This window comes from Vitis vinifera, chromosome 9 (genome assembly GCF_030704535.1).
Source record: "Vitis vinifera cultivar Pinot Noir 40024 chromosome 9, ASM3070453v1".
In the NCBI taxonomy this organism is placed as follows: Eukaryota; Viridiplantae; Streptophyta; class Magnoliopsida; order Vitales; family Vitaceae; genus Vitis; species Vitis vinifera.
In genome coordinates, this window is record NC_081813.1 from 14,303,264 (window position 1) to 14,375,352 (window position 72,089).

Below are 72,089 nucleotides of genomic sequence, written 5' to 3' on the forward strand. Positions count from 1 at the left end.
AAATTATTTGATACTATTTCATGAAGTAAATAAAATATAATATTCTAATTATGCTACAAATGCAACATATTTTATTATTACAAAATCATTTGAAATATGCAAAAAAATTATAATAATTTGGTAAGGTTAATATTATAATAGAAATTTGATAAATTAATAATTTTTGTAGATTATTGTAACATTCAAAACACTAAAAATGTATTTGGGAGTGATTTTAGGAAGTGTTTCTAATATTTCTAACACTTGAATGATAAAAATTTTCAAGTATTAGAAATATTAAAAACGCTTCCTATAATCACTACCAAACGGACTCTAAATTTCCTAATTTCTTATTATAAAAATAATATCAATATTCTTGTTTTCATATCGTCGATATGAAGTATTTTCATAATTATATTAAAACAAAATGTAAAAAAATGATGTTTACATAACTTTAGGCTATGAAATATTCTAAGGACGACTATGACTATACCACCTTTAAAAGATTGTTAATTGACAACTTTATTTTGCTTAACTTTTTATTATAGAACATAAATAAGAAGAATTAAAAATTGTCTGCACAACTTCTAACTATAAGATAATGTAATACAATTTCCGTTAATAAGATAATAATTGACAAATTATAAACATCATAAAAACAAAATATGATGAAATACCACTTCTTGATAGATCTCGAGAATAAGAATGTCTAAAGAACGCCTTCTTTTTATTAATAGGTATAATGGAGTGATTAAGGTAAGCAATAATTCTCGTTATAAACTCCCTATTTTCAACTAAACCTTCATATTAATAACACTTTGTAAAATAAAATTTAACAAAGAAAATTAAAAGAAAAAGGGAAGAAAGGTGAGAGAAAAAGAAGAAAGTTTATTTATTTCTGAAATTCATTAGCCCATATATCCTTTTTTATACACGAGAGATAGTAAATTATAGTAAATTACTTTGTGAGAAAATTCAGAAAAAAAATCGTTTAATAGAAATTTAATCAAAATTTACAGAAATTCTAGAAAAGAAACTTCGTGAAATAATAAGATAAGCAATAATACTCATAGTTTTTTTTTTAAAAAAAACAATGTATATTATAAAATTTATAATGCTGGATAATAATCTTGCATTTTAAAGAAACATTTAATTCTAAAATGATATATAAAAGAAATGATGATATATTTACAATTATTTTTATTTAAAAATTTATGTTTTTCTTACATTTAATTAATATATAAACCGTATAAAAATAACTTGTTCAAAAGATTATTGTGAGTTTTTTTTTTGTTTTATGTTTTGAACAATTAAATTATTGGAATCTAAAAAAAATAATTAAAATAATTTATTTACTAAAGTTTATAAAATTAATGTTTTACACAAAGATTAAAATATCGATTTTTGTGAATATATCGATAACATGATTTTACAAATATATAAGGATATATTAAAAAATATCAATGAATATTTTGATATAAAATATTTTTATTAAAAAATATTAATAATTTTATTTATGAATTAATATTTATCTTTATATTCTAAATGCATATTTAACACAATAATATTGAATAAATAAAAGCACAATTCCATATCAAAACTTGGAAAGAAAACAAAGGTATATAACCTCTATTTAAAATGGTGTCTTGTACAATCATAAGATTTGATTCAATTGCATAACCCATCTATTATAAATCTATCCTTTCTTTTTTTCCCCTCAGAAGTACAAATAAAGACAATCCAACATTGAAACTTTGAAAGAAAACAAAGTTCTGTAACCTCTTTTTAAAATGGTGGCTGGTAGAATCATATCTACCATGAATGGGATGGTTGATCTGGTTGGGCTTAATCCAACTCTTGATCTATTAGACAAAACTGAAAAATCATTCATGCCATGTGTCATGTGTCATGTGACTTATGTCAAGACTGGCTTGGATTTAGACTTAGAAGACACACAGACAGAATGAGGTGTGTACATGATTATATCAAAGGTCAAATTTGTTTGGTGGGTAACAAGGAACACCTTGCTTGCTGGAGCCAAAGTTCAAACCCCAGCTCCCGTCTTGCCCCTTTTTCAATAAAATAGGTTGCTGTCGGCCGCCATGAATTGGTTTCCATGACTACCGACGTCTGACATTTTGGTTTAATTTCACGCAACTGGCGATCTTTCACTCCTTGATTCGGAACAAGATAGACTCTGACATAAATGAGAAGTCTCTTTATGGATAAAAATTATAAACAAACCATACCTGAAACCAGTCCTGTCCGGTCGATCCATCACATTCTGTTTCTGTAATAGATTAAATGTTCATTTTAGAGCCCAAAATGCAGCATCTATGAGACTCTCCTTCTGTCATCATTTAACGTCCTTTTATTGCCAAAAACGAACACAAGTATGGTGCACTTTTACCATCCACTGTACATGGGAAACTTTTCAAGACTTGGGCACTAAACCCATATGCTATGAAGAAGGAAACAAGTAGAGGTTGAAAATACCCACTTCTATTAAAAAACATCATTAGAAAAGAATGCTCACTTCAGGCCTTGCCATTAGCAGCAAGGCTCTCATAAAACAGTATGTATCCATGATCCGTATTACTGGAATACTCTTGAGCGGATCCGAAGAAAGTCTGAACTGCAGACTCATCAATCATCTCAACATTTTCATCATCAAAGAACAACCAGTGGTTGTGGCTCTTCACAAGGCTGACGTAGTGCCCATGGTTGGGACCACTTCCCACATGAACAACAACAGCAAATAAGGTATACTCGGAGTCCACATCCTCCATGGAGTTAGCTAGTTTGAGCTCCAGAGGAAAGACAACACGGTATGACAGCTTCTTGTGCCGGCCAAGCTGCTCCATATACTTGAAACGTTTCAGATGAATAACCAGGATGTGAGGTGGCTTCTTTATCTTCATCCTCTTCTGGGCTTCTTGCAAACTGCATTCAAGGATGAGATAAACTTGGGAAACTTGGAGGTTTGACTAAAGAAAGCCATTGAACTAAGAGTGATGTAGACTTCTTTCATCAAGCCTTGATAAATGACTACAAAGTCCTACAGACTAAATCAGCTAAATCCCATTACTGTCAGCCAGGTGATCTTGAATTTTAAAAAACCAGAGAGAGATTCCCCTAGTCTAGCCAATTTAAACTGTACAGAAGAACAGAATGTACTGAAACTATAAATGACGCTTCCTATTCATGTTGCATTGTGGCTGCTCCTAATGTCTAATCAGCCTATTATTCCTGAAATAATTGATGCAGTTATAAAGCAAACTAAAGGTATGAGAGTTATTTATACAACATAAAAATGCCAAAAGCCTGGAAATAGAGATGAAAATTGATATTCTGCGGCAAATAGATTGTCATAGAAATCATTTGAAGCTATAAATAAATAAATAAACAAATAAATTTGAGTCAGGTGGATTTAGTTAGAAGACAAACTAAAATGCACTCCATTTCACAAAAATGATGCAAGCAATAGTAAATTCCAGCACATTTGAGGGAAGAATGACAGTTAATTGAAACAAGCCTCCTGGACAAATCATCTACTAGATATGGTAAAATGCTGTATATAAACATGAAAGCCTAGGTTTCTTTTTTTTCTATTTTCCCCCTAGAATACCCAAGCATCTCTTTGTAGAGAAGTGGGAGTGTAATGTCACTTTCTCACTTTCTGTACAAGAAAAAAAAAAGACTGTTAGAAATGTATTCTAGAGTTTAGCTAATTCTATATTAGGATAAGTTAGGACTGCAGTATTAGGGCCTACTTTATAGGCTGATTTATAATAATTATTTCTGTATAGTTAACTTCCTAATATAGGACTCTTGTATTTATATACATCAGCTAGGATGAAACCTAAAATAACCTACAGAATATAGGAGTGAATTTTCTGTCCTGTTTCACTATTGTGAACATGGTATCAGAGGAGGTTCAACTCTAACCCTAGCCGCCTCTTAGTCTTGGTGATCCTTTCTTTTCTTTTTCAGTCCTAGTTTGTTTGTTGTGAGGATAGATCGATCCCCTCTTGTGTGATTGATCACTTTGTGCCTCTGAGTTTGAGGTTGTGTGCCTTGTGGTAATTGTGTTTGTGATTCAAGATGATGGATAACATGTCTACTTCAGATTTGCGTGTTTCTGTTGGTACAACAGTGAAGTTTAATGGAAGAAATTATGCTCTTTGGTCCCAAGCTTTTCGTACTTTCTTGGGTTCCCAAGGTCATGACCATCATCTTGTTGATAAAATGTCAGATCCTAAGGATTCCAAGTATGCAGCATGGCGTCAGTCTGACTGTATAGTCAACACATGGATGTTGAATTCCTTGGAACCTGAGATTGCTGCCTCTGTTGGTCTGACATCAACTGCTAAAGAGATGTGGGATGCTATCAAAGAGATGTTTTCTAATGATGGTAATAATTCTCGTTCATTCTCTTTGTTTCAACTTGTTGATCATAAACAAGGTGAGAGGTCCCTTCCAGAATTCTTTGCTGCCTATAGAGGGCTTATCAATGAATTTCACGAGCTTCTGCCTCTTTTCTATAGATTTAGAGACTTAGAAGCGTCAATGGGAAAACCTATTTGTATGTGGTTTCTTAATGAATCTAAATGAGTAGTATAACACTCTTAGGAGTCAATTGCTTGGGGATGGTACCATGCCTACGCTTCAGTCTGCTTTCTCTTACCTACAATTTGCTTCTCTAACCTTGTTCTCCCCTAGTGTGGATCTTGAGCATTCTGACATGGTTGCACATGGCCATGTGCGTGACACTAGAAAGGGCAAAAGTTGTGATCGATTATGTGAGTTTTGTCGTAAATGAGGGTACACCATGGATTGATGTTAGGATAAGCATGGTAAGCCTGATTGGGCTACCAAAGGTGCTAAGTTGTCCAATGTCCCTAAAGCAGCAGCAGTTACACTTGCTTCTAATGGATCTACTTCTTCTTTGGTTGTTCCTGAAGATGTTATTCAGATCTCTACGGAGGAGTATGATAGGTTGCTTCACTCTCAACCAAGTTCTATTGCCTCCTATGCCCTCTAATCAGGTACTAGGGCACTTGCTGCCTTCTTTGGTAATTCTTGGTTAATAAATTCAAGTGCATCAAATCATATGATTGGCAACTAGTGTCAATTCAACAACTTTACACCTTGCCAGTCTTTTTCACCAATTATTGTTGCTGATGGTTCTGTTTCTAATGTGTCTGGTTTTGGTACTGTTCATACCTCCTCTCTTGAGCTCAACTAAGTCTTACATGTCCCAAAATTGTCATTTAATATTCTTTCTGTTAATCAAATTACAAAATCTTTGAATTGTTCTGTATACCTTTCTTTTCTACTCATTGTATTTTTTAGGATCTCCAAACAAATACAGTGATTAGACATGGCTCTGAGTCAGGGGGAGTCTACTATCTTTCTCATGATTCTTCGTCTGTTGCTGTTGCTGCTGGAGGTGTGTCTCTTTATTATTGGCATTGTCGGTTGGGTCATCCTAACCTTTCTAGGTTAAAAAAAGTTGTCTTTTAGTGAGTTTGTTTCTGAAATAAATTGTGATGTGTGCCAATTAGGAAAACATCATAGTGTCTTTTCCTTCTAAAGAAAGTCAAAGTTTACATCCTTTTGATTTAGTGCATTTAGATGTGTGGGGTCCTTGTCGTTATTCTACTGTGTTAGGTTATAGGTATTTTATTACCTTTGTGGATGATCATTCTAGGATGACATGGATTTACTTGTTAAAAGATAGGTCATCTGTTCTTGATGTATTTCAAACCTTTCATAGTGAAATAAAGACTCAATTTTCTTCTAATATTCGTGTGTTAAGATCTGATAATGCTTTAGAATATATGAAATATGATTTCTCTAATTTTTGTTCTTCTAATGGAATTATTCATCAAACATCCTGTGCTTATACCCCACAGTAGAATGGTGTGGTAGAGTGTAAAAACAGACATCTTGAGGTTGCTCACACCATTATGCTTCAAATGATTATGCCCAAATCTTTTTGGAATGATGTTGTACTTACTACAGGATTTCTTATTAATAGGATGCCATCTTCTACTCTTGAAGGTGGCATTCCTTTTAAATGTCTTTTTTCTTGACTCTCCACTTTTTCCTCTTAGTCCTCATTTTTTTGGGTGTGTGCTTTGTTCATCTTTTTGAGACCGGTATGGATAAGCTTTCTCCTAAAGCTGTTTGTTGTATTTTCTTAGGGTATTCTCGCATACAAAAAGGGTATAGATGTTATGATCCAATGGCTAAAAAGATATTTGTTTCTACAAATGTCACCTTTTTTGAGTTTGAATTGTTTTTCAAAGTTTCTGACAAACTGTCTGTCCCTCTTCCTACTCCTATGTATACATCTATTCCACCTTCAAAACCCTTGCAGGTTTACACTAGGCAAAAAGCTTTGCAAACCCCTTGTGCTCCCAAGCCATCTCCTACTCCCATGTATTCTGCTAGTGATTCTATTGATTTGCCAATTGCTCTCTAAAAAGGCAAACATTCTTGCACTCAAAATTCCATTGCTAGTGTTGTTTCCTTTTATCATCTTGGTTCTTCTTTTTGTTGTTTTGCTTTGTCTTTGTCATTTGTATCTATTCTTAAGGATTACCAAGAGGCTATTCAAAATCATAATTGGAAAAAGGCTATGAATGAGAAGTCAGCTCTTCTTACTAGAGACACCTAGGATTTGGTACCGTTACTTGAGGGGGTTTGTTCAGTTGCATGTAGATGGGTTTTTATTGTAGAGTACCATCCCAATGGTTCTATTGAGAGGTATAAAGCACGGCTGGTTGCTAAAGGGTACACACAGACATAGGGTATTGACTTCTTTAAAACTCTCTCTTGTTGCTTTGCTAAGCTCTGTTCGTGTACTTATATTTGTGACAGTCAATAAAGATTAGCATGTATCAACTAGATATAAAGAATGCATTTCTTTATGGAGATTTGATTGAGGAGGTGTATATGGAGCAACTACCTGGATTTGTTGCTCAGGGGGAGCCTCATTTGGTGTGTAAACTAGCAGAGTCCTAGAGCCTGGTTTGACAAATTCAACCATGTAGTTTTTGCTAGAGGATTTAGGCGAAGTCAGGCTGATCATTCAGTCTTTGTGCGACATAGTTCCTCTGGCATTGTGGTACTTATTGTATATGTTGATGACATACTCTTATCAGGTAGTGATGTGACTGGTATTGAAGAAACCAAGAAATACTTGTGGCAATAATTTGTTGCAAAAGACCTTGGTAATTTGAGGTTTTTTCTTGGTATCGAGGTTGCTCATGGTAAACAGGGTCTAGTGCTATCTCAAAGAAAGTATGCGACTGATCTTCTACAAGAAACAGGCCTATTAGGGGCAAAACCAGCAGATGTTCCAATGGAACCTAACCTGGACATGTGGAAGGAGGATGATGACTTTGAGGACAGTGCACAGTACAGACGGCTTGTTGGGAAGCTTATTTATCTAACAGTGACCAGACCAGATATTGTGCATGTCATGCGACTAATTAGCCAGTTTATGGAAAAACCTAAGAAGTGTCACCAGGAGGCTGATTGCAATATTTTGAGATATATTAAAAAATCTCCAGGAAAAGGGCTATGGTTCAAAAAGAACAAACATAAGAATTTAGTAGGTTTTTCATATGCCAATTATGCTAGTGACAAAGGGGATAGATAATCCACATGAAGTTATTGTACTTTTGTAGGAGGTAATCTAGTAACTTGGAAGAGCAAGATGCAGAAAGTTGTGTCTAGGTTTAGTGCTGAAGACAAATATCGCGCCATGGCTCATACCACATGTGAACTGATATGGTTAAAGGCACTTCTTGAAGATTTCAGTATCACATATACAGATCCTTTTCCTATGCATTGTGATAATCAAGCAACAATTCATATTGCGAGTAATCCTGTCTTCCATGAATGGACAAAGCATATTGAAGTTGATTGTCACTTTGTAAGAAATGTTGTCGCCAGTAAAAAGATTTGTACTCCATTTACACCTTCAAAGGACCAGGTTGCTGATATGTTCACCAAGGCCCTTAAGAAGGATGACTTCACTAGATTGAGTGACAAGCTTCACATGATGGACATTTATGCTCCAGCTTGAGGGGGGAGTATTAATAATGTATTCTAGAGCTTAACTAAGTCTATATTAGGATAAGTTAGGACTGCAGTATTAGTGCCTACTTTATAAGCTGTTTTATAGTAATTATTTCTGTATGGTTAACTTCCTAATATAGGACTCTTGAATATATATATATATATCTCAGTTAGGATGTAACCTAAAATAACTTACAGAATATATGAGTGAATTTCTTGTCCTGTTTCACTATTGTGAACAAAGACAAACAATGACAATGCCTAAACAAGTTGTATTGATGCTTTACATTTATTTTGCCAATGATCAAGAGGTCCAGCACTAACTCAGTAGTTGGATTTCTTTGCGACAGAAAGAGAATCACGTCATTAGAGTTTTAGAAGTTTTTTCCCTGACATCAACCATCAGCAGGACACCTAGTTCAGTTTTTGGTTGACTTTGTATGGAGATTCCCAATATGTGGTGTTATCCATCAATATGAGGGCATCCAATGAATTGAACAGTTCTTTGTCTAGCTGTAAATGGTACCTGAAAAAGCTTCTCTTGCTGATTAAATATGGCATACCACTATCATCAAACAACATATAGGTAATCATTGAACATTCTTCACCCTTTCCTGTCTTCTCCAGAGTAAAACATTCAAGGCTTTCTGGGAAACTCTTCATTATGTGACAACCAGACCTGTTGATGATGTTTGTAACAAGAACAGGCAGGCCATAAACTGTCAAGGTTTTCAAACTCATGTCAGAAATCTACTCCAAAGGCCCCCCTAGCTATCCTTCTCTAATGCAATGGATTTCTGTTTCAAAATGCTCATGTATCAACTTTCACTTAATTTTTCCTTTAATCAAGTACTATACCCTTTAAGAAAAAATTGTCAAACTAAGTCTTAGGCCACATAAGATCCTAAAGACTAGTTTCTCTTTCAAAGGTACATCTACCTAAGATTTCTATAGATATACTTTTGCTAATGGATTGACTGATCATGACTGCACTCCCTCATTGTTTAGTATATTCATTTAGTGTCTCCTTTTTACCCAAGTTTGTCAAACTGGGAAGTTGATTGGCCTAACCATACTTTTGTTGGGCTTTACATGAACCATTTTCATTTTGGTGTTTTCTGCCACTTCCAATATTTTTGGAGGATTGTCTTAACTGTTAAGATAATCAATATTGCCATGTACTGGGGCATTATCAATACAAGGACCATTTTCCTGAACATTAAACTGTCACTAAATTTTAAATCTAAATAATTAACATGGTTTGCAATCTCACAAACCATTTGACTATATCCTTTCATCCAATGTAAACATTTATACCTAAAATTTTAAATAAAAACAAAAAGGTAAAGGAAAAACAAATTGTCAATACTAATGAAGATGAAAAGAAAAAGGAAGAAATTCATCTACATAAAAAATAAAAGTAAATAGTACTACCATTAATGCTTACATTTGAAAGTGTAGACCCTTAAAAATTTCTAAGTTCATAAACACACACAAATGTCAGTGGAGAATTTCACTACGGATATTCTACAACTTTAGCAGAACAACAAGCAATTCTTAGCAACAAGGAACATAGTGTAGTACCACAGACACCTCATTTTGCCCATAGCTAAATGACCAATAACCACATGTTAAATCCTGATAATAAGAACCAAAAATGGCCTTTCAGTTTTGACTCTCTCATGAAGTGTTCTTTGCCTAACTAATCTATGGAATGGAAGCCAGCTTGAAGCATGAAAATCCCTAAAATGGTTAAGATTAAGGTTTAGATGCTCTTAACAATTTTTCCAATTAAGTATCCACCATTATATTGTTCTACATAGATAACTTGTCTTTTATGGCTTCTAGATGGTTTTAAGTTACTGTCTCAAGTTCAAAGTTGAGCCATCATTATTTGATCTGAGAAAAAAAAAAAAAAGCTTTGGTGAAAAATGTCTAAGATGTGTATGTGCTGGACAGCCAAGTTTTGAGGCCTATATCCTTTTAATCGGAATAAGTTAATTGTCTGCTTAGAATTGAAAGGATCATTGGAAGAATTTTCATGACCATCTGGAACCCAATTTAGATTTATACTCCTGCGATTAAGCAATGTACATAACTGTGCTGAAGCTGACATACATACTATTAATATTTTATTATATAGTATTCTCCAGACAAAATGAGAAAAGATATCCCTTTTCATAGGCAAACAAAAATTATATGGAAAACATCAATGAAAAAAAAGGCACACCTAAGTGCTCTGGATGTATACAAGTGTGCCAAATGGAAAAAGAAAAAAAGGAGAAAGAAACCAAAATTTTCCCTCCCCATATTTCAATACTAATCAGTCAAATAGATCTAGAAAAGACATGGAATTCACATGCATGGACCTCTTAGCATACAGTAGAAGAAGTGCAAAAACATTTAAATAGCCTCATTACTGTTCCAGATTTTCAGAAGACTCTATCTCTGTATGGTCACAAATAAGCACACAATGGATCAGCCCTCTACACCTACCTCCACTTTTTCTCCACAAACCTCCCTTTCCAGCTCAGCAGAGTCTCTTTTACTGAAGATGACAATACCCATTCCACCCTAAAAGCGAAAATAGTAGGTGCCACAAGTCCCTTGTTTTAACACAATGAAGAAGGAGGTGACTGAGTATTTCTTCTTCCATTTTGCAGAGAAAGCAATAACTTGCCCATAACTTCCCTCATACCACCTCCCATCCAAAGAACCCCATTTTTGTAGGAACCCAAGATTCCAAGCCACTTTCATAGGAAAATCACCTTCTTCCTCTGGCTTTAGAAAAAGTATAGAAAGATTTGACTGAAAATTTTTCCTTCCCTTGAGTCGTTCCAAACCAGACTATCCAATACCTCATCACTGTATATTCTTTGATCCTTGTGAGAAAATCCCCAACCACTTCCGATGGCCAATCACGGAACTGATGAGAAAAGAGATCAAATATGGTAGAAAAAGAAAAAGAAAATGAGCAGTAGAGATTCTTGATCATAGACTAACACCAAACTTGATTCACAAGGGGCTCAACCTTAACATCAAGTACTTAGGACTTTTTGAGGCTCTTGGTTTGCAAGAATAGATTGTACGTGTATCAAAGCCATCTTACTTGTTCTGAGAGGAAAGGATGAACTACCAACATTCAGGGGAAATGTATCAACACTAGTGCATTTAATGTCTCACTGATGATGATGGTCACTAAGAGTCCCTACAAAAGAGAATCCATTCTCCATTCTCAAAGGATAATCAAGAAATCACTACACAAAGAAAGCCTCATGTTCGTTATTACAAGATTCTCCTTGGAATGATTATTAGACTTTCAAAACAGCCTTCCTACTCCTGAGGTGGCTCTATCCACCCCTCAAACTCAGACATCTCACCATCCATGTGACTACCCCCTCTTTAATTAAGAACCTTCCATCAACAATAGGATCTCATTAAAATACAATTTCAATAGAAGTTTATTTATTGGATAACTAAATTTTGATAATGTTTGGTAAATCAACTAAATTTAAACAATTTCAGCTTACTGACAATTGACAAAGGAGGCAAGGAAGACCGTGGTGCAATCACTGCAGAAAACCAGGACACACCAAGGAGACTTGCTGGAAAATACATGGCAAACCAGCAGATTGGAAACCATCTCATTGTCAGAATGATAGAGAGAGTAGAGGGAATCTTGTCTCAGATGAAGATAATTCAGCACCCTCTGAAATGAGTCCCTTCAACAAGGAACAATTGGAACTCCTACAATAAATGATCAATCAATCATAACAGGGTGTGACTACCTCCAATTCTCTCATTGGGTCTGGAACCTTAGCCCAAAAAGGTAATTTTCTTAACGCTTTAAATTTGAGAAGAAAGAATCCAAGCACATGGATTGTGAACTCAGGAACTTCAGAGCATATGACAGGAGATGCTTCAAGTTTTCATAAATATAACCCCTGTTATGATAACTTTACTGTTCGAATCGCTGATCGATCTCTCTCAAAAGTTGCTGGTACAGGATCTGTTGTTATTTCAAAGAACCTAACTCTCGATTCAGTTCTTCTTGTCCCAAATTTAGATTGCAATCTATTGTCAGTTGGTAAACTCACACATGAAAAGAATTGTCTTACTAAATTCTTCCCAAACAATTGTGAATTTCAGGATTTGGATTTGGGGAAGATGATTGGCAGTGCTGAGGTGTGTTCGAGACTCTATATTCCCAATGTCAGCGATTATCCTGAAGAACAACCTCAAAAGGCAGGCTGTTAGAAACGTTCTCTTTCAGTTTCCAGTTCAAATAACAATAGTGTTATCATGCTATGGCACTATCGTCTAGGTCATCCAAGTTTTATGTATCTCAAATGCTTTTTCCTTCATTATTCAATAAAGATTCTAAGTGCCACGGACTTAGGTTCTTCCTAAGCTTACGTGCGGCACTTAGACAAGCCAAGACACTTGAACTTGCTAAGTCAGTCTTACCCTCGATGCTTAACTTGCTAGGCTAAAATGCACACGATTCGAAAGCTAGAAGGCACACATAGGCAGCACTTAAAAAATGAAATCTTTATTACTCTCAAAGGATGTTTACAAGGCTTTTGGAAGCTCACTTGCTTGGTGCCTTAGCCAAATGAAGGTCTCACCTATTTATAGGCACCTTAGGAAGTCTTTGGAATCTTGGATGGTTCCTTACAAATCAAGAATATTCTAAAAACTTCTACATAAGTCTATGTACAAGCCTATGTACAAGTGTATACATGAGACCTCTAGAACTCTTTAGAATGGCTTAGACTCTTCCCATGCCTTCCACCTTAATGTAGAGAAGTGTGGGTTGTCTCTAGCCATCTCTAGAACCTTCCACACTCTTCCCACCAATGGCGAAGTGTATGTGGCTCTAGGAGTCTCCAAAAGCTTCCCACCCCCTATATAAGCTTATGGGGAGGGTCATTTGGAGCATGTAGTGACACTACACTTTGATACCATGTAGAAGAGAGATTGAAGAATAAAAGGTTGAAAATTCTTCTTCTTAATTCTTATGTACAGAGACACATATACATACATATATATATATATATATATATATACACACACACACAAAAATCTTAGAACCCAAATTAGGGACTTTCCTAACTTAGTTACAACAAAATCCCTTTGATTACAAGATTGTTTAATTCTCTATTTAGAATAACATCTTTCCTAATTTCAATCTTCCACACCTACTATTATCAATTACCATTTTGCAAATTCCACCACTCAATGAGAAAAAAGGTCCAAAAAATAATGGAAGATCATCTGTTGGCTTTTTCAACCTTTTTTTCAACAGTGAATGATAATTGACTACTAAAGAGTTAATTTTTATCATGACATCATCTGACCCCACTATCACTTCCTTCTCGTCTTTTTGATCTTTATGATCAGAATCTTCTTTTCTTTTTATACTTTTTCAATTAGAATACTAACAGCTTGCATGTTAGAAACATAGAATTCCATTGTGGACACTCATTATGCCCACATCCTTCTCTATTGCATTTGGACTATGCAACCACCATTTTTTCAAGTTCCAATATTTGTTTGACCTTTAATCATATCATAAAATAAGCTTCTCCCATGCTTTACCTCCATCAAGTATTCATCCTTCACCAACAAAAAGAGTATGTAAGGAAGTCTCATCTTGAATCAGCCCCTTAAGACTGTTGCTGTAATGAGAAGCTGTCTAATAATCAATTTATAAGAAATTTATAGCTGAAAGGTGATAAATTAATCCCTGTACTCTATTAGAAAATTATCCAAAAATTATCCTTGTAAAGATGATTATGAAATTTTGAAAATGAGTCTCCACATTATCATATGATGGAAAAGCTTTTCACCCCATTCTTGGATCTTCTCTCAACCACAAAATCAGGTTAATTTCCCTTTTCAAATGCTTGATACCATCAAGCTGTACCACACCTAGTCAAGAAATTCTTCAAGATTTAGATTTTTTCTTTTAATCTGAAAGTTCCTCAAGAATTAGAAGTTCATTAAAATCAAGAACATCAATCTTCAATTCAAAATCAGTATAGGATGACTCTCCGGAGCTTTAACTGGCCATTCCATAAGTTTTTCAGGTACGTCTTCATCAAAATCATTCACTCCCTAAGATGGACACGGCCTAATTTGCTTGACCAGCATCAAGTTGTTTAAATATTGGATGAGTTACAAAAGAAGCTGTGGTTCTTGCTCCAAGGGTACAGTTTGAGGATCAACCAACTCACATCAGCTGCTCAAGTATTATCTCTCTAATGCAAACAACTCTAACGCTTATATATCTTGGGCTCTTTAACTGGCAAGACTAACTTCATCCATTGCTTTGGCACTAAAGCAATGGAACAAGAAAAAACTTAGGAAATTGTTAGGAAAATAATAAAAGAAAGAGAAATCATTCTCTTCTAACACAAATTGTCAAAATCCAAAAGCACTTCTGTATAAACCATTCTCCCTTTTTAAAAGAAAGCCTAACCTTAAAAAGACACATTTACTAATATTCAAATCACTAAGAATGCTATAAGAAGGCCTCATATTCTACAGGTTATACATTTTGGACCAATAAAAAAATCTGCACAAACCCCTGATCCTTGACAAAATAAACCTGATCTTTAAAAGATCCCAATAATAGACAATCATTGGACATGATTTCCAATTAGACAGCAGTATGATCCATGATGCCAGAACAAATCAAAATTATATATGAAAGAAGCACAAGACAACTACCTGCAGCACTTGTCACAAAAGAATTTATCCTCAGCATTTAAAGTTTCTGTAGAACTGAAATTTTTGAGGCAGCTTGTAATTGAACTGTTCTGCTCAATATCAAGGCTTAAATCTAAGAATGTTTCATCCCTTGCTGTGACTGTTTCACATCTTAGGCACCTTGTTTCATTGGTTAATAAACCCTGCATATGTACCAGCACCTTTGTTAATATGTATCACGTAGCATGACAAAAATAGTAAAAGTGTTCCTGTAGGAACAAATTTGATGCTCCTCCGAGTTAAAAACCTCCAGTGAGCTTAGCCTATACAGCATCACCGAATCATCACAAAATAACTCAACAAAATAAAAAAATGCATTACACATTGGTATTACTGATAATGGGGTGTATTTATCAGACAAATGTCATGAGATCAGTACAATCTTTCTTCCAGCAATCATATTTGAATCCAGGGGAACCTAGTCTTGAGTTAACATGTTCAAGCACACTGGTGCAGAGGATTGTCAACCTTGAGAAGGCTTGTAGTGAAGAGGATGCTTCAGATGCCATGCACACTCTAGTGGGGGTAAGGCTCCTAGCCTAGATGACCTATCAAAAAAAAAAAAACAAAGCTCCTAGCCTAGATGGATTTTCTTTTGCATTATTTGAACATAATGAAGGCATTATTAAGGGGGCTATGATGAATTTTATGAGGGAGGTTCCTGCTGCTGGATCATCTGAGCAGAGATTTAAATGCTACTCTTTTGGTTATTGTACTGAAGAAAGGTGGAGCAAAGGATAATACGAATTTTAGAGCCATTAGTTTAGTAGGGGGTCTCTATAAGCTATTGACTGAAATTCTTGCTGATAGATGAAGAGACTGGAAGGTCTCAAAATGTGTATGTAGATGGAAGACAAATTCCTGATGCTGCTCCAGTAGGTTATAGTTGCAGGAATTGATCATAGACTGAAGAGCTCTAAGGTGAGGCTTGTGTACAAATTAGACATACCAAAAACCTGCCACAACATGGATTAGAATTTTTCTTATCCTCTTTGAAAATGATGGGATTTGGGAGACTACTTGAATTAAATATGTCTACTGTAAAATTCCAGTTACACAACTAGGTAAACTAGTTTGGGTCTTTCTCAAATCATAACCTAGGACCATTTCCTCCATTTCACCAAAGGTATTTGATTGCTCAGCCTTTGTTCACATTCCCCAAAAGCATCAAAGTAAGCTTGATCCCAATGCCAATAAGTGTATTTTCCTAGGATACTCTCTAAACTAGAAAGGCTTTATGTTAAAAGCTTAGGGGTGGGGAGATTCTTAGACTGGAGAACTCTTGAAGCTGCTGGAGCAGCTGGAGGTGTGCTGATTTGTTGGGACAAAAGGTCCTTGGAAATGTTGGAGTGGGAGGAGGGCCAATTCTCAATTTCTTGTAAATTCAGAACTGTGGAAAATGGGGTAGTCTGGGTGTTCACGGGTGTTTATGGCCCTTTCACCAAAGAGGATAGGGAGTGTCTTTGGGATGAATTTGGAGCAATCAGAGATCTTTGGGGTGACCCATGGTGTGTAGGGGGAGATTTTAATGTTATTCTCGCTCAAGGAGAAAGAAGCAGGCAAGGGAGGGTGACCTCAGCTATGAGGAGGTTTGCTCAGGTTATGGATGACCTTAAGCTAATTAACCTTCCCCTCCAAGGGGGCTCTTTCACTTGGAGTGGGGGGCTTCATAATCATGCCTGGGCCAGGCTGGATAGATTTTTGGTTTCTCCCAGCTGGCTTGATCAGTTCAGCAGTGTGACTCAGAAGAGATTATCTCGGCCTATATCAGATCATTTTCCAATCATAATCGAGGGGGGTGGCAAAAGAAGAGGCCCTTCACTGTTCAGGTTCGAGAACATGTGGCTAAAAGTGGAAGGGTTTAAAGACCTTTTGAGGAGTTGGTGGCAGGGGATGTCGGTCAGTGGTAGGGCTAGCTATAAGCTGGCTACAAAACTAAAGGGGATTAAACAAAACTTAAAAGTTTGGAACAGGGAGGTGTTTGGGAACTTGGAGAGTAATAAATTGGCTACCTTACAGCAAGTGGACTATTGGGATCAAGTGGAAAGTGAGAGGAGCCTGTCTGAGGAGGAATTTTCCAGAAAAAAAGAAGTGAAAGAAGATTATGCTAAGTGGGTTAAGCTGGAGGAGATACACTGGCGGCAGCTCTCAAGGGAGCTGTGGCTAAGAGAAGGGGATAAAAATATGGGGTATTTCCATCGAATGGCAAACGCGCACCAAAGAAGGCATACAATGGAAAGAATAAAAATCAGTGGGGTCTGGCTGTCAGAGGAGCATGAAGTTAGGACCGGAATAGTAGACACCTTTCATCGGTTATTAACGGAAGACTCGGAGTGGAAGGCATATATAGGGGGGTTAAATCTGAATCAGATTAGCCAACAAGAGGCGGACATCTTGGAGCTGCCATTCATGGAAGAGGAGGTCCATTCGGCCCTAATGGACATGAATGGGGACAAGGCTCCAGGTCCGGATGGCTTTACGGGGGCCTTTTGGCAATTCTGCTGGGAGTTTATGAAGGAGGAGGTTTTGGAGATGTTCAAGGAATTCCATGAGCATAATGCTTTTCTCAAGAGCCTCAATACCACATTCTTGGTTCTGATCCCCAAAAAAGGAGGAGCGGAGGAGCTGAGGGACTTCAGGCCGATCAGTCTCTTGGGCAGGTTATATAAACTTTTGGCTAAGGTGCTGGCCAATAGGATTAAAAATGTGATTGGTAGAGTGGTCTCTTCAGACCAGAACGCTTTTGTCATGGGTAGGCAGATTTTGGATGCGTCTCTAATCGCAAATGAGGTGATTGACTCATGGAAAAAAGAAGGAAAGAAAGGCCTGATCTGCAAACTAGATATTGAAAAGGCGTACGACAGTGTCAATTGGCAGTTCTTGATGAGGGTTATGGAAAAAATGGGTTTTGGGACTAAGTGGAAGGAGTGGATATGGAGCTACATCTCGACTGCTAAATTCTCAGTGTTAGTAAATGGGGAGCCAGCTGGGTTCTTCTCTAGCTCTAAGGGGCTTCGGCAAGGCGACCCTCTATCCCCATATTTGTTTATCATGGGAATGGAGGTGCTGAGTGCCCTTATTCGGAGGGCAGTGGAAGGGGGCTGCATCTCTGGATGTAGAATCCAGAGGGGTAGGGGGCAGGCTGTTATTATCTCTCACCTTCTCTTTGCGGATGATGCCATAGTTTTCTGTGAGGCTAGGAAAGATGATATGACATTTTTGAGCTGGATTTTATGTTGGTTTGAAGCCGCTTCAGGGCTGAGGATCAATTTGGCTAAAAGCGAAATTATTCCAGTAGGGGAGGTGGAGGAGATCCTTGAGATGGCTGTGGAGTTGGGTTGCAAGGTAGGTCAGCTGCCTTCAACCTACCTGGGGTTGCCTCTGGGCGCGCCCAATAAAGCTGGTTACGTGTGGGATGGGGTGGAAGAAAGGATGAGGTGGAAATTAGCCCTTTGGAAGCGGCAATACATCTCCAAGGGTGGTAGAATCACCCTCATAAAGAGTACGCTGGCTAGCATGCCATTATATCAACTGTCCCTCTTCCGTATACCTAAGGTAGTGGCAAGAAGACTAGAAAAATTGCAAAGAGATTTCTTGTGGGGAGGGGGAAGTACGGAAAGAAAAGCACACCTAGTCAATTGGGAGAGGGTGTGTGTGGGCAAGGAGAAGGGGGGGCTTGGTTTGAGGAAATTAGTCCAATTGAACAAAGCCCTACTTGGAAAATGGGTGTGGAGATTTGCTCGTGCCAAGGAGGAGTTGTGGAAACGTGTTCTTGTGGCAAAATATGGGCAAAAGGAATTTGGGTGGAGGACTAAAAAAGCAAATGGGGCGTTTGGTGTTAGGGTTTGGAAGGAGATTCTGAAAGAAGCTGATTGGTGTTGGGAAAATATGATTTTTAAGGTAGGAAAAGGCACCAAAATCAGGTTTTGGAAGGACCCTTGGTGTGGGGATGTGAAGCTGGCCCGGAGGTTCCCTCAACTCTTCAATATGGCTGCCCAAAAGAGTGCCACTGTGGGGGATTTATGGGACCAGAATTCTGGCCAAGGAGGTTGGAACCTAAGGTTTATTAGAGGCTTCAATGATTGGGAGCTAACCTTGGTTGACGAATTGCTTCAAATCCTAAGGAGTCAAGGAATTACCTTGGAGGAGGACTTGGCCTTATGGAAAGGAGGAAAAAATGGGAAGTTTGACGTCAAGGAAGCGTATGGGCTGATGATCAGCCATAGTTCCCCTTTGTTTCCCAAAAAGGGCATTTGGGTGGAGAACGTTCCTTCCAAGCTAGTGTTTTTTGCGTGGGAAGCTACTTGGGGGAGGGTTCTTACTCTTGATAGGCTTCAAAAGAGAGGATGGCAGTTTCCTAATCGGTGTTATCTATGTGGTAGTGATGAGGAAAACGTTAATCATCTTCTTATCCATTGTACAGTGGATAGTGTGTTGTGGGGGATGGTTCTTAGTCTGTTTGGAGCCCAGTGGGTCTCTCCAGAAACTATAAAGGAGGCGGTGATCAGCTGGAAAGGTTCTTTTGTGGGTAAAAAGAGGAAGAAAATTTGGAGAGCCATACCGTTATTTATTTTCTGGACGGTGTGGAAGGAAAGGAACAAATTAGCATTCAGGGAGAGGGGGGGGGGGAGTTAGCTATACAGAAAATAAAGAATTCTTTTGTTTGTAATATGTGGGGGTGGGCAAAATTGTATAATGGTGTGGAGCCTCGTTCCCTTATAGGTTTCCTGGAGTGGATAGCCTCCAGTTAAGGGTTGGTGGGTATTGTTGTTTTTTGGTCCTTTTGTTGTGAGGCCTTCGTCGCCTCGTATACTCCCTGTATGCTATGCGGCGCTTTGCCTTTTGCTAATATATGTGTTTACTTATCGAAAAAAAAAAAGGTTCTACACCTTCATGGATGTGACATTCTTTGAAAATCAGTCTTATTACTCCAAAACCAAAATTCAGGAGAAAAATAGAATTCAAGAATACCAGTTTTGGGAAACAGAAACTATGACCGAACCTCAAACACTTGAGTCTATTATTGTTCACAACTCTAACACTATCTCTCCTACTCTAAGTGTCTCACTCCAAACTATTGAATCCATAGACACCAAACCAAGTACTCCTCTTCGCCCAAACCAATCTCAGGCTGTCAATAGCAATGAGTTCATTGTCTACTCAAGGGAAAAAAAAAAGTCTTAAGAAGATATAAAGCAACGAACACATCCTAGACTAGTACATGAAACTAAACCAAATTTGGTTCCAAAAGAGATACACTCAAGTAACATTGATTCTGATCCTAATGAGTTGGAAGATGATGAACTCAATTTTCCAATTGCCAAAAGGAGTAAGATCTTACACAAATCTGATTTATAACTTTATCTCTTATAAGAGTTTGTCGCCAGGTTATTGGGCTTTTGTTACTAGTCTTACAGATATTCAGATTCCCAACAATATCCAGGAATCCCTACAAACACCTGAATGGAAGGCAACCATTGAGGAAAAAATCTGGGCTCTTAAAAAGAGGGACATGGGAGCTTGCTGAACTTCTAGAAGGAAAGAATCCAATAAGGAGTAAGTGGATCTTCACAGTCTAAGTACAAAGCAAATGGGAGTGTTGACAGGTACAAAGCTCGAGAAATTGATAAGGGATTTACGCAGTCCTATAGAATTAACTACCAAAAAACCCTTGTTCTAGCTATCAAATTGAACACAATTCTTGTTTTGTTGTTGTTAGCTATTAATCGAGATTGGCCTCTTCATCAACTAGACATCAAGAAAATCTTCCCCAATTATGACTTAGAAGAAGTGTACATGGAAATTCCTTCAGGTCCTGAGCCAGACAAGCTTTAACAAAGTTTGTAGACTAAAAAAAATCCCTATATGGTCTCAAGCAATCTGCTTGAACTTGGTTTGATCATTTCACCAAGGACATAAAGAGGATTAGTTACTCCCAATGTTAGCCTAACCACACTTTATTTGAAAAACACACTACTAAGAGAAGAATTGTCATTATCATTGTTTATATGGATGACATAATCTTGACTGGAGATCATGTAGAAACATGCAAGCTCAAGTGTTTTCTTACTCATGAGTTTGAAATTAAAGACCTGGGGAATCTTAAATATTTTCTTGGGATGGAAATTGCTAGATCAAAAATGGGTATTGCAATCTCCCAACATAAGTATGTCCTAGACTTGCTAAAGCAGACTATGATGCTTGGTTGTAAACCTATAGACACACCTATGGACTACACTACTAAACTAGGAACAATCAAAGGAAGCGCTCTAATGGATAAAGGGAGATATCAAAGATATGTGGGACGACTCATCTATCTATCTCACACAAGACCAGACATTCTTTTTTTGGTTAGAATAGTTAGCCAATTCATGAACAATCCAAATGAGGAACATATGAAAGTTGCATATCGTATTTTAAGATGTCTCAAAATGACTCCAAGAAAGGGACTTTATTTCAAAAGAACACAGAAGAGAAACATGGAAATTTTTTCAAATGTAGACTAGGCTAGCTCCATAATTCACCGAAGATCAACCTTAGAATATTGCACCTATGTTTGGGGGAATCTAGTTACTTGGCGAAGCAAAAAACAATCTATTGCAGTTTGGAGCAGTACAAAAGCAGAATTTAGAGTCATGTTACATGGAATTTGTGAAGGAATGTAGCTAAAGAGACTCCTAAATGAACTAAAAATTTGATTTTGTGAAGATGTTCTATGACAATCAAGCTGCTATAAGTATCGCTAAGAAGCTAGTTCATCATGATTGGATAAAACATGTAGAAATAGATCGTCATTTTATTAAGAAGAAAATAGAAGAAGGAACGATTGATTTACACTCCAACTCTTTAGATAGCAGACATTCTTACCAAGGCGCTTTCTAGAACCAACTATGAAGACTTAAGATCCAAACTGGGAATGATTAACATTTTTTTTTTTTTTGATAAGCAAGCGAATATATTAAAGAAGGCAAGAAGCCGTGAAGCATACAGGAAGTATACGAGGCTACAAACCCCATAAACAAAAAACGAAACAACCCAACCCCTACTTGGAGGCTAGCCACTCCAAGAAACCTATTAGGGAATTCGACTCCATATCAATGTACACTTTAGCCCAACCCCAAAAATTATACACAAACGAAGTTTTTAACTTTTGAAAAGCTAACACACCCCCTTTAAAAGCTAGCCTATTCCTCTCCTTCCATATTGTCCAAAAAATGAAAAGCGGTATGGATTTCCACACTTTTTTCCTTTTTCTCCCCACAAAAGAGCCTTTCCAACTACTAAGAACCTCCTTTACAGAATTTGGAAAAACCCACTGTACACCACACAACGCAAGAATGATATCCTATAATCCTTTTGCCACCGTACAATGAATTAAGATATGATTGATCGTTTCCTCTTCACATTCACACAAGAAACACCGGTTGGGGAATTGCCACCCTCTTCTCTGCAGCCTATCCAAAGTAAGAACCTTCCTCCAAGTAGTTTCCCAAGCAAAAAAAGCAATATTTGTTGGAACTTTGTCCACCCAAACATTGCTATGAGGGAAGCCCGCTCCTTCAGCATTAGCCAACACCCTATATGCTTTCTTGACTTTAAACAGCCCGTCCGCTCCTTCCTTCCAAAGAATCGAGTCTTCCTCCACAGTTACTCTATAATTCCTCAACTCCACTAAAAGATTGCCCACCAACCCCAACTCCCAATCATTGAAGTCTCTTAACAGCCTTAAATTCCACCCTCCTTGACCCAGATTCTGATGCCAATATTCCTCCACTGTGACGTTCCTTTGGGCAGCCATGGAAAATAGGTCCGGGAAGCCTTGGGACAGCACATTGTTTCCACACCAAGGGTGGTCAATCCAAAACCTTATTTTATTGCCTTTTCCCACCTTGAACACCATGTTATCCCAACACCAAGCGGACTCCTTCAAGATTTCCTTCCAAACTCCAACTCCAAACACCCCATTTGCCTTCCTTGAGGGGGAGTGTGGAAATTCAGAAAGTATAGTTATGCATACAGCTATATCACATAGTTGTACCACCAGCTATACCACTAACTGTACCGCTAGCTATACCACTAACTGTACCGCTAGCTATACCACATACAATTGTTTCCTATTATAATTTTATTTCCTGATTTTTTGAGATATTTTCGCCTAAAATCAAGAATTAACATAGTTTTAAAAGGCGCAAGGCACACCTAAAGCACAAAAGTCTCCTATAGCTTAAGCTCAAGGAGCAAGATAAGGCACGCGCCTAAGTGAAGAGAAATGCTACCTAGGATACACATCAATTTTGTAAAATATGATTCAAAATCTAACCCGATCAATAAAAAATTTAAGATTCGAAAGATTTAAAAGAAGCATTCAATAAAAAAGGAATGAAATTATATAAATTTCAGTATATAATTAGAAATTTCAAGAATAAAAGTGTTTAAAAAGAAAGAGAAAAGTTGATAAGGCGCACCTTTTCAATAAGACGCATATCTTGGCAAGCAAGGCGCTATAACTAGGTAGTGGTGGTGCCTAGAGCCTAAGGTGCGCTTAAAGTGGGCCTTTTAAAACTATGAGGATTAGATTTCTTTTTTTAAGGTAGCTGACCTCAGTCATTCATATATAAATATTGATGCAATAAGCAGTATTAATAGCCTGAGGAAAATAAAAGAAGTTTTTTTCCTTCCTCAAATTTCTTCATACCTTAACCCTCATGTATAATAAAATAGCACAACTTAACAAATGAAACACATGAATAACTAAAAAATAATATACTTTATGGTATATTCACCTGAAAATTTTTGTGAACCCAAGTAACTAAAGGCTCCCTTTGAACACCATTGGTTGGAGCATTCCTTGGTCCATTTGCAGTTTGTCCAGAAGGTAAAGACTCATCTGGTAGAGTTTTTGCAACATGAGACTCTTTCTCCAATATGTCAACAAGTTCATTTAACAAGTAATTCAAAAATTCATGGGCATCCTGCAAAAATACACATGCTATTAGTGTCCTGAGTATAATGAAAATAAAGTATACTCTACATGGCTCACTAAAATCCAGTAACAAAAACCCTCTTTAAAACAAATATAAAGAGAAAAAATGAAATCAAAGTAGTGTATATTTTTTTTTATAGGTAGATTTTTGTCCCCATTAAGACTTGAACCTGAAACATCCCTCCCTAACCTTTTACCACTTGAGCTAGGCATCAAGGGCTGAGAGAGAAGTGGTGTATATGTGCAAAATGATTTGCAATCATTTTCATGATACTAACAACCATTTTGCTTCACCTACATGAGCTAACACATACTCTCATAGAGCATCCACAAAACTCCTTCCTCAAAGATTACGATATTCCTCCCTCACCATAAAACTCACAGGGTAGCCAATGTGGTCTCATCCACAAAGCTCACACCCTAGAGCTCCCAGAAATCATGTATAAGATGCAAGCCATTTGGACCATCATTTATCTCTGTCCATTAGTTGTCAAGCATTTCAGATACAAGACAAATACATTGAAATGAAAGTAACTCATAAACCCCTGACAGCATGAATATTTTAATGTGTGATGCTCAATTCTTTATAAGTTTCAGAACTAAATTCTTACTTAGTAGGGATATATGTTTTAATCTTGGTGCTTAAGCAAGTCCCTTCCCTTATACCTAGGGACTGGAATTTCTTTAGATTTTAACTTAAGTTATGGTTGACTTTGCTCTCCTAAATTTTTTGAATAATACTTTTTCAAAGTACTTATATATTTATATCCTTTTTATAGGTAAATAGGATAATAGATAAAAGAGTGCTAGCAAAAGGTGTAGCCAAGAACACACACAATATACAAAAAAGGCCTGGAGGCTAGTAAGAGAAAAAGGGGAAAAGAAAATACAAATCACCCACACAACAAAAAAGCCCAATCCCCTAAAAAGCTTACCCAACCCTAAGCATGACAATAAGCTGCCCTAAAGCCCGTCTGAATCCACAAACCAGCAACAAAAAACAAGACTGCAATCTCGAAGAGAAAAAACCAAACCCCCATTACTCCCCCACCTCCCCGTGACTGTGAGAGGAGTGTCATTGTAATTCATCGAACATTCAAGTTTTCAGATTTCCCTCTCCAAACAAGAAGATGAAGACTTCCTACTTCCCCTTGAGACCTTAACCCCACGTCCCTTTCTTGACTCCATTTTCTTCAAAAAAAGCATTGATTTCCTTTTCAAAACCCACCATTGGCAATCCCAAAAAACCACTAAACTCTGCAAACTTGCTTGGTATAATCACAGAGCAAAACTCCTCCCCCTTCGACCAACCTTCTACCTCCAAAGCCTTTTCAACCTGCATCTCCTCATCCTTACCCACCACTTTCTTCTCCGAAGAACCCTTCTCTTCATTCCCCTAAGAACTAGAAGCCTTCCATCTTGAAGCATCAATTGCAGCGGCCAAGAATCCTGAAGGAGGAGACCCCAACGGATACTCCACCCTTTCTAGTTAGCTAACCCATCACCCAAAGCAGAAGGCCCAATCGGAGAAGAAGAGAGTATAGAGGAGGATCTACCTTGGAAGCCAATAACTTCATTTAAAAGGGCTTCATTTGTCCCAGAAATCCACCCCACCGGATCGTGAACCTTCATCTTTAGGAGAGGGTCATTGAAAAGCTCCAAAGAAGCAACATTCTTAGGGTTCCTCTACTTGTTCTCTCTTCAGAATTGAGAAAGGTGGAGCCAATTGTCAAAGTAGCCAAAACAGAAAGCCTTAGGACCAACCTTGGCTTGCCGATTAGATTGGCTTTCACATAACTGCATTGGGTCAATCCAACACAACTTTTTGCAAACCCATTTAAACGTTGGCCTATCACGCACAAGCCACCTTTTACTTGGAGGGTCTGGACATTAGAAGACCCAAACTGTAACAGGCCCCCTACCTTATCTTTAAAAGTTAAATGGCTCAAAGGCCCAACGTCCTCAACACTACGCACTAGGGGCACAATTCCCGCTGTAGCCTGGGAGACGCTGTAGTCGCTAACCTCAGCGGGTGCAGACTGCTTTGTTGCTTGTTCAGAGAGGCTTGGCTTCTCAGGCGACACCTGTATTCCCCCTTCTGCAGGACACTCTTCTTCCCCTCCAACTCTCCCGCTCACGCGTGAAGGTCCCCCTCACCATCACCCCTAACCTTAGGAATTTTGCTTCGCCCCTTGAAAACCATTATTGATAACCAAGGTGTAATCTCCCACCATAGCTGTATTTCAAAAACCTCAACCTCACCCACTACATGCAACTTACTTGGAACCTTCTTCCTATTAGATTTCACAAGGATCCTAGCCCATTGCAAACGCCGCCTCTCCCTAGTCTCTTCATCAATTGTTATAAAACCTCTGCAAGCATCATTGAGCCTCTTGAAGAACTCCTCCCCACAAAATGTAAAGGTAACCCTAACACTCTCAACCAAATCTCTTCAACACAATTCTTGACCTTGAGGCATCATACATAAGGGTTCCACCAATCCAGTTGTAGAGCTTTCCCCTCAAACTGACTAATTCCTGAAAGCAAAACCCTTTTTGCTTCACAAGCATTATCAAACACGAAAAGAATAAGAGTCCCCCCACAAGGACATATGCAAGCTACCTTTCACCCTCCAAGTGAGCCTGGGCCAAGCTTCCAAAGAGCCTAAATCTTGAATCTGATCAGAAACATCTCCCCACTAAGCATTTCTTGAGCAATTCTAAATTATTCAGCACCTCCTTCAACACACCCTGAACCTAGACTTCCTCACCTACCTCTTTCTTTCCTCTGTACACCACATCTGCAAAGGACTTACCCTTTGAGAATGCCCCTCCACCCCCACTGTCCTCCCAAGGGCTAACAACCTCCTTGGAAGATTCCAAATGCCTATGCTCTATAGACTTATATCTTAAAAACAAATAATTCATTACATATGAATTAGAAACAGATGGATGGGCTATTTTTCAAGCCAAACACCTTGGTGCAGTTAGAACAAAAACAGCAAGAACCAAAGGACATAGGCTTGACAAGCATTTTGTGCATCACTGCAACAGCTATTTATAGAAAACTACAGCTCTTCATATGATGAGCAGTGCATACTAGAGATAGTACAAATATATGTATTAAGATTTCCAAATTTTTAACTCATAAAACTCTCATATTAGAATATTTTAAAGGGTAAATTAGACACAATTTTAGATCTGGGTGTGGAGAATTTAAAATTCAATTATTGAATCTGTATTTCAGAATAGACACTGGGACATCTACAAAAACGATATAGTGGTAGGGTTTGCTAACTAAGAAAACTTTTGTCATGGTTCACTGCAGCATGCTGCCCCTAAAACAGCACACATCCTCTTCCATTCTGAACACATACCTGATGCATGTAGCTGCGGAAAAGCTCATTTTGTTTCCTCACTCTTTGTACAAAGCGTTTAGGAGCAATTACCCCTGTTTTCTTTTTCTGAGAGCTTATCTGCACAAAGTAGGATCCAGAGGTTGGTGCCAATTAGAAAGTCAAATTACAACAAAGGTTAACCAGAAAACATAGTAGTATATTGTTTTATGTTGAAAAAAGTAATGATTTTCATGCATCATACAAAATTGTGCACTTGGCTGCTGAATATAGAGACTTGTTCTCCTAATTCAGAATAAGAAAAATAGGACATTCTCTCAATAGAAAGGAAAATAAAATATTCTCCTAACACAAAAAGATAAATTAAATCAGAAAGCTTAAAGCAAAAGGCAGAATCACAAAACAAAATAAAAATGCCTTTGTACCATAAATGATAGAGATAAAATAGGAAGAAAATACTTTCTAATTTTAAAGCTAGAGCTTTTACATATTTTCAATGCTCAGTTTGGAGCAAAGACATACTAAAAACGCCTTGGACCGGTTTTGGTGAAGAGGTCTACATCTAATCTTTTGACTTGATATATGGAGTGATAATTTCTCCTTTCATGACAACCTCTATGATAAAAGGATGATTAACCTCGATGAGCTTCATTCTCTCATGATACACAAGAGTATTAGCAATGTCAATTATAGCATGGTTGTCACAGTACATTAATTGTCACTAAAACAAATATAAGCTTTAAAGATTTATAACGGAAACAGCAATGATCACATGTCTTGTAACTTGAAAGGTATTTTAGGTGAAAACACAAAGAAAGGTGACTGAGCTCCTCGGGTTCTTCTAGAGACCAGGCCCATCCTAGTTCATTTGCTTTAGATTTGGTGCCCTCTTCAACCTCTTTAGGAAGGGCCCATTGTGAGTAGTCAAGCCCCTCTGTTTTGAGCTAGGGTTGTCCTAAGAATCAAGCACTCCCTTTAAAGTCTTTTGGTGTGAGTCATGCCTCAATTAACAAAGCAAAGTTGAATTCCTTTTATCTTTTTTAATGGAAACAAAGCCTGTTTTGAGTCGTAGCCCTTTTCTTCCTCTTAGAAGAGGAGAATCAGTGGATCTCTACTCTGTGACCCGTATGTGTCATCGCTCTTGCAGCATCTACAAGAGCAGAGAAGGGCTTCTATTTATCTTTGTCTTGGATTGAGAAAAAGTAATAGGTTGCAGCTTGACCTTCCGCTCTAAGGACGATGAAGGACACTCAAACAAGAATCTTTTGAAAGAATCCAATGTGTAAAGCATATTGATGTGCCTTGCCAATAGTACTACTTGAAGTTTTCGTGGCCCTACCAGTAGTGGCATTCCCTTTAGTCCCTGTATATCTTTCTTGCCTTGCTGAATAAAAAGCAGTACCTGTAACAGTAGTTACACAAGCTAGCAACCAAAGCTTATTGCTCCCATATGGAGTGATAATTTCTCCTTTCATGGCAACCTCTTGTAGCACGAACTTGAGGTTAGTATCTTATTATAATATTATATGATACTAAAGCGCAATTGAGTGTCTATGGTGGGATATTGAGTCAACTTCAGAATTTGATTCTAAGAGAGCCAGTATTTTACTATCGGTCCTAATGGTCCCTGCTCAAACTCAAATTCCATGGTGGCAAAATTTTTTTATGGATTTTTTGGTTCTATATTTATATATATGCATAAAGGCACTTTGGCAAATACTCAAGATTGCACAAAAACTTATGAATAGTTTTTCTAAATTGGGCTAATTAATTAATCAAAACCCAATAGCTCTAATTAATTAATTAAGACCCAGGGGGGCTAGATTAGGTGACCCGCGCTTTATTTAGGCTTAGTCACTTAATCCCACAAGGAAACCTATGTAACCTTTGGGGTTAGGGCTTCAACACTCTTATCATTTAGGCATCCAGAGAGAGGAGCCATAGCCTCCACTACTCTAAAGAAAAATTCCACCTCCTTGTGTGCTAGAATCACATCGATTCTTCATCAGTAGGATTTAATCCGAGAACATTTAGATCACAGGTAAAGCACTCATTCTCTAGATTTAAAGTCTTGATGTTATTTTTCCGCTTGTTAGATCTAAAGCCCCTATGACATTTTGCATGCACTCTAACAAGTCCAAGGATGCGAATAGATAGAGATATTCGAGTTTTCCCAATAACTGGTATCAAAGCCCTCTGTTAGGATTAAGCATGTTATAACCATTCTAGAGTGTGCTCACTTGTTTGGAACAGTTTTTCCTTTTCATCCCATGGTCTTAGGGATGAATGAATGTTTGCATGGATGTTAATATGATATGTCTGGATGTGATTATTTAAATTTCTTGGGATTTTTTCGATAAATGGGAAACAAAAAATGTTCTAGGGTGGAAATGAGGGAATGTCTACAATACAACTGATTAGTAATAAAATAAAAATTCAAGTTGACCGACAATATCTCGACCCTTAACTACCAGCGCATTGTAAATATTAGGCATCTTGCCCGGGGGAAAAGCTACATCTAGGACCAGACCAATGATTTTGAAATTTTTTTTATTCTTAATCCATCTTTGTAAACCAAGAGAAGCAAGAAAGCAATCAAAGCATCTAGGGACATCGATGGTGGAGAAAGTCAACCATAAAGGTAAGTTTTGCAATGGCAAAGTAGCTGGAAAAAGGAGAAAAAGGCTTCTCGGTGCAGAGGATGAAGCAGCATTGAGGGTTCAAGCATCATCATTGAGTGCTCAAGCAGTCTAAGAGTGTTCAAGTGCCCCTTCCAACATTGTAAGCGGTAAAGGATCAGATTTGGTAGTTTTAAAGATATTTTAAGGTTTTCCCTTTTACTAACCATATTTTGTGTTGCAAGGTCCTTTTGGTAAATTTGGAATTTTTGGAATTCCAGAAATTGGGCTTACCAAATTTGCAACAGATCCCTAAGAATTTTTGGAATCCCTCGCAACAGATCTATGGGAAAGTTATTTTTCCATATCTTATATTATTTCCTTATTTATGCATGTATGTATAGTTTGGAAATTTATAACATGGTTAAAATATTTTAAAAGGATAATTTTTTATTTTCTCATGGAAAGTAAATTTTCATGAGAGCATATTACCAAATAAAATATTTAAAAGTCTAAGAGAATCCACTTTCCTTTTATGTCTATTGCCACTACTTATGAGATTCTCTTTAGTCTATAAGAGATGTTTGGTCACAAGGGCAAGTCAACTAGACAAGTTGTTATTAAAACTATTATGAACACAAAGATAATAGAAGGAACTCCCATTAGAAAGCATCTGATTCATATGATTGAACTTTTTAATGAGATGAAAATCCATGAAGTTGAAATCACTGGTGAGACCAAGGTCAATATGATTTTAGAGATCTTGTTGAATTCCTTCAGGCAATTCAATCTCAACTATTATATGAATAAGATGTTAATGAACTTGCCCGAGTTAAGAGGGAAATCCATATGGTTGGGGTGATTCTCAAAGATCAAAGGGGTGTTCATATGGCAATCAAGAGGTCTTTAAGGTCTTCCAACAAGAAGAACAACCACAAAAATAGAAATACTGAATAGGGAAAGTCCAAAGCTGGGAAAGAAAAGAGAAAAAGAAAGAGCAAGTGTTTCCTTTGTGGCAAGAAGGGTCACTAGAAAAAGGAATGTCCTGACTACTTAAAGAAAAAGGAAGGTATGTTTCATTCACTTTTAGTTGAATATTGCTTTATATGGTGGATAGATTTCAGGATCATTGGTCATATCTGTAATTCTTTACAGGGATTTTAATTAAGAAGAAGGTTGAATGAGAGGGATATGTACCTAACTCTAGCTTCTAACATGAGGATATTTGTGCAAGTCATGGGAAATGTTACCCTAGTATTAGATAATAAATGTCATCTACAACTCCAGGATTGTCTTTATGTACTTAAGTCTGGACAGAACCTCATTTCAGTTTCTAGTTTAAATAAAAGCAATTATTTAATTTATTTCAATAAAGAGATACTTTCTTATTATAGAGATCTATCTTAGGATAGTCTATGGCTAGTTAAGAGGTACTTTCTTATTCATACTATCGGTCAGTGCGAGTTCGAGTGTGAGTGCGAACCAAAGGCCACTAAGGTCTTGAATCCGCTCTTATTGGTCTCATAGCTGCTGCTCAAGTGAAAGTAGGAATGCTTGATAGCACACTTCTTAGATAGTAGGAATGTCTGTCTCTCTCTTTGGCCATGGAAGGATCTTGCCCTCGAGATGTCTACCAATGCAAGCAATTCAGTCAAGTCCTTTCCTACAGTCTCCCAGGGGTTAGTTTCATCGGTGATTTCACTTAAATAAGATCTTTCTTTTTATGCGAATTTTACATTCTCAGAGAGCTTTTTTTTTTTTTTTTATCAAAGAGAAAAGAGGTTTTTATTAGAAAGATTAGTTCATTTATTTGCTTAAACCCATTTGTTGATGGTCTGTATCGTATCACTCCTATCTTACCATGTGTTGAGAATAATCGAAATTAAACAAAAAAATACCGAACAGTAATCAAACCTTCTAATGATATCTTCGCCTAGGTCATATTAATTTAAACAAGATCCAAAGACTAATTAAGTCTAAAACATTGGACTTTTTAATTCCAAAGGATCTTCCAATCTGCAAATCTTGTATATAAGGTAAAATGACCAAGAAGCCCTTTATAGTTAAAGGAATTAAAGTCAAAGAATATTTAGAGTTATTGCATATTGATGTGTGTGGGTCTTTTAATGTCTATGAATGTTGAGGATACGAGTCTGTCTAGTCTAGAGAGTTTGTTCGTTTTTACTTTGTATTTTCTTGTTTTCGTATTCTTGTTGTTTAGTTTTCTTTGGTGGAAGGATTTCTCATCCTTCTCTTGTACTTCTTTTTTCTTTTAATATATTCCTTTGTCGTTTCCTATCAAAAAAAAAATGTTGAGGATATGAGTGTTTCATCATCTTTACTGATGGTTACTCTAGGTATGGCTATGTTTACCTAATGCATAGAAAATCCAATGTCTTGGATAAATTTAAGGAATTTAAGTTGGAATCAAAAAAATAATTAGGTAAACACCTCAAGGTACTTCGATCTTATGGAGGTGGTCAGTACATGTCAAGTGAGTTTCATTCTTTGCTAAAGGAGCATGGGATTATATCTTAGGTGAGCATCCTTAGAACTCTATAGCAAACTAGAGTGGCAGAAAGAAGAAATCAAACTCTAATAGACATAGTGAGATCAATAATGAGTTTGTTAACACTCTTTACATCCTTTTGATGATATGCCTTAGAAATTACAAGATACCTTCTTAACCTAGTTCCATTTAAATTGGTACATTTGACTCCTATAGAGATGTGGGTAAGTTGTAAACCTAATTTACACCATGTTTGCATATGGAGGAGTTCGGCACATGTGTTGAAACCAAATGTAGATAAGTTGAGATTAAGGTCAAAAGTATGTTAATTTGTAGATTATCCAAAAGGAACAAGGGGTTATTACTTTTCTAATCAGGTCAACCATAAGTTATTTGTTAGTATAATTGTCTAATTTCTAAAAGAAGACTATATGATAAGTAATAAGTTTAGAAGTGTTGCCGATTGGAGAGCATTAAATAACAACCCCACAACAACACATAATATTATGGATCCAATGCCTACCAGCCTTGACAATTCTAGCAAACAAGTGTCATGTCGTAGTATAAGGGTGGTTACACAACCAAACTGATTCATGTACTTGTGAGAGTCCTTTCAAACAATTTAGGGGAAAAACCTACTTATTATAAGGACTTTTGATAATTATCTAGAAAAAATATAAGAAGTGATTAACCAGAACTTTCTAGTTTAAGCTTATGCAAAGGGTTTTTCCTAGATTTTTCCTTAAGAAATCTCGACTCCAATGGTGTTTGGAATAACTTGGTTGTAGTCTACTTGGATAGTAGCCATAATAGCTTTTCAATTTTCATCACATGCTCTAAGTATTCTCTTACTATGCTCTTGCTCTGCATCACCATTGCCTTGTTGTATATATGTAATTTTGTCTTTTGGTATCCATTAGTCTATTAGTCAATTACTTTAGTTCCCTCCATTGTTTAGTAGAAACCTCTTTAAGGCTTAGAGGGATGCTACCCTACAATACCTTTCCAATAAGTAACCTAACCCCTATACTTAGATTCGATTTTCATAGACATGTTTTTACTTTCATAAAGAGTCACTTTTTATGGTTTTTATTACTTATTTTGTTTTCCCTTAAAAAAAAAAAAAACACGAAAATAAGTAGCGACTCCAACTTTTTCAAAAATTAATTTTCATAATAAAAAACGAATCTCGCCATCAAGTGGGGACGCACGTGAAAAATGTGGATCCACGGTTAGCAATTTTGTTCCATTCATCCTGGCTTCAGACTTTTCTAGATTTATGTGGCTTACTCTCCATTGAAAATTCAAGGTGGTTGTTTGATCAACTAAAATCATCCAGGCACATATCAAAAACTTCAAGCTAAGAAAATGGGTCCGTTTTGGGTGCTAAAGTGGTAAGGTGAGAATGTATATTTGTTAGAGCTTCCTTTAAAATTGCATTTTAGTTTAATATTTAATGTGGAAGATTTGTTTGTCTACCATGGTCATTAAAACGAGGTAAGTGAAGAATTGGATCTTCAATTACCATCTAATCTTAGCCCACATCTTGAGATTGAGTATGTTCTTGACGATCAACTTGTGTCAATTCGACAAGGTGGATACCAAAAATTTTTGGCGAAATGGCAAGGCAAACCACACTTTGAAAATACATAGATTACAACAATAGATTTTCATAAGCTTAACCCCAATCTCTATGAATTGTATCAAGCATCTAACTAGTCGGAGCTGAGTTCTTTCAAGCCAGAGGGAATTGATGGGGAAAAGTCTTTTAAAGTCTATTCAATGAGGAAATGAAAGACATAAATAAACTTTAAGTAAAATTAATATTAATTGGAGTTAAATTAGGATTAGTATTTGTTGAAATTAAAGTAAGATTAGCTAGTTCCGTTATAATATACTTAGAATTTGAGTCATAATAGGTTATTAAAATCCTAGTAAACTTTAAATCTTATAATAAAAATTAGAGACATAATAAGAATCCTAGTAAACTTTGGATTTCTTAGAGAAGTTTATAAATTAGGCTAATCGATGTAAATCAAAGTAATGGATTGGTTAATATTAATAATATTATGTTTTTTTATTGCAAGTATTGCAATCCTCAATGGTGGGACTCCATTGATTTTCTTCTAGGTGAAACTCCTAATAAACCTTAGTGAGACTCTAAGGTTTCCATCTTTTCTTCGTCATATCTCCTTTCTCCCTATTTTTTTATTTTATTTTTCTTTACCATAAACTTTATTCCTTGTTCCTCTTCTTATACCTTAAAAATAAAAATCCTAGCCCACCTATTTGAGAGTAGCCAACCATCCTAAGGTTGTCCTACATCAGCACTATTGAGGATCAGGTTTATATATTTCTTACAAGTCTTTATCACAGTTTGGATCAAGTTAGTAGTAATGTTTTGGCCACCTCTCCTTTACCAAGTCTAGAGGAAGCTTATTCACTAGTTCATTGTGAAGTGTAGAGGTAGGTCACCATGGGAACAGAAGATCACTCTAAGGCTTCCACAATGGTTGTCCATAAGAATAGCACACAACCAACATCTTTTACTCCTACCAACTCCTGTTCTTGCTTCCACCCTCATTGCAATAGCACCAAACATATAATAGATGTTTGTTGGAAGAAACATAGTTATCTAGAGTGGTACAAGCTTAAGCAAGTTGAAAGGAAAAACAAGAAATCAACTTAGGTCACCCTTACCAATGCCACTCCACCTGCTTCTTAGGTTTCTCGATTATCTTCTCAATAATGTAATTCTGGTTTGGCCTTTATTTTTGCTGCCTCTAAAACTTGGCTTATTAATTCAGAGGTCAATGATCATATGACTAGTAATTCTTCCATACTTGACTTTAATGCCCTCACCTTCAGATTGCTAATGGGACTCCCATGCCGATTTCAAGAGTTAAGAATGTCTCACTTTCCCCCCACTCTCCATGTCCTCTGTCTTACTTGCGTCTAATCTCTCTAGTAGTCTTCTTTCCATTAGCAAGATTACCAAACATCTTAATTTTTCGATAACCTTCCATTCTCCTAGCTATGTGTTTCAGGACAATCAGTTTGTAGTGACAGTGACAAATAATACAAAAGTCAGATGGACACACACATCAGTTTGGTAGGAAGTAGGAATTAAATAACCACAAAAGATGGAGTTCCAGGGATCCATATATAATAAAACTTCCGCAAACAAATTGCAAAACAAAGACCTATCTAATCATTAACACAAGAACACATAAACATATGAATTTGAACCGGCCCTTTTGGCAAAAGTCAGTACCTGTGTGAATAGATCAGCCAAACATGTAAGAAGATTCTCTTCTGGATCCCCCAGATTCTTGTTTTTAGCATAATATTCTAGCAACTGCTCACGAAATGGAACACAGAAGTAAAGAGCCTGCATCAAGGAACCTTATCAGTAAACTGTTCAGAAACAAAAGGGGAGAAATGAAGCTTGAAACAAAAATATAAATCAGGAGAAATGAAGCTTGAAACAAAAGAGAAATCATGCATTTTTTCGCTAGACATTTAGGAAAACTTTTTATCTTTAAGCGGATTTTTTATTTTGTTTAAGAAGGCATCTTTTCCTAGAAATTTTTATTCTTTTCTTTTCAGTTCAAAGCAACTTCTGAAAGGCCAATGTTTAGAACCTAAACAAGTTAAGTGAACTGCCAAACAAAAGAACCATATGGCTAGGATTTCATGGGTAGAAGTCACTATGAACTGCACAATCAAGCAGGCAATACTCCCAAAATGATCATGATGGATTGATATTTCTATCTAGATTTTTGCTTTACTCCTAATTCAGTAGCTCTAAATTTCACAAAAATAATCACTTCGTGTTTTATGTCACCATAAAATACAATAAATATACAAATATAAACAAGCATATACAAAACCCAAACCAAAGAAAATGTCTACAAACTCCAAGTATTTAAAACTTTATTGTATCCAATAACCATATGATTATCACTAATTTAAGTTAACTAAACTAATTATATAGAGGAAGGTGAATTCATTTCAGGTGATCGAACAACCAAGGCTAGGTGTGGAAAGAATAACCATAATTTTTCCATGGGACCTTTTAACCAAGTGGTGATGCATCACCTAGGATAAGAAAAGAGTGAAGTATAATTCAGTAATGTTGGTATAAGAATCAAATTTTTTTTAAAAAAAGAATGCAGAAATGGCTGAAAGGAATTGCAAAGCAGATCAGCCAAGTGATAATGCATCACCTAGGATAAACAAAGAGTGAAGTATAATTCAATAATGTTGGTATAAGAATCAAGTTTTTTAAAAGGAAAGCAGAAATGGCAGAAAGCAATTGCAACGCAGATAGCAGCAATCAGCCTCCATTTGCATGTAAGTGGACCCAAAATTAATGAGCATTCACTATACATAAACAATACCAATTTCTTATACAGTGCCAATATTCCAACTTCCCTGAACTCTAGAGAACCCCATAATGGAAGAAGAATCACCTTCCATGAAAAGGTTCTAAAAGCATCCTCCTTAGCATGCCATAAGACCTAATAAGGGATACTAGTCATCATCTAATTGCATAAGTCCAACCATAAGACATAGAATAATTATATGTGATACTATGACTCATTAAAATTTTATTTTATTTTTATCAAAAACAAAATATATATTAATAATAATAAAGGTACAAGAGAAGGATGAGAGGTCCTTCCCTCAAAATACAAATTCTGATCAAAGCAAGACTAGACACCCCACTATACAAAAAACCATACACAAAAGCATCCCTAAATATCTCAAACTTTTGAACACAAACCAAAAGCCAGCTGAGTTAAATAACATTAAGTGGAACTCCTCTAAAAATGACAATACAAGAGGCACAAAGAGGGGAATAGAAGTGAAGTAAATCCCACAACATCCCTTCCAATCTCCATTTTTCCTCAAAAATCCTAGCATTTCTCTCTTGCCTCATAATCCACAGTAAAGTGAGGCAAGCAATTTGCCAAAGAGTCTGGCCTCTAATTGAATTCCCCAATCTTCTAAAAGAAATGATCATCATATCTCCAATACTCCAAGGCGGAACCTAATCCATCCTTGCAAGATTGAAGAGCTTGTGCCATAACCCCAAAGTTAATGGGCAATGTAAAAAAAGATGGTTAATCGATTCTCCATATCCTTTGCATAAAATACACCAATGAGGACTAAGAGATTTGTAGGGTCTTCTCAATTGTAGCATGTCATTAGTGTTTACCTTCCTATGTGATACTAGCTGTTGAAATAATGCCAAAGTTAGGACTTTAATTTAGGAATAAAAAAGGAGAGATCATTTAGGATATTTCCTTATGATTTAGTTTCCTAATTTTAGGAGAGAATTAAGCTAGATTGATTGTTTCTTATTCAGTCATTTGTGTATATATATGTGTATGGTGTGTACCGATTCATGATCAATAAAGGAGTTCAGAAATTCTTCATGGTATCAGAGCCAGTTTTCTGAAACCCTAATCCCTTCTGGCCACCTCTTATTCAGGCCATCACTCATTCCGGCCAAATCTTTCTGGCCATATCTCAATCCGATCATCTCTCTCTCTCTCTCTCTCATTCCGGCCATCAGTCCCTGTTCTCAGAGCCAAGGGAGAAAACACTTTCCAGTCAGTCGAATCGTCGTCAGAAAACACTCACCGCCGGCAACTTTTCCGGCGAATTTTTCCGGCGAACTTTCCGGCGACGGTTTTTTCTACACCGCAAGGAGCGCCTGGAGGAGATCTCCAATTTGTCCCAAAGCACCGGAACCAGAAACCCATCCACGCGCCGCCCACGCGTGTTTTTCCGGCCGGCGACTGCATCTCACGCGCCGGCGAGTGAGGGCGCGTGAGCCACTTTCCGGCGACGCGCTTCCTCCTCCAGGCTCGCCTGACGCCGACCAGCCACCCTTCCTACCTGTTTGTGCAATCCGAGCCCTGCACGTGCCTCTTTTGGGGTTCTTTTGCTTCCGCGGGCCCTCTGATCAGATTTTCCGGCGTCCTTCGGCTATTTTTTCTCAACTCCAGTCCCTGCACGTGCCTTGAAAAGTGTTCTTCTACCTTTCCGGTCCATGACAAAATACGGAATGGCATCATCACAAGTATCCAGCGTCACGTCACCAGAATCAGGGGGCAGATCTGAAATTCCAAACCTTGGTGGCAATGATTCCTCTCCTATTCTCATCACAGGACACAAATTAAATGGCCATAACTATTTACAGTGGTCACAATCTGTGTTGCTGTTCATTTGCGGTAAAGGAAAGGATGAGTACCTCACTGGAGAAGCAGTCATGCCAGAAACTACAGAACCGGGTTTCAGGAAGTGGAAGATTGAAAACAGCATGATCATGTCATGGCTTATCAATTCCATGAACAATGACATAGGCGAAAATTTCTTGCTGTTTGGGACTGCAAAGGACATATGGGATGCAGCCAAAGAAACTTACTCAAGTTCTGAAAATACTTCAGAACTGTTTCAGGTTGAATCAGCTCTACATGACTTCCGCCAAGGAGAGCAGTCAGTTACTCAGTATTACAACACACTCACAAGGTATTGGCAGCAACTTGACTTATTTGAGACTCACTCATGGAAATGTTCGGATGATGCAGCAACATACAGGCAAATTGTGGAACAAAAGAGACTGTTCAAGTTCTTCCTAGGACTAAACAGGGAATTGGATGATGTTAGAGGCCGAATCATGGGCATTAAACCCCTGCCAAGTCTCAGGGAGGCTTTTTCAAAGGTTAGATGTGAAGAAAGTAGAAAGAAAGTGATGATGGGATCAAAAGAGCAACCTGCCCCAACATTGGATGCCTCTGCCCTTGCGGCTCGGTTATTTAATAGTAGTGGTGGAGATCGTCAGAAACGGGATAGGCCTTGGTGTGATTATTGTAAGAAACCAGGCCATTATAAGGAGACTTGCTGGAAGCTTCATGGCAAACCTGCTGATTGGAAACCAAAGCCACGGTTTGACAGAGATGGCAGAGCACACGTGGCTGCCAACTCTGAGAGCACCTCTGTTCCCGAGCCGAGTCCATTCAACAAAGAGCAGATGGAGATGCTACAGAAATTATTAAGCCAAGTTGGTAGTGGCAGTACTACCGGTGTAGCCTTCACTGCTAATCGAGGAGGAATGAGGCCGTGGATAGTAGACACAGGTGCTTCTGATCACATGACAGGAGATGCTGCCATTCTTCAAAATTACAAGCCAAGTAATGGTCATTCATCCGTCCATATTGCTGATGGTTCAAAGTCAAAAATTGCCGGGACAGGTTCTATAAAACTTACTAAAGACTTATATCTTGACTCTGTCCTCCATGTTCCAAACTTGGATTGCAATCTTTTGTCCATTAGCAAATTGGCTCATGATCTCCAATGTGTTACTAAATTCTATCCAAACTTGTGTGTTTTTCAGGACTTGAAATCGGGGAAGATGATTGGCAGTGCTGAACTGTGTTCCGGGCTCTACCTCCTTTCATGTGGCCAATTCTCCAACCAAGTCTCTCAAGCAAGTTGCGTACAGTCTCAGAGTATGTCAGAGTCTTTCAATTCTGTGTCAAATTCTAAGGTCAATAAAGATAGTGAGATTATAATGTTACACTATCGCCTTGGTCATCCTAGCTTTGTTTACCTTGCAAAATTGTTTCCCAGATTATTTATCAATAAAAATCCAGCATCTTATCACTGTGAAATTTGTCAGTTTGCAAAGCATACTCGAACAGTATATCCTCAAATCCCATACAAACCTTCGACTGTTTTCTCTCTAGTACATAGTGATGTGTGGGGTCCCTCCCGGATAAAAAATATTTCTGGCACTCGATGGTTTGTGACATTCGTTGATGATCATACTCGGGTAACATGGGTTTTCCTTATGAAAGAAAAGTCAGAGGTCGGGCACATTTTTCAAACCTTCAATCGTATGGTTCAAAATCAATTCAATTCCAAAATACAAGTCCTCAAGTCAGATAATGCAAAGGAATACTTTACTAGTAGTCTCAGTACTTATCTTCAAAATCATGGCATTATCCACATAAGTTCTTGCGTTGACACCCCACAACAAAATGGGGTGGCCGAACGCAAGAATAGACATCTCTTGGAGGTTGCCCGGTGCCTTATGTTTTCCTCTAATGTTCCAAACTATTTCTGGGGGGAAGCTATTCTCACAGCTACCTATTTGATTAACCGTATGCCATCCAGAGTGCTTACCTTTCAATCCCCACGTCAACTTTTCTTAAAACAGTTTCCTCACACCCATGCCGCCTCTTCTGATTTACCACTCAAAGTATTTGGTTGTACGGCATTCGTTCATGTGTATCCTCAAAATCGTAGCAAATTTGCTCCTCGAGCAAATAAGTGCATTTTTCTAGGGTATTCTCCAACCCAAAAAGGGTACAAATGCTATTCTCCAACCAACAAAAGATTTTACACCACCATGGACGTCTCTTTCTTTGAACATGTCTTCTTCTATCCCAAATCTCATGTTCAGGGGGAGAGCATGAATGAACATCAAGTTTGGGAGTGGGAGTCTTTTCTTGATGGTGTACCTTCTTTTCACTCAGAGTCACCAAATCCTTCCCAATTCGCGCCCACTGAGTTGTCCACACCCATGCCGCCATCAGTTCAGCCAGCCCAGCACACAAATGTTCCTTCTCCCGTGACCATCCAGTCTCCCATGCCTATTCAACCTATAGCCCCACAACTTGCTAATGAGAACTTACAAGTTTACATCAGGAGGAGGAAAAGACAGGAATTAGAGCACGGATCACAGTCAACATGTGGCCAATATATTGACTCCAATTCAAGTCTTCCTGAAGAGAACATAGGTGAGGATAGGGCTGGAGAGGTGTTAATTCCCAGCATTGATGATTCTACTTTGCCAATTGCATTGAGGAAGGGTGTTAGGAGATGTACAGATCATCCAATTGGGAATTATGTTACGTATGAAGGGTTATCACCATCTTACAGAGCATTTGCTACTTCTCTTGATGATACTCAGGTTCCCAACACAATACAAGAGGCATTAAAAATTTCAGAATGGAAGAAGGCAGTACAAGATGAGATTGATGCACTTGAGAAGAATGGGACGTGGACTATCACAGATTTGCCGGTTGGGAAGAGGCCTGTGGGGTGCAAGTGGATTTTCACCATAAAATACAAAGCAGATGGATCAGTCGAAAGATTCAAGGCTCGTTTGGTAGCTAGAGGGTTTACACAATCCTATGGGATAGACTATCAGGAGACTTTTGCTCCTGTTGCAAAACTGAACACTATCAGGATCCTTCTCTCATTGGCTGTCAATCAAGATTGGTGCTTGCAACAACTGGACATAAAAAATGCGTTTCTAAATGGGGACCTAGAAGAGGAAGTCTACATGGAAATACCACCTGGTTTCGAAGAAAGTATGGCAAAGAATCAGGTTTGCAAACTCCAAAAATCATTGTACGGCCTTAAACAATCTCCTCGAGCCTGGTTTGATAGATTCACAAAAGCAGTCCTGAAGCTGGGCTACAAACAAGGTCAGGCTGATCATACTCTATTTGTCAAGAAATCTCATGCCGGGAAATTGGCCATATTGATAGTTTATGTCGATGATATTATTCTATCTGGAAATGATATGGGGGAGTTACAGAATTTGAAGAAGTATTTGTCAGAAGAGTTTGAAGTTAAAGACCTTGGAAATTTGAAATATTTCCTTGGTATGGAAGTGGCTAGATCAAGGAAAGGAATCGTAGTCTCTCAAAGAAAATACATACTCGATCTTCTTAAGGAGACCGGTATGCTTGGATGCAAACCAATTGATACTCCTATGGATAGTCAGAAGAAACTTGGTATCGAGAAAGAAAGTACACCGGTAGACAGGGGGAGATATCAGCGGCTTGTCGGGCGCTTGATTTATCTCTCACACACTCGGCCAGATATTGGCTTTGCAGTGAGTGCTGTAAGTCAATTCATGCACAGCCCCACTGAGGAACACATGGAAGCAGTCTACAGGATTCTTAGATATTTAAAAATGACACCAGGGAAAGGCCTATTCTTCAGAAAGACAGAGAACCGTGACACTGAAGTATACTCAGATGCGGATTGGGCAGGAAACATCATTGACAGGCGGTCCACTTCCGGATATTGTTCTTTTGTCTGGGGAAATCTTGTTACCTGGAGGAGTAAGAAGCAATCAGTTGTAGCCAGAAGTAGTGCAGAAGCTGAGTACAGAGCTCTTGCACAGGGAATCTGTGAAGGGATTTGGATAAAAAGGGTTCTTAGTGAACTGGGACAAACGAGTTCATCTCCAATTCTGATGATGTGTGATAATCAGGCAGCTATAAGCATAGCAAAGAACCCCGTGCATCATGACAGGACCAAGCATGTTGAGATTGACAGACACTTTATCACAGAGAAGGTGACTAGTGAGACGGTCAAATTAAACTATGTTCCTACCAAGCACCAAACCGCAGACATCCTCACCAAAGCTTTACCTAGGCCTAACTTCGAAGACTTAACTTGCAAGCTGGGATTATATGATATATATTCTCCAGCTTGAGGGGGAGTGTTGAAATAATGCCAAAGTTAGGACTTTAATTTAGGAATAAAAAAGGAGAGATCATTTAGGATATTTCCTTATGATTTAGTTTCCTAATTTTAGGAGAGAATTAAGCTAGATTGATTGTTTCTTATTCAGTCATTTGTGTATATATATGTGTATGGTGTGTACCGATTCATGATCAATAAAGGAGTTCAGAAATTCTTCACTAACCAAGCAAAACCTTGTTTTTTGGAGGGGCTTTTGATTTCCACAGAAAATTGGCCGAAAGGAATAGGATAGGATTTAAGTCATTGGACAAGGCCAAGATAAAATATTTTTACTATGAATAAGCCTGAGGAGGACAAAGACTAGGCTTTGTGAATCCACAACAAAAAGAAACAAGTAAATTGAATTAAGGAAAGACGTGAGTCTTTCAAGAAGTTAAATTTTTATGTCAATGAGATTAGACGAAAGATAAAATTCTAAGAGAGCGATATGACTTACCAATGACAATTGAGACAATGAGATTTTTCACTACGATAACTCTATAGAGAGCTGGGAATTGTGAACACAAAGGCTGGTCACTCCACTATAGATCATCCTAGAATCGACTTATCTCCACATTCCCCACCACAAGACAAATCCATATGGGGAGAAGTCCTCAAAAACTTGTGCAATAGCCTTCCAAGGACATCTATGTGACCATCAAACCATCATATCGGCATCTCATCCATTAGAACGTGTCCCATAAATGCTTGTAACAACCTGATGCCATAAACCACAACTTTCCCTAGGAAACCTCTAAAGCCACTTCCCTAAAATAGTATGATTTCTCAATGAAGTCTTCCTAATCCCTAGACCTTCAAACTCCTTTAGCCTACACACTACATCCCAATTGATAAGATGATCTTTCTTATCTTCCCTAACCCTTGACTAAAGGAAGTCCCTTTGCAATTTCTCAATCTTTGAGGCTATTGATGCTAGGATCCTGAAAAGAGAAAGGAAATAGCTAAAGATATGAGATAGACATGACTAAATTAAATTTATCCTCCACCTAAAGACAAAAAGGCCTTTTTCCACCCATCCAACCTCCTCAAAATTCTATCAACCACTGAATCCTAAAATCCTATTATCTTTGGGTTCCCTCCTAAGGGAAGACCCAAATAAGACAAAGGTCACTTTGACACTCTACAATCAAGGATCGAAGCCAACCTAGATAACAACTCTTAACTTATATTAATACTGGAAAGGGTGCTCCTCTCTAAATTGATTTTAAACCCTAACAATCGCCCAAAAACCAATAGGATTAGCTTAAGGTTTTGCAGATATTCCAAAGAGGCTTTAAAGAAGAAAAAGGCGTCATCTACAAATTGTAACAGAGACACTCTAATCCTATCCCTAACCATAATGAAACCCTTTGTTAAATCACTTTCCTCCACTCCGATCATCATCCTACTTAGGACATCCACTAATTTGGTAAAAAGGAAAGGAGAAAGAGGGTCTCCCTTGTCTTAAACCTCTAGTGGCCTTAACTTAACCTTTAGCATTTCCAGTGACTAGGATTGCAAAACTTGTTGAAGACAAGCATCCCCTCATCCAAGATCTCCATTTTTAGCTAAAACCCCTCTTTTTTAGCACATGGTCTAAGAAACCCCAATCCACATGATCATTGGCCTTTTCAAAATCAATTTTGAAGACCACCCCTTCCTCCTCCAACCTCCCTTTCTCATCTACCACTTCAATGGCTATCAATACAATATCCAAAATTTGTCTCCCTTCAACAAAAGCTTCAAAAGATACAAAGATTGTTTCACAGAGAACTCTGTGTAAACACCCTAATAAGACCTTAGCTATTATCTTATATAAACTTGTAACCAAGCTAACAAGTTTGAAATTTGAGATTTTAATGGTTTGACTCTTTTTGGGCACAAGAGCAATGAAAGTAGCATTAGTAGTTTGATTTATTACCCCATTATTGTGGAACTCTAGAAACACCCTCACAAGGTCCTCTTTAATCACATCTCAGCACTCTTTATACATTGCAATAGTTATCCCATCAAGGTCAGGGGCCTTTTCCTTATTCAATTGGAAAACTGCAAGGAGTACCTTCTCTTTAGAAAGGGCAGTCTAGCCAAGCAACACTCTCTCTAAAGATGGGAGACCAATCTAAACCTTCAACCCTCCAAGCAACACCTATGGGTTTGGAGTCGAGCTTCCCAAAAAAATTTACCCTCTCCTCACAAATAATTTCAATGTTGCTTAGAATAACCCCCTCAGATTCCCCAAAGGAGCATCCATCAAAGTTAAACTTTATCAAACCCTAAGGTGGTGGCTTCCAAGTTTTCACAATAATCATAAAGGGGTAGAACGGCACACTGGTTTCTGATCCCAACTAAGGAATGAGAATACCTTGTAATTCCTTGGTTAAATATTTCTAACAAAAAGAAGCATCACTAACTTCATGTAAAAAAATTCTCCCATAATTAAAGCATTCAAAATCAAACATAAGTGTATTCCTCACTTCCAAACCTAAAAGGAAGAAACCACACACACACCAACTTCATGTTGAAAAATTCTCCCATCATTAAAACATTCAAAATCAAAGACGCAAGTGTATACCTCACTTCCAAACTTAAAAGGAAGAAAGCACACACACACACCCAAATGAAAACCTTCTAGAAAAGAGGAAATGAGGAGAATTCCAAGTAAAACTTTCAAAAGTATAGAAACTTCTACCAACTACTATAATGAAAGGGCAATATGAAGAACAAGAGATCCATTATTTCCTTGTCATTGTTACGATAGACAAGATTTCAAGGAAACACCTTTATAAGGCTTAACGCTTCGAAAGTATTCACCTAGTTATCAACAAAGTTGTGCCAAAAGCTTTAACCAAGGAAGAAACTTTAGAGAATAGCATCAACCTAAAGAAGAATAGTGTTCAAATATCAACACCAGAGATGAAGGATCATAACCATCATAAACTATTTTAGCCTTTTTATCCTTCTACACAAGTTATTTACTCGGATTCACAAGTGGATTAAAGAATCATCGCTTGAGATGACTCACATTTGAACACCAAGGCTTATTGGATTAGACCCAAATTATGGGCTATCTAGTGCTGAATTGCATAGCATATGTAACACATGTCTAGATATTATAACTTACAAGAAAAGCCTAAGTTGAGTAATAATTGTGAACAATCTAAAAAAGGAAAAAAAAAAAAAAAAAAAACATCATAAGGTGTAATAATATGTTTTACATAGATCAATCAGCTGCCATAAACCACCTACTTCATCAAATCTTGGGCCGGTCGTGCATGCAAAAGACATTAAACACAAGCCAAGTAGAGTTAATGTCTCAAAAAATATCATACCGTTTCGAAAGCATGAAAAATTAAATGATACATAATTATTTTAGATAACCCAATCTTTTAGTTGGAGCCCAAAGGCCTCATATGCAAAAATAATTGCAACATATTATTAATAACCATGACTTTTTCCTTCCTAGATGTACTTCAATTTTTAGTGGAAAAAAATATTTTCCTAGTAATATCATATCAAGACTATGACAAGAAACGAGTAAGCAGGAAAGGATTAGATGGCAACCCACTATATCTCCTTCCCTTTGATAACTCCCAAAATTCCTACAATCGGAAATAATCTCTATAAAAAGCTAACTCACAACTCTTCCCCCACTTTTTAATTTATTTTGATAGGTAAACAAAGCAAATATATTAAAAGCGCTTGGAAAAGGGGCACAACGTACACACAAAGTATACAAGTAGCAACTAAATACAAGCAAAAGGAAAGAGAAACAACAAACCAACCCTCAAAACTAAAGGCTTCACCCTAAGACCTACCAAAACAAAAACAAAAAACCCAGACTTAGCAAACCCTTAGGTGAAACAACCACATCCCCTCTTCCTTGCCCTTCCTAAAACCACCACCTTCAACCCCCTTAAGAAATTTCAATCCCAAAACACGACATACAGGGTCACTTACAAACCATCTCCTACCCACTACTCCGGTTCTTCTCCCTTTTATTAGAATTACAGTAATGGATCGAGCATTCCAAATTTCAAAGCTCCCTAGTAAAGCAGGGTGTTGAGGATGGCCTCCTCTACGCTATCGAAACTTTGCGACCCTTTCTATTTTCCATCTTTCTTAAGAGTGAAGCAATTTCCTTCTCATGCTCATCCACTAGCAATCCCACGAACTTGCTAAAGAGATAAATTTCTTAAACGAAGGATCGAAAAGGCTCTCTACTGTCGATGAGCCCCTACTAGGACTCTCAAAACCCGAATCCCCCTCCTCATTATACGCTTCTTAGTTCGTCATCTTGGTATCTTTGGGCTGATTCTTTAGGGATTCCACAACCAAGCCCTCACTAGAAATCATACTTAGAGGCTTGTAAACGTCACCCTTGCTCCCTCCAAGGAACCATGCTTTTGGTTCTCCCATTAGAAATTGTCTTTGGACATGGAAGAAGTTGAAGAAGATCCTTCTCCCAACAAACATACTGGAGAAGAAAACTTACTAAAGGATTCCACTTCAAATAAAAGAGCGGCACCAACAACAGGCGCTCTCTCCTTTGAGCGCACAAAAGAGCAAACTAGGAGAGATCAAGATATGTGGTCACAACCCAACCTTGGGCCATAAAAAAAAACTGGAACTTATTGAGCTTCCTTTTTGAGCGCTTTCGTCAAAAGGACCTCATCAATGAACGCAAAACAAGAGGTCGTCAAAAAGGGCCCTAATTGCATCGCTCGACTCTCTATTGCTCCCCCAAAAGCTTCGTCACCACACTACTTTCTACCCAACCATTCACAGTGGTAGAATGAATCTCTTTGAGAAGCCCCCAAGGAACCCTTCAACGCCCCCAACCCCCCTCCCCAAAAGAGAAGCCCAACTTGGGAATCTATGAACTTCTTCCAACAATGCATCTTCAAAGAGCAACATGCCTCTAGTAAGTGGTGGAGCCATTAAGTTTGGTTGGGGAGGTGCGGCAAATCTATCTATCTATCTACATTACAATAAATCAATCATAAATTTTAAAAATATGATATATTTCTTATCATTTAAGGAACTAAATAGTTTAGGCATTGATATTACAAATATGCAAAAATATCAAATTAAATCAACAACTTTCCAAAAATATTGGTTAAAAAAAATAGATTTTACAAATATATATATATCAAGAGAGTTGTAAAATGATTAGAAATCTAATTAGAAAATATTAAATTTTTTTCATAAAAATCTTTTAAAAACTTTTTCAATAAATTTTATAATTTTTAAATAAAATTTGAGATTTTTTTTTTCCAAATAAGTATAAAATCAATTGAAAGTGATGAAATGTTTTACTTAAAAATTATCTATTATATAATAATATCTCTAACATATTAAGTGTCTTAACATTTAAACTTTTAATGAATATGATATCAACTTAAATAAAGTACTAGTTACTAAGAATTTGATATTTATTGTTGTCTAAGTTCAAAGCTCTTTATTAGTTACATTATCTTTAATGGCTAAGACTAAATATAAATCCAATTAATGTGAATAAATTTAAAATTTTCAAATGATGGAAGAGAATATACCATGAAAAAATTATTTAATAAAATATAAAATACAAAATGATAAAATAAATAAATAAAATATTAATTTTATTCAAAAAAAATATAAGATGGAAAAAAAATTCAGATAATGTTAGCATATGAGGAAAAAATGATAAAAATCAAATCAAAGGAAATAATAAATAAAGGTATTAAGTATATTTTATAAAATATTATATTTTCTTTTTAATTTTATTTAACTTATAAAGTAAAGGTTAATTTCACTCATTTGAATTAAATACATAAAGTTCTTTGAGGTTTGGATTAAATATCCTTAGTTATTATTAACTAGAAATTTCAATAAATAACTCCTTTATTTTAAGCGGAAAGGAAAACAAATGAAATTAACAAATAAATAGGATAAGGAAGGATATTTGATGAAATTTCAAAGTAATGATGGTTAGGTATATTCAATCCAAACCTTTAAGAAAGGTGAATGGAATTAACTCTACAAAGTATATTTTTTTATTTTATATTTTTAAATTTATAAATTTATTTTTCTTTAACTTTTTTATGCTATTTGAAATGTAATTATTTTTTATATTTGAAAAAATAAAAATTATATTTATATTTATAAGGGTTCACTTTGCTTTTTTAAAATCTCTAACTATATATAAGAATTTTCCTTTTTTTTTGGGGGGGCAGGGGGGGGGGGGGGGGGGGGGAAGGGGGAATTTATAGGGAATAATACATAAGATTTTTATTTTTAGGAAATTTGAGGGGGGACATATGCCCCTACTAGGCACTTAGTAGATCCACCCCTACCTCCAGTCGTGTGGTCATCAAGCCACAGCAGCCCCCCATCCCGTAACAAGGTGGGAACTTGAAAGATTGCTACTTCCCAGCAGCTTCTCTCATCATCACACAACACACATCCCCCTCCAATACAACAACTCCAAGGCTCTAATGACCCCTTATATCTTTCCACAAGGGTACCTGAATCTGATTGAGCTCTCAACCCAAAACATGGGCTTTTAAATTGGTCCACACTCTTAGTGGGTTGGGCTGGAGAAAAAGGCCTAGGGACCTCTTTAGAGCCACTAAAGACCCAACCTGTAACGACCCGCTCCCAACCGTTTAGATATTATCCGCTTTGGACCCAAAAGAGCCCTCACAGCTTTAAAACACGTCTACTTGGTTAAAAGGAGCCTCTACATATATAGCGTCAGGAACATTCTCCCCTATCCGATGTGGGACATCAGAAACACCCCCCCATGCAAACACAACGTCCTCGTTGTGTCTCCTGGGACTACGGTGCCAAACAGACAAACACTTCTTACGGGGCCAAACAAACCCCCACACCGGGGTCGAGGATCGGCTCTGATACCATTTGTAACAACCCACTCCCAACCATGTAAATATTGTCCACTTTGGACCCAAAGGGGCCCTCACGGCTTTAAAACACGTCTACTTGGTTAAGAGAAACCTCTACATATATAGCGCCAGAAACATTCTCCGTCCCACATCAGATAGGGGAGAAAGTTCATAGCACTATATATGTAGAGGTTCCTCTTAACCAAGTAGACGCGTTTAAAGTCGTGAGGGCCCCTTTGGGTCCAAAGCGGACAATATCTACACGGTTGAGAGTGGGTCGTTACACAACCCCCATTCAAATACTTATCCTCCCCACTTTGGGCAACACCACCAACCACTCGGTCCACTCTTTTGGTAGTGGCACTACTAGACATCCCATTAGCCTCAAATCATTTGTTCACTTTTGATTTCCCACATAGCAGGCCATTGGAGTCCACTGCCCCCTTTCTCACATCACCCTTCTCCTTCCACTCATAAGAAGCCACCTCACACTCTTCAGTTTGACTCTTCCCAAAATTTTCTCCCATTCCCTTCATGGCATGCGCACTGCCATCACCCTCAGCCCCAACCTCCTGCATGTTTCCTTTGGGTTACTACCTGTGACATCCATGGTGGAATTTCCCAAAACAGCTACACAACAAAGCAAACAGAACCCACCACCACCTGCAACGAGCTCAGTACTTTCCTTCCATAAAATGTTACCAGAATACTGGCCCATTGGCTATGGTGATTTTTAGCAATAACTTCATCTCCTACCAATTTGAAAAGTTCCTTACTCCACAGATGCAAAGGGAGACCTAGCAATCTAACCCACATTTCTTTTGCATGAAACCCACTTCGAAAACACCCCACTTCAGGGACCCACCTGTTTAAAAGCAACAGTTTATTTTCAAACCATCTCAGCCCCCTGTTTAGCACTAATTCAGCATCTGAGGAAACTTCAAAATCAAATAAAATAAAAGAACCCCCTACCAAGGATGTCGTCACTCTTCCCCACAACTGCCAGTTTTGAACAACCCAAGTGTTTAAAACATTCAAGTCAAGAACTAGGTCACCAAAATCCCCCCCTCTGCCCACCAAACAAGACTGTAAAAAGACTACATCCATAAGAGAACTTCCCTTTCTTCTAACTAGATCCAAATAGCCTCCCCCAGCTCACCTAAAACTTTTTGGGTTTTGTCTACAAAGGACTAAGTCACTAAAACCTTTACCTTTCTCTTTTCTAGCAACTGTAACTTCCCATTGCAACCTGCCCTAGCCCCTAAGGAGGGAATAAATAAGACTACAAAGCTTAACCGCTAGTGTGCTCCAACCCCCTAAGGCTCCCCTTCCTTCTGGGAAAACTAGAACAAACTTCTTTGCCTCTGCTGAGAACATTGTACACTGAATAAACCTACCAGCTCCATTACTACGAAACTACAGCTTGAACCTTCTCCCCCTTTCCTCCACTCCAAAGGGCCTAAGGAGCCTTTTTCCTCCCTGCAGCACAGCTCCACTCTTTAAAGCAAACTTGACAAGCTTAGCCCCCTGAATCTGATCCAGTGAGAGAAACCTTCTCCTCCTCTCTCCACTATTTTCCCTTTCAAACAGCCTAGCCTCCTCAATACAAATCTCAAAAGACTTTCACATATGGAATAATCTGTGGATAGTCCAATCCTCTTAGCAAATAAAACAATTTTATGTCCACCTTAAACTTACACCACAATCCAAATTAGTGTCTCTATCAGCATTTCTCTATTGTAAGAACAAGACATCCTCAATTTTTCTTTCTTTTGAAACCTTTTTTGGCAGTTTGGGTTGATTAAAGATACACTTCTGTATAGAAATTCTCAAATGGGACAGATCCCATTAGCCATAAGTAGTTCAAACTAGGTCAAGATTAACCTAAAAGATATATACTCTTTGTATAAAGGATTATCTACTTTTGTGCTCACTATTTCAATGTAATTAAATGGTTATTTCTGATCAAACAACAATTACCCCTAAAGATACCTTCACCATCTTGTGGGTCAGATTAGTAGATTAACTTCATAAAAGTCAACTTCACAGGATGAGTCCTAGTCACTTGATAACATGCTATTTTTTAAATCTTTTCTACAAGGGATTTCAACCATTCAAAATATTTTATTACAATCAAATGATTAAAATCAATTATTTTTTTGGTTATTTTTCTTGCCACTAATGAAAACAGTTATTTTTCTTGCCACTAATGAAAAAAAGTTATTTTCTTAGTTATTTTTATAATACATTATAATTCATTACACATGCAGTATATCCTTTTCATCACATTGAAGCGAAGGACCCTTGATAGCTGAAAGTGAAACCCCTGCCTTTTCCCATGAGGAGCACAACAATCATAATGCTGCTCCCATTTAAATGCTAAAAGTAAAGACAACTTTGCATAAACTTTGTATGTAAACAATCAAAACCCTTAAGTCACTATATGAGAAACCACAAAGAGAACGCGAGAGAGAGAGAGTCTATAACATTATATTGCACTAGTGGACTGCCTGGTCTCAATCTCCCCCCTTTCCCTTTCACTAGATGTCCTTTTGCATTAAAGAGTGTCTATGAAAAAAATTTAAGAACTCCATTGCAAGTAACTGCTCTCCAAAGTTGGCAAGATGATAGAAATGCGTCCCATACATATGAGTCTATGACATGTACAGCCTTGACTATAAAAGTGGAGGAGAGAAATAACCAAACAGCCAATCCCATAACACCAAAAAACGAGGAAAGAAAAGGAAAATTGCTCATTGCTACTAAAAACTTCAATTATTTTCTGTTCATTTCCATCATTTTGAGTAGGAAAAAAGGGTGTAGGTGATAATCAAATTGATTGAGTTAATCAAACTTGAAAGCTGGACTCAAATGCAATTTAAAGCGTTGGAGACTACAATAAGACTAAAAATTTTCAAATTTAAATTATTGCCCCAGTCTACAACGAGGGTGCACTCAAACCCGGGGCAATAAACTTGTGCTTTTCCCAACCATTTAAGGAAGACATTTTAAGACAACACACAATCATAATGGTCATATTTTCATTTCTAATTATGTAAATCCCGTCAAAAACACAATGAGAATAAATACCCACAACTGTCGAATTTAATGAAGAACTCCAATGAAAACAATATTGAAAGAGCCAGTTGATAACATTAAACTTTAATCAAATATGAAATATTTTATGTTGCATCCATATAGGGCCCAATATTGGAGGGTAGAATTTTTCTACATCACCGAAATTGGGGAAGCAAGTCTCCTTATGAATGTTCCATTTGGTTGCCAAGAAAACACAAGAAAATAAAAGAGACTAAGACTTTGAATCTTAGACAAAGCATCGTCATCAATCAAATCGGACTGATTAATCTCCACTCTTTCCAACCCCAATTTTTCCACCACCCAAACAGAGAGAACGAACATCACACCATCAAACAACAAAGAAACAAGAAACCCCAACCCCACAGAATCTATTGCATTTGAATCAACAAGGATATCCCTTAGACGGATCGAGATGGAGAAAAGAAAAATTAAGCAAGAACCTGCAAAACGCTGTTGCAATAGCAAGTGTTGCCGAAGTTCTCGAGACCAAAGTAGCGTTCCCCTTCAGGGAATTGCTCCCCCAGAGCCTTCTCCAGTTTCGACCCAGTCGCACCCATCACCGTACGTCTCTCTCCCTCTTTTTCTAAATGCCGGGAGTTGCGAACAACCGGCCGGGTAACTCTCTCCCCATTCGCTTCTCCAAATTGAGATGATCTGGGTTTCGCTAACCTTTTTGATTATATGTAAGCTTTATTGTCTCCTCTCACAAATACTGTGTTCTAGTTGACTTCACAAGCCATACCACGCTGCTGTCCTTTTCTCCTCTTGTTAAACATGCGTGATTTCTAATTGTATTTAAATTTCCACAGTTTTCCCATACCCTTTGTTTTTAAGAAAAAAAATTTGAGGTTTCGTTGAAACTCTTTTCCAATGTTGTAAAGCTAATTTTAGTTAATTAGAATTTTTTTTTTAAAATAATGACTAAGAGTTCATTTGGTAACAATTTTAAAAAGTACTTTTGATATTTTTAATACTTCAAAATTTTTATCATTTAAGTGTTAAAAATGTTATAAACGTTTTTATAGAATCATTATCAAATGCACTCTAAAGCACACAACACAAGAAATTGAGAAAGTATTTAAATCTGCATCCAATACCCTTTGGAGACCACCATTTTCACCAAGCTTATCTTTGACCCAACATTTGAAATTGTTATCCAAAAATCAATCATATCACGTCCCCTTTGGTTGAGCATGATAAGATTTTCAATAAATGCTCAATATAAAAAACGAATCATCATGTAATGAACCATTAAAATTGTGGTTAGCATTTCTAGATTTGGAAGTATTAGTATAAAAGTGTTGCACAAGCCTTCATTTTTTTTTATAGGACTCATTTAGATTGAAATGAAGAAAATCGAAAGTCTTTGGACATTTTTTCCAATTTAGGACGACCACTTTTTTTATTGCCTCATTCTTCAATCATGATCATGGGTTAAGATGTTTAAGGTATCCTAGATGATATGTGCAACAAGTCTAAGATATTTTCAAAACAAAAACTCTAGTCAAACATGAGTTTTTCACTCCAGGCATCCTTTTAGGCTTTGCAAGCACTACTAGGGTAGGTGGGGTTGCCTTAGCCTTCATAATTTCACTTGGAAGCGCAACAAACCATTTTCTTTCCTTCTTCACCCTTAGATTTCTAGGCCTCATCATCCTTCGAAAGTATTGCAACACTATAAGAGGTAAACATAGGTAACGACTACAGAAGAGGAAACTTACTTCCCTTTTATATAAAAATTTAGAAGACCCTCCACATCCCCTTTCACATCTTAATCGATGCAATGATGTAAAAGAGATCGAAAAGTCTTCTAAGTAATTAAAGCTCAATTTTAGGAAACAATTTCTCTTTTTATGAGGAATGCACTAGAGAATAAGATGTTTTGATTGAGGGCATAGATAACAAGGAAAAAGATCGATATCCCTATGAACGGGTACCAATTCTTCTTTTTCTAAAGAGTAATAAGATTTAAAAATGAAAACAAAAAGGAAGCTCATACTTGAGTCCTACTAAGAGTGTTGGCCTTAAGTGATCTGAAAGGTAGAATCTTTGCAAAACAAAACTAGCAGTAGAAAAAAAGAATAGTAAGAAAAGTGAATATATATATATATATATGAAAAGAAAAGGGAAAACGAAAGAAAGAAAAGAAAAGAAATCCCTCATTCATCACATTCCCACTATTGCCACGATGATCATATTTGAAAATGAACTTGAGGTGACTTTGTTAGAAAACCACACTGCACACACTGGTTAGTTCATAAGAAAATAAAAGAAAACTGGAAAAAAAAACAGAGAATTAAGGAAGAAGATTAGACCGAGTCTTGTGGAAAACACAATCTCCTTAAAACAGATTCGCCTTCTCCACAGGTGCTTTGAGAATCGCAAGGCGTCTGTCTCCCAGGATAAAACGATCTTCGAATGGCAGCAACAGCACTCTGTAACCACTCCGTCGAACTGGAAATTGTTCAACTCTATCACGGACACGGAAGGAAGGAACTCTTAAACACTCTGACAATACTCCAAAGTTTTTCTGTACTTTTTTGAAAGAAAGTCTACCACTATTTATAGACTTCAAGGAGGGAAGAACACAAACAGGTTCAGAAAGCCAAAATGAATTTGGCTTCTTGAGACTCTTAGAATTCTGGAAAATTGAATGAATTTACTTAATTCAATGGATTTACTTAATTTCATTCATCCCCTTTTTCCAACAATTCCCCACATGAAAGAAATTAAGACACGATGAACTTTGTGATAGAGTACAACGGTTGAAACCTGCATAAGAGAGGTAGGTGTTACCCCTTGAACCTTCCCTTGTAGAAATATGTTTACTCTACTAGCTAAACAGTAGACACGATGTCCTTGAACTGCTCTGCCATTTATGTAGATGATGACATATCTCACACAGGAATCTTCCTAACATATTTCAGTTCTCACTTTTATGTTCATTTTGGCCATGAACATACGCCTGGTTCTGTAAGAGTTTAATAAGAATTGTGCCCTATTTAATTCCCTTAGAAGCGGCCCCACTTCACTCTTACATAGGTGATCTCTTAATCACGAGTAACCCGCATTACTCTGTTCGGATTTCCGAAGCATAAGGATCATTAAAAGCATAGCTTACCCTTTCCTCTTACGGGCATCACTATTTTATCATAGGAATGGACTAGGGAAGATCCCCACAGTGATTTAACAAAGTCTTTACAGTTTAGTTGTCCCTTTTGAACCTAGATCTCGAGATCTCCAGTCAACTAGGTTGGGTATCCACTGTATTGACTTATTCTTTTATGGGCTTTAGTCCCATTCCCCTTGATGACTTTTCAACTAACTCTCTATTTAACCCTTTGGTTAGTGGATCCGCAATGTTATCTTTGGATTTCACATAGTCCACAAAGATAACCCCAGTTGAGAGTAGTTGTCTAATGGTATTGTGTCTACGACGAATGTGTCTAGACTTACCATTATACATATTACTTTGTGCTCTACCAATTGCAGATTGACTATCACAATGTATGCAAATTGGAGGCACAGGCTTTGACCACCTTGGAATATCCTCTAGGAAGTGGCGTAACCATTCAGCCTCTTCCCCACATTTATCTAGTGCTATAAATTCAGATTCCATTGTGGATCTGGCAATAACCGTTTGTTTTGAGGATTTCCACGACACTGCTGCACCTCCTAGTGTAAACACATAACCACTATGGGATTTTGAGTCTTTAACATTAGATATCCAATTCGCATCACTATATCCTTCAAGTACAGCAGGATATCTCGTATAGTGCAGCCCATAATCACGAGTAAACCGTAAGTACTTTAGTACTCTTATAATTCCTTGCCAATGCTTGGCTCCGGGATTACTCGTATATCTACTCAGTTTACTAACCGCATAGGCTATGTCTGGTCTTGTACAACTCATTAAGTACATTAGACTGCCTATTATTCTAGAGTATTCTACTTGAGAAACACTCTCACCTTTATTCTTGGACAAATGTAGAGTTACATCCACCGGTGTTCTAGCAACTCCAGAATTATCTTTATCAAACTTTCCAAGAATTTTGTCTACATAATGTGACTGACTTAATATGAGTTCATATGATGTTCTTTTGATTTTTATTCCCAATATAACATCAGCAAGTCCCATGTCTTTCATGTCAAACCTTGAATTCAACATGTTCTTTGTAGATGTGATCATCTTATCATCACTACCAACAATAAGCATGTCATCTACATACAAACATACAATGACATATCCATGTTCTGTATCCTTGACATAAACACACTTGTCACATTCATTGATTTTGAAGCCATGTGACAGCATAACATTGCCAAATTTTTCATGCCATTGTTTTGGTGCTTGTTTTAAGCCATACAAAGATTTCACCAGTTTACAAACTTTCTTTTCTTGTCCTGGAGCTGAAAAACCCTCAGGTTGCTCCATATAGATTTCTTCATCTAAATCTCCATTTAGAAAGGCTGTTTTTACATCCATTTGATGTATTTCAAGATTTCTCAATGCAGCAATTGCAAGTACCATCCTTATGGAATTTATTCTCGTCACAGGAGAATATGTGTCAAAATAATCTAGGCCTTCAGTTTGTCTGTAGCCTTTGATTACAAGTCTTGCTTTATACTTGTCAATTGATCCATCTACTTTCATTTTTCTCTTGAAAATCCACTTGGAACTTAAAGGTTTACAACCTGGTGGAAGATCCAATAGTTCCCAAGTATGGTTTTGCAATATGGAATCAATTTCACTCTTAATGGCCTCTTTCCACATAAGACCTTCTGTAGAGTTCACTGCCTCTTTAAAAGTTTGAGGTTCGCCTTCAAGCATAAAAGTTAGAAAATCTGGACCAAAAGACTTTTCTGTCCTTACCCTTTTGCTACGTCTAGGTTCTACCTCAACTTCTTCATTTTGATCCTGACTCTCAAGCATTCTTTTTTATGAACTTGACTCTTCTTTGGATTTACATGGAAATACATCTTCAAAGAATGATGCATTCCTTGATTCCATTATCGTTATGAATATCTGGGATATTTGATTCATAAACAAGAAACCGATAAGCATTACTATTATGTGCATAGCCAATGAAAATGCAATCAATAGTCTTAGGTCCTATTTTCACCTTTTTAGGTGGAGGAACTGCCACTTTAGCAAGACATCCCCACATTCGTAAGTATGTGTAGGATGGCTTTCTTCCTTTCCATAACTCATATGGAGTCTTTTCTGCTTTCTTTTTGGGTACCTTATTCAAAAGGTAATTAGCAGTTAAAATGGCTTCTCCCCACATGTTTTGTGGCAAACTAGAACTTATTAACATTGCATTCATCATTTCCTTTAAGGTACGATTCTTTCGCTCAGCCACTCCATTGGATTGAGGCGAATAAGGTGCTGTTGTTTAGTGTATAATCCCATGTTGAGCACAAATGTCAACAAATGGCGATTCATACTCACCACCTCGATCACTTCTTAGTACCTTAATTTTCTTGTTGAGTTGATTCTCAACTTCGGTTTTATAGAGAACAAATTTCTCTATAGCTTCATCCTTGCTTTTTAGTAAATACACATAACAGTATTTGGTGCTATCGTCAACAAAAGTAATAAAATATTTATTACCACCTCTTGTTTATACAAATTTCAAATCACAGATATCACTATGGATCAAATCAAGGGGTTCAGTGTTTCTTTCAACACTTTGAAAAGATGACCTTGTTAGTTTTGCCTCAACACAAGTTTCACATTTATGGTTGGAGTTAATTTGGAATGTTGGTATATGATTTAAGTTAATTAATCTACGTAATGTATCATAATTAACATGTCCTAATCTACCATGCCATAGATTAGAAGACTCAAGCATGTAAGTAGAAGTACTAGCTTTATTCATATTTGACTTAATAATAGTCATTACATTGAGTTTCCACATTCCATCACTCATATACCCTTTCCCAACATACATTCCACTCTTGGACAAAACAACTTTGTTTGACTCAAAGACCAACCGAAATCCATGATTATTCAGCAATGAACCAGACACCAAGTTCTTGCGAATTTCCGGTACATATAAAACATTGGTCAGAGTCAACTCTTTCCCAGAAGTCATCTTCAAGATTACTTTACCTTGACCCTTGATCTCAGAGGTGGCAGAGTTCCCTATGAACACTTTTTCCCCATTCTCAATTGATTCAAAAGTGGAGAACATTTTCTTATCAGAGCATACATGGCGAGTAGCACCAGTATCAATCCACCATTCCTTTGGGTTAGAACCCACCAAGTTCACCTCAGAGACTACTGCTGTGAGGTCAATGTCATAAACATTTTTAGTGATGTCGTCAATCACATTAGCTTCCTTAGGTTTATTCTTTTTGGGCAGTCTACAATCAACAGACTTGTGACCTTGCTTACCACAATTGAAGCATTTCCCTTGAAATTTCGGCTTCTTTGAGATCCCTCTTTTAGGTCCCAACTTAGATCCTTTCCCTTTGTTGTTGTTCGTCTTCGCCTTGGAACTTTGACCATGTTCCACAAAGTTAGCCTTGGCCTCATTTAGAGTGTGCGCCCCTTTCTTTTCAGATCTTCTATTATCTTCTTCAATGCGAAGTCTAATAATTAGATCCTCGATGCTCATTTCCTTTCTTTTGTGCTTGAGGTAATTCTTAAAATCTTTCCAAGCAGGGGGTAGTTTCTCAATAATAGCTGCTACTTGGAAAGTTTCACTCAACATCATTCCCTCAGCATGTATCTCATGCAAGATTACTTGAAGTTCTTGGACTTGACTTACCACAGTCTTGGAATCTACCATCTTATAGTCGAGGAAGCGACCCACAACAAATTTCTTAGCCCCGGCATCCTCAGTTTTATATTTCCGGTCTAGAGATTCCCATAGCTCCTTAGCTGTTTTCTTATCAGAATAAACATTATACAACGAATCAGCTAAACCATTCATGACATAATTTCTACACAAGAAGTCAGAATGTTTCCAAGCATCTATAGCACTGATGACTTGGATATCGTGTTCGTCTTCTTTGAGCTTAGGAGCATCCTCAGTCAAGAATCTTGCAAGATTCAACGTGGTCAAATAGAATAACATCTTTTGTTGCCACCTTTTAAAATTTAGTCCACTGAACTTCTCTGGTTTTTCTCCTGGTGAGACAGAGATTGGTACAGCAGTAGGCATCGCTGGCACTTGGGCCACAGTAGGGGTTGCCATTGGGGCTAATTCAGTTACAACAACGTTATCGGATTCAGTTGTCATTTTCCTGAAACATCCAAGAAAATGTGTCAATTTCTTTTTCCTTTTCTTTTTTTTTTTCCTTCAAAAACTTAAAAAAAACTGAAAATCACTTTACAGAGTATTCCCAGGAAAGCCTAGTGGGGTATAATGACCCAGACCAGGACTAGCTTCCTTAGACAGAATATTCAGTTCCCAGGAAATTGGAGGGGTCACAAATGGTCCCGCTTAAATTCCAATTACCTTAGATAGAACTTCTCTGTATCATAATTTCCAAATTTTCAAAAGACTTGGTACAAACTTTATAAGAAGGTATTTTTCCCATAATAGAAAAAACATGAGTCATAGTCCAATGGTGTCATACTGAGTTGAGCATGAGAAAAAGGGCTCAGGTTAAGAGTTCGAAACTTCTTTTTGTAACAAATGGTTGTTTTTTTTTTTTTTTTTCTTCTAAAAAAAACACAAATTTGAATTTTTTTTTTCTTCAGATAAACCCAATTTCAACAAACTTATTTTTTTTTTCTTTTGAAAAAAAATATTTGTTTTTCCAAAAAAAAAAACCCAACAATTTTTTTTTTTTTTTTCACCAACCACTGGTTTTCCTTTGAAAAAATCTGTTTTAAGATTGTTAGAAAACCACACTGCACACACTGGTTAGTTCATAAGAAAATAAAAGAAAACTGGAAAAAAAAACAGAGAATTAAGGAAGAAGATTAGACCGAGTCTTGTGGAAAACACAATCTCCTTAAAACAGATTCGCCTTCTCCACAGGTGCTTTGAGAATCGCAAGGCGTCTGTCTCCCAGGATAAAACGATCTTCGAATGGCAGCAACAACACTCTGCAACCACTCCGGCGAACTGGAAATTGTTCAACTCTATCACGGACACGGAAGGAAGGAACTCTTAAACACTCTGACAATACTCCAAAGTTTTTCTGTACTTTTTTGAAAGAAAGTCTACCACTATTTATAGACTTCAAGGAGGGAAGAACACAGACAGGTTCAGAAAGCCAAAATGAATTTGGCTTCTTGAGACTCTTAGAATTCTGGAAAATTGAATGAATTTACTTAATTCAATGGATTTACTTAATTTCATTCATCCCCTTTTTCCAACAGACTTGTGGGTAAAGGTATTTAAATAGCAAATAACAGGAGATACTAGTCCAGATAAGGTTCTCTAGCCATCACACTTCCCAAAAACATCATCCCACTATAGTTAAGCATACTTATAATGTTGGATTAAACAAAAGGAAATGTTGTGCCAACGGAAGCGCCAATAATGTTAGATCAAGAATACAAAGATAAAAACAATCACACAAATATGCATGAGGTTTTAACGTGGTTTGGTCAACCATGCCTACATCCACGGATGAGAAAGAATTATTTATACAATAAAGAACATTATAAATGATAGAACCAGATACAACTATTGGGTTCCCAAAACATTTCATATTTCCTCATTCCTTGTATCCATACCCTACCACGAGACCTCTCGCTCCACCAAGTATCTCCCGTTCTTCTTCACATCTCTATCCACCTCGTATAGTTTCTATAAGCCCATTTCCATCTCATGACTTTTTCCCCTTATGACTTAGAATATTTATAAAGATGCTTCCAACAACTTTCCTTATTTTATAAGGAAGTCTAATATTACAATAATATATCAACTTATGAAATATTTTATACAATATTCTTTACAAAAGGAATTTACACTAATTAGGAATTTGGGACACTTTCCAACAAGAAAAGGGAAAATAAATTAAATAACAAGAATAAAATAAGTGTAACTAAGGGAACACAAAAATGATGAAGAATCAATGAAATACACCTATAGAGTTGCAAAAACAACAAATGTATGACAAAAAAGAATATCTCTAGCATTGTTAATGCAAAAGTTCATCAACAATGACGCCATTTTTTTTGTTAATCGAGGTTTTTTTGGTTTAAAACAAAATCTAAAATAGTTTTCAATGAAGTTTTACAAGAACAAAATTTTAAATAGAGTAGTTGTAGAAAACTTAACTTTTAAACCAAAAAAAAAAAAAAAACTAACAACTATATAACAGTTAGGTCATCTCAATAGAAAACTTTTGATTATGAGTGCTACAGGTAGGACTAGGAGGTATGAGTGATGGTTGAAAGAATTAAAATCATGAAATTTTAATTTGAGGAGAGGGGGAGGAATTCTCAACACTAAAACTAAAAGAAAGAAACAACAAAAATAATGACATGTCCCAAGAATGGAAACTAGCTTAGTTTCATTCTCTTAAGCACAACTCCCTTGGCAAGGCACTGGCATTGTGTTATCAACCTTAGGAACGAGACTTGGGTTTACATCAATCGCAAGGCTCCCATTGACATGAGCATCAACTGCCTCAATGAAAGACCAACTTGGTCTAGTTACTTTGGTTGGGTCATCGCAATTAAATGATTTAGATGAGTTCATGAATATGTCAAAAGAAATGTTTCTAGTCCATTGGATCATAGAAGTAGTGGCCCAAATTGCTTAACCTTTGGCTTTCACAACCCTAACTCTTGCTCCTCGTAAAAACTTTTTCCAATCCTCATAACTACGGACCTAGGCCAATGGAAACTTCTTTCGATCCTTGTAACCACTAACCTAAGTTATGATCCTTTTCATCCATAGACAACTAAACCAAAGATGAACTAAGCTAAGATAATGATACATGAGCTCCTTTCACCCTCGGTGCATGTAAAACACGAAAAATAAAACAAACACAACACAAAAACTGAAAAGAAACAATACACATTCATTAAAAATAAAATATTACAAAACTAAGAGAAAAACTCACTTATTTCCCTTACCATTCACTCTTTGTCGAAAGAAAAAGTTTTCTTTATTTACCATTGTTGTTTACATAGGCAATAAAATCTCTCTTTTCATCATTGTTCATGATTCACCCCCTTTGAGCTATGCCTCTTGTTCATGCTAATGATGTGATTGTTCAACCACCTTAGTCGGAAAGATGTCAGCTTGATGTGTGCAACTCTACTCAATTTATCATGTTAGTGTAGTGGCATGATGACATGGATGATGGAAGATTTAAGTGCTTCAAGAGCGATATTTCAATGCACAACTTGATGAGTGTGCTAAGGATGTGAAGATGTGGTCTATGCATAAATGGAGCAATCATAGCAATGCAATGAATTGGGCTCTAAGTATTATTGAGCCATAGCGCAATCTAAGAAAAGGTTCTTAAAGTGTGCTATTTGGTGGCCTCCCTAAGTGCATGATTGACACTACCACTGAAAGTTGTTCTACTATAGTGCTTTTATAAGTGTGCAATGTGATTTGCTGCATTAGGGATGCACTATTTCTCTTTAAACCCATTTTATTGTGCAATCTAAGGTTCTTACTTAGTGCACTAATGGGGTAACATCCCTTACTAAGACATTATTCGTTCATAAAGTCCTAAAAGGGCACAAAATGTTATAAATCCTACAAAATTCTCATAAAACACTTCAAAAAGAATTCTTCTAAGACATTAGCAACAAAATAAAGGTATGACTTGCCATGGACGCCTCAAATATATTGAAATAAGATCTTTTAGAGCCATCCCAATAAATAATTTGAGTTCTCATCAAGTCTCCTATGATACTAATGTATATATTTGATTCTAGGAAGAAAGCTTCCAATATGGAGTTCTGTGTTTTTTCACAATAGGTTGAGAGCAAATCCATAACCAACCTTGTATTTGAACTTAGATGATTGTTACACTTTTCAAGACTATATTACATTTTTTTGTCATTAAAACAAAGAGGGATGCACTAAACCACTACAAGAAGGAGGATGCCCTAAACAAACTCAAGGAAGAGAGATGTCGTAATAAGACTCAAGAAAGGAGGATGCCCTAAACAAACTCTAGGAAGGGGAATGACCTAAACAAACTTAAGGAAGGATGATGCCTTAAACAAACTCTAGGAAAGGGGATGACCTAAACAAACTTAAGGAAAGATGATGCCTTATAAAAACTTAAAAAAGGGTTATGACCAAAATAAGCACAAAGAAAGGAAATATGCAAAACAAACTAAAAGAAGAGAGATGCCCTAAACAAACTTAAGAAAGGGGTATGCCCTTAATAAACTCTAGGAAAGTAGATGCCTTGAGCAAACACAAGGAGTTAAGATGCCCTAAACATACTTAAGGAATGAGGATGACTTAAACCAACCTAAGGAAAGGGAATGAACTAAACAATCTAAAGGAAAGAGGATGCCCTAACAAACTCAATTAAAGGAGATGCCCTAAACGAACACAAGGAAAGAGGATGCAAAAAAAAAACTCAAGGAAGGGAGATGTCCTACATAAACTTTAGGAAAAGGATGACCTAAACAAACTGAAGGAAGAAGGATGCCTAAAACAAACATAAGGATGAGAGATGTCCTAAACAAACTCAACAAAGAGAGATGACCTAAACAAACTCAATAGAGGGGGATGCCTCAAACAAACTCCAATAAGGTAGACACCCTAAAAAACTATAAAAAAGAGGATGCCTTAGCAAAACTATAAGAAAGAGGATGTTATAAACAAACTCAATGAAGGACAATGAACCAAACAATCTATAGGAAATGAGATGCCTTGAAAAATACAAAGAAGAAAGATGCCTTAAACAAACTTAAGGAAGGGGGATGCCCTAAACAAACTCTAACAAATGGGATACCCTAAACAAACTCCAAGAAAAGGGATGCCCTAAACGAACTCAAGGAATGATGATGACTTAAAAAACCTATAGGAATGGGGACATGTAAACAAACTCAAAGAAGGGGCATGCCCTAAACAAACTCCAAGAACAGGAATGCCTTAAAAAAAAAATTCAAGAAAGGGGATGTCTTAAAATAAGTAAAGAAAGGGTGATGCCCTAAAAAAACTTAAGAAATGGGGATGCCCCAACAAACTTAAGTAAGAAGACGCCTTAAAAACAATCAAGAAAGAGGGATGTTTTACCGATCTTCTCTGTTGTCCAAAATACTAAGCCTTTTTACGTAGTAAATTTGATCAAGAAAAATCAGAGAAAGAGTCACTATGGCTTTTGTAGTACTCCAGGTATCATCTTCAGGGACTGGCTTACGAAATTTGTCAATACTAGGATAAATGAATCACTTTTGTTTGAATGCTAAAGTGAAAGATAATATGTGAATCAAGTGAAGCTAAGTAAAAGAACTAAATTAATAACAAAATGAATATTGATTTTTAATTCAATTAATTCAAGTATGGGGCTTTCCAAAATCTAACTTAAGGTCTAAAAATAGAGAGAACAAGGGTTTCTCAAGTAAAGTGATCTTAGGGTTTTAGGATCCTTGGTCGCTTACGATCAACTTGAGTTCTATAACTCAAAATTGCATCCAAAACCTAATTTTTACTTTTTAAAATAGATTCCTAAAACCATCAAATGAATGAGATTGATTACCATTGTAAGATTTGTCTTTCTAACCCTTTCTACTCCTTATAGCTTTGTTTTGGGGCAAATAACAATAGGGAAGACCATGATAACTACTGATCAAGAGTTACCAAGAATCACTAGTATCAGGTAATAACCTAGCATATCATTCCCTAAGCTAACTCACAAGGATATGATAAAAAAATTGATAAATTGTCGCCTAACCAATAATTAATCTCATTGTTATAATAATTTACCCATTGTTCCTATAAGTTTCTAGCTCTTAGGTTTTCATGCTTCAAGCCCCAAGTCAACTTTTTAGCCTCTCATGGGGGTGGTGTCAGAATCACAATCCATAAAAGAGTAAAAATCCATAACTTGAATAAAAAGAAACTAAAATCAATATATTCAATAAAGAAAAGAAACAAACCAAAGTTCTTGTCTTCTTCCGCCTCTAATGTCAAACTCTTTGGAAAAAGATCTAAGATTCCTAAAACCTTGAGCTAAGAGAGTTTATATAGTATCCTTAATTACCTAACATGTGGCACACTCTCATTGACCACTAATTGTAAGGAAAAGTCATAAACAACCTAAAAAGCTTCAAAAATTACGAGTTCTAAATGAGTATAAAGTGTTTTGAATTGGATGGAGGCATTTGGAACTTGTGTTGATGTGTCTCGAAGCTCAAACTCAATCACCAATGTCTGAGTTCAAAATTTGGGTGAGTTCCAAATCAATTTCGAACTCATAAGTGGAAGAGAAAAGCTCATTTCAAAATCAAAACAATGAGTTTGAAATTCACAGGGAATTTTGAACTTACCCACTGCCCATCCAAAAACTCCATGTTTTCAAGTTCGAATTGCATGCCTCTTGCTTGAAATAGGTAGTAGGATTTGAACTTAGCCTCTACCAAAAATTTTTTGGTATTCTTTTGAGTTTTAAATGACCAAAAACCATTTGGAACTCAAGTTGTCAATTTCGAACTCAACTTTCCTCTTTGACTAGGTTGCTTCAAACATGAATAACTTCCTCGTTTCAACTCCGATTTGTATGCCATTTGAAGTGTTGGATATCTGACTTCCTAAGTGTTAAAATAATATATAGTTTCCAAAAATGGACTTCGAGAAGTGCTCCAAATGTTGCCTCAAATTCAAAGTGCATGTCACTATATTTTGAGTTCCAAATTTCCATGCAAACTTGATGAATCTTGCTTCATGTCTCATTGTTCATGTTTATGTGCTTTCTCTCTTACTTCATAATGATCAATTCTCATATCCCAAACTCATGACATCCTCGTCATTCATTTCCTCAAACTCCATGAATCTTAACTTGCTCAATTCCTCATTTAACCCTTTCTTGATCTTTCAAAATCTAACATGGCTTCAACTTGTGCCATTTTCTTCCCTTAAACTTGAGATATATATCCAAAATAAATGTTAAACTCATGGCGAGGGCCGTAGCACCGATTTAGGTCGAGTTAGGTGATTTGAGTGTCCTTTAGTGCACCGATCATATCGAATATGTACCATTAGAGCACATCTTTTGACTTTAATCATCCCACTCAACCTAAACTTTGTTAGTCCCTAGCAAATAGAAAGAGCAAAAAGAATGAATAATATGTAATGGAATTCATGAAACCATAGTGACTTAACATAGTATGTTTCACACACAAGATACTCAAGTAGTCAAATTTCCTAGAATTGAGCAAGATAACACAAGATATGCAATCTCTTAGTTTTTTCACCTTATCTTCTTATACAAAGACATGCATCCATGTTTAGCATTCCCCTTAGTGTTTCTTGATTTTTCCTTCATTGGTTCTTTCCACCTTAACATCATGTGCTTAATTTTGGTGTCCCCTCATAGTATTCTTCTTAAGAATTTTTCTTAAACTCGGATTTTGTCATTCTTTAAGTTAAAGAGGGGAATTTTTTTTTTATCTTTCTTTCTTAGTTTAGGAAATTTCCTTCTATATGGCTCAATAAGGATCCACTGGCAACTCCCAAGTTTTCACCCAAGGTACCAGGTATTAAGGACCTTTATAGGCCACTTACCCTTTAGGTAGCACCCTAACTCAAGGTAGAACAAGGTCGAATTCCCCAAACTTTTATTTTAATTTTTTATTTTTTATTTTTTAAACTTAGTTTAGCTTGTGCAACGATTAAGATATCGATGACTTCTAACCAGTTGGTTTTGGCATCGGGGCTTGAAGACACAAGGTCATTACCCCCTCAGATAATTACTCAAGTTTAAATCAATCATTTTCATTTATATATATATATATATATATATATATATATATATATATATATATATATATATATATATATATATATATATATGTATGTATGTATGTATGTATGTATATATTTATTTCTTCCTCTTGTTGCTTAAGAAAAACTCATTTTAAGCTAAAGAAACTATCTTAATCAAGATACCACAAGGGTACACGTGCTTTGTGCGTGCATTGAATCTTAAATAGAAAATAGCCATAAAAGAAAAATTGAAGGTATCCCAAGGATTCTACCTAACTATTTTTGCACTTAAAGGTACAGAAAGAAAAGGTAAGCAAACTAATACTCTTGCTCTTGTTGTATCTCTTCTCAAATTCTAAATAAATAATGCTACTTAAAGCATTCTCATGCAAAATAAACCATGAGTCATTGAGGCAATTTGAGAATCACATTAACTAACCAAAGGAGTATGTAACTTTTTGAAGAAAATAGGGCTAATATACCTCCCCCCTCGATCTAAATTGCACATTGTCCCCAATGTGAAGAACACAATAAAAGAAGGAAGGATGGTAGATGATTACCTTAGAGGTTGTCCACTTTAACACATAAGAAACAAAAGGATAACCATAACACCAAGGCCAAAATAAGAAAAATCATAGATGTGCAATAGAATTAGTGTGTCTGTGCTTTGTTGAAAGGTTGAAGAATTAAAGTTTGTGGTTGAAGACTGTGTATCCTCATAAACCATCATCATTTCTTTGTCTTGTCCCATTTGCAAAGATAAATATAAGAAGAAAAGGAAAAATAAAAAAATAAAAATAATAATGAGTTAAAAAAAAATTGTTGTAAAATAAGGAATAAAATAAAAAAAATAAAAAATGTCCTAAGATGCATATAATTCCTAACCATTGAAAGTATGTACTCGAGTATTATTTCCCATGGTTCATCTCAAGCTAGAGGATTTTCAAAATTCAAAATATACTTCTATATTCCAACTATGAATGGGATTCAAAACATACATTAAGGCTAAGGGACATACCCATAACACATTATGAAAATATCAATAATATATAAATGGATGGTGATCCCAATAAATATTCAAGTGTCACAGTATCAAAAGATTTTGGCATGCTCAATGAGTCCCCATTGTCATGTTTCACAAACCCTAACTCAAATTTTATAACAAATGGATGGTTTCTAAATATCCCAGGTTTTCAAGAAAATATAAAAATTGCAAAATATAGAATTATTAACCACAATGAGGAGCATATAACGGATCCAAATGAACGTGTATGAAATTAATAATTGCAATCCTACGGATATTTGCATGCATTTCAACTCAAAAACCCAAATTTGAGAATAATATCTAGAAAAATTCGAAATGAGGGTTATGGCTTACCTTTAAATGCAATTATTTGTTGTTGAGGCTCCAAATTAATGAAAAAAAGACCCTAGAGGCTCTTGGAAGATCAAAGGCCTTGTAAAGAAGGAGGGTTGAGGGGAAACAAAGGAGGGAATGGTCGGTCTTAAGGGCTACAGAAGATGAATTTGAAATTCACCAGGTGAGTTCGAAACGGGCCTCATGAATTTGAAACGGGTAGGGTAATTTTGAACTCATTAAATTGAGTTTGAAATGACAACTTATGAGTTCAAAATTTAGAGAATTTTCAAATTCGGTCACTATGAAAGCTTGCCTTATATGTTTCCTCATTAAAATGAGTTCGAAATGGCCACTCATGAGTTTGAAATTCAAAGGATTTTCGAATTCGGCCACTATGAAAGCATTTTTTTTTTTTGTGTTTTCACCCCAAGTTTGATGATTTTTAATTCTAAAAGCCCAAATACCTAACTTATTCTCCAAAGCCTTTGATTAACCAAGAGTTATCATTGATTTAAAAATTGCATTGTGATGCATCAAAGTTGCAATATTTAAAAATTGAATGAGTCAACTTATTGAAAAATAAGATAATGCAAATCACAATTGCAATTTTTGAAGTTTATTTGTTCTTAAGCACAAATTTGCACAAATGAACTCACATGTCAAACATAGGAAACCTAAGGATCTTACCACGTAGTGACGTACTTTTAGGAGCTTTACCATCCTCAAAACATGCAAGGCTTACCTCTTTAGCTTTCCCATAGGGTGCACATGCTTTTTTTTTTTCTTTCCACCCAACATGGCTTCAAAATTTTTGGCTATCACTCAAAAGTTGGTTAGGCAATCATATTACAAACCTAATGTTAAGAAAAAAAAGAAAGAAAAAAAAACTAAAAATAAAATAAATGACCTTATCTTACCTATTGGAGATTAGAGAAAGACTTCATCCATTTGGAATCTCTTTATCAACAAGATGGAGAGTTTCCTCCCATGGTCACACTTGCTCTCTAAGGGACTTGAAGCAATGATCTTTCACCTTAAACTTATGGCCAATTTTGGGATTGAGTATGGTAATGGGGCTAAAAATGGGAACTTGCATCTTACTTAGCTTGAACTTTCTTTTCTTGTTCCCTATACCATGATGAAATTTTAACTTATCTTTTATTTTCCTCCACCTTCCATATAGTTCTTCTTCCTAAACACCTAAATTAACCTTCCCATTCATTCCATGCGTTTTTATATTCCTTGGGAATTTTTAACAACTTTATATCTTGCATTTCTTCAATTGATGAAGTTGAATCAACCATTGGTTTCATATTTTGCAAGATCTGGTTATTGGGCCTTTGAATGAGAGTTTCTATTCCACATGCTTCTTCACTCTCTTCTTTCTCATGATCAATTTGTTGATGACTCAAGTTGAATACATTCAGTCACAATGTCATATTGCCAAAAGAAATTTGCATTACCTCGTTTCGACAATTGATAAGGGCATTTGTTGTTACTAGAAAGGGTCTTCCAAGAATGTTAGGCACAAAAGTCATTCCCTTATGTAATGGCTCAGTGTCTTATACCACAAAATCCATAGGATAATAGAACTTGTCAACTCATACTAATGCATCCTCTACTATTCTCTAGGTCTTTAATAGACCGATCAGCCAAAGACAAAGTAGTGGTGGACTTGAGCTTTCCTAACCTTAGTTGCTTGTAAATAGAGTATGGTAGGAGATTCACTCTAGCTCCCAAATCAAGTAAAGCCTTTTCCACATATGTATCCCTCATTTGCATTGAAATAGTAACACACCCTGGATTTTTGTATTTCATTAGAGCTTTATTCTCAATGATTGCCCTTACTTGTTTGGTGAGGAATGCCTTCTTACTTAACATAATCCTCATCTTTATTGTGCAAAAGTCCTTAAGAAACTTTGAATAAGCAAGAACTTGCTTGATCATATCTAGGAGAAGGATATTTATCTTAACTTGCTTCAACACTTCCAGTATTTTGGAGGTCTCATACTCTCTGCTTTTGAAGTGCTGTGGGAAATGGCAAAGGATTAGCAGATTTTTCATTCTCCTTGCTCACAATGGTTTCTTCAAGTTTCTCTAATTCTTTTTCAAGTTCCATATTTCTTCCTAAATTTGGACCATCCTCTTTGGTGTCATTATCTTCTACCATTGGATTCTTAGGTCTTTCATATCCTTTTCCACTTCTAAGTGTGATTAATCCCTTGCATTATTCATTCCTAACTTCTGATATTTCACATACACCCCTCAGATTTTGTCATGGTTGAGCGAGAAACTTACTTTTCTCTTGAGATATAGTTGTAGTGATTTGACTGAGAATGGCTTGAATGTTTGAGATTGCTTATGATGTTTGAGCATTAGTTCTTTCTTGATCCTCATTGATCTTACCTTGGTGTTGGATGAACTACTTCATCATATTTTCTAGGCTTGATATATATGATAAAATCTGCCCTTGCTGTTGAAAACCTTGAGATGGTATTCCTTAAGGTGCAAATCCTTGTTGTCCATTACCTTAGTAACCTTGATATTGATTGCCTTGATGCTAGAATTGATCATTATTATTGCCTCCCCATGACATAATTGAATGATTTTTCCAACCTGGATTGGAAGTGTTGGAGTATGGAGAGTTTTCATTGGTTATTTTATGGGTTCCAATAGCATTATCCTGCTCAGAGAACATGTTTTGTATTGTAGGTAGCATAGGGCAAGAATGTGCATCATGCTCCATGGACTTACATATCAAGCACAGTTGCATCATTCTCTCATTGGCTATCTAAACCTTTTGAAGTCTCTTAGCTTCCAAATCATCTAACCTTCGTGTAAGAGTGGCAATCTTTGCTTATATATTAAACCCTTTGGCAAAGCATACATTCCAATAGCAGTTACCTGATTTACACCTTTGAATCTTTGTTGCTATTTGATTATAGGATCTTCCCAACTTTTGGAAACATTAGCCACTTAGTCGAGAAACTAAAATGCATCA

The 72,089-nt window shown here is 36.8% G+C and overlaps 1 protein-coding gene across 1 annotated transcript; it reads right to left on the reverse strand.

Annotated features, from left to right (window-relative positions):
- Positions 1-2,327: 2,327 nt before the first annotated feature.
- Positions 2,328-53,644, reverse strand: LOC100253333 (ubiquitin carboxyl-terminal hydrolase 4). The gene is made up of 6 exons (XM_002275068.4): positions 53,293-53,644; positions 35,587-35,703; positions 27,207-27,305; positions 23,631-23,819; positions 14,809-14,990; positions 2,328-2,922 (listed from the first exon to the last, which is right to left on the reverse strand). The coding sequence occupies exons 1-6, from the start codon at positions 53,407-53,409 to the stop codon at positions 2,517-2,519; spliced, it is 1,110 nt and encodes a 369-aa protein (XP_002275104.1). The 5' UTR covers positions 53,410-53,644; the 3' UTR covers positions 2,328-2,516.
- Between the last annotated feature and the right edge of the window lie 18,445 nt (positions 53,645-72,089).

Excerpts from the sequence above, each read along its gene's own strand:
- LOC100253333 (XM_002275068.4), bottom strand. The coding sequence starts at position 53,409 with ATGGGTGCGACTGGGTCGAAACTGGAGAAGGCTCTGGGGGAGCAATTC. Across the intron at positions 14,991-23,630 it reads GGGTTCACAAAAATTTTCAG|GGTTTATTAACCAATGAAAC; the intron begins GTGAATATACCA and ends GTACATATGCAG. Across the intron at positions 2,923-14,808 it reads TTTTGTGACAAGTGCTGCAG|TTTGCAAGAAGCCCAGAAGA; the intron begins GTAGTTGTCTTG and ends CCTTGAATGCAG.